Source organism: Sesamum indicum, linkage group LG3, assembly GCF_026168435.1.
Source record: "Sesamum indicum cultivar Baizhima isolate 11 linkage group LG3, ASM2616843v1, whole genome shotgun sequence".
NCBI lineage: Eukaryota > Viridiplantae > Streptophyta > Magnoliopsida > Lamiales > Pedaliaceae > Sesamum > Sesamum indicum.
The window spans coordinates 2,787,199-2,859,287 of NC_142659.1; the positions used below are offsets into that span (position 1 = coordinate 2,787,199).

At 33.3% G+C, this 72,089-nt stretch overlaps 4 protein-coding genes across 5 annotated transcripts; 1 reads left to right on the forward strand and 3 right to left on the reverse strand.

The window, feature by feature from the left end:
* The first annotated feature begins 9,561 nt into the window (after positions 1 to 9,561).
* Positions 9,562 to 11,576, forward strand: LOC105157091 (NAC domain-containing protein 100). 2 transcript variants are annotated; one of them, XM_011073386.3, is made up of 4 exons: positions 9,562 to 9,671; positions 10,088 to 10,283; positions 10,382 to 10,659; positions 10,760 to 11,576. In XM_011073386.3, exons 2-4 carry the CDS (start codon positions 10,097 to 10,099, stop codon positions 11,360 to 11,362), a joined length of 1,068 nt encoding a protein of 355 aa, XP_011071688.1. In that variant the 5' UTR covers positions 9,562 to 9,671; positions 10,088 to 10,096; the 3' UTR covers positions 11,363 to 11,576. The 2 variants fall into 2 exon arrangements, with proteins under 2 accessions (XP_011071688.1, XP_011071689.1); XM_011073387.3 differs by lacking the exon at positions 9,562 to 9,671 and adding an exon at positions 9,743 to 9,992.
* Positions 11,577 to 21,699: 10,123 nt separating this feature from the next.
* LOC105157090 (RNA-binding protein csdA) lies at positions 21,700 to 23,261 on the reverse strand. The gene is made up of 4 exons (XM_011073385.3): positions 22,988 to 23,261; positions 22,260 to 22,602; positions 22,047 to 22,117; positions 21,700 to 21,932 (listed from the first exon to the last, which is right to left on the reverse strand). Exons 2-4 carry the CDS (start codon positions 22,583 to 22,585, stop codon positions 21,922 to 21,924), a joined length of 408 nt encoding a protein of 135 aa, XP_011071687.1. The 5' UTR covers positions 22,586 to 22,602; positions 22,988 to 23,261; the 3' UTR covers positions 21,700 to 21,921.
* An 8,837-nt stretch (positions 23,262 to 32,098) lies between these two features.
* On the reverse strand, positions 32,099 to 35,173 carry LOC105157104 (oleuropein beta-glucosidase-like). The gene is made up of 12 exons (XM_088878974.1): positions 35,090 to 35,173; positions 34,919 to 34,988; positions 34,753 to 34,811; positions 34,578 to 34,653; positions 34,403 to 34,480; positions 34,210 to 34,297; positions 33,771 to 34,128; positions 33,570 to 33,685; positions 33,301 to 33,475; positions 32,744 to 32,852; positions 32,538 to 32,646; positions 32,099 to 32,303 (listed from the first exon to the last, which is right to left on the reverse strand). Exons 1-12 carry the CDS (start codon positions 35,171 to 35,173, stop codon positions 32,099 to 32,101), a joined length of 1,527 nt encoding a protein of 508 aa, XP_088735100.1.
* Positions 35,174 to 43,171: 7,998 nt separating this feature from the next.
* Positions 43,172 to 46,355, reverse strand: LOC105155306 (oleuropein beta-glucosidase-like). Its single transcript, XM_088878979.1, has 12 exons — positions 46,212 to 46,355; positions 46,041 to 46,110; positions 45,875 to 45,933; positions 45,700 to 45,775; positions 45,525 to 45,602; positions 45,332 to 45,419; positions 45,135 to 45,250; positions 44,890 to 45,083; positions 44,686 to 44,804; positions 44,413 to 44,612; positions 43,656 to 43,764; positions 43,172 to 43,433 (listed from the first exon to the last, which is right to left on the reverse strand). The coding sequence occupies exons 1-12, from the start codon at positions 46,332 to 46,334 to the stop codon at positions 43,172 to 43,174; spliced, it is 1,494 nt and encodes a 497-aa protein (XP_088735105.1). The 5' UTR covers positions 46,335 to 46,355.
* Between the last annotated feature and the right edge of the window lie 25,734 nt (positions 46,356 to 72,089).

The following is a 72,089-nucleotide window of genomic DNA, read 5'->3' on the forward strand; positions in this document are numbered from 1 at the left end:
ACTGCAAAGGGACTTTCCAAATTGATCCAGAAGAAGAATAAATTTGAGCTATTTTAAATAAGATATTAAAAAAAATAACCTTAGGTCAAAGCATCACCAAAATTAAAGAAATTATTAGCTATAAAAGGTGGCTTTCTATCCTCCATACAAAAAAATAAATAAATAAAATAGAGAACTTGTACTCTTACAATAGTTAGTAGGCCACATGAGCAACGGTTTTTTGCTCGGTTGGTAAGAATAGACGAATCATTTTCGATCAGATGGCTGCAAATTCAATTCTTTCGTCGATGTAAGTATCATGTTGGTGAGTAATTTATAAGTACAACTGTAAGAAACCTAACGCTTCTAAAGACCTATTATACTGATCCAAGTCGAAATGATTGTAGGTTAGTGGATAATTTGTAAGTCTAATGTTAAGAAACCTATGATCCCGAGAATCGTGGACCTATTTTTTTTTTTTTTTAAATTTTCAGTTCTTGAAACATTAATTAAAGTGAAATCATATTTATTATATGTAATTTCATTCAAAATATCGACATCACAATTCAAAATAAAATACAATTTCATGAACTAAATCAAATATATTCTCATTTCACATGAAAATTATATAAAATTAAAATAATATTTTCCACTGAAAACTAAAAATAAAAACACAAACAAGCAGAGTCGCGTCACTCAAAAACTTTTTGTACTCTAAAAAAAAAAAAATCGATAGGCCACGTACGTGCCCACTATGCCAATGCACCACAATGATGATCACATAAATTAAAAAATATTATCATAATGGGTACCAAAAGTTAGGCAAATATATGGAATAATCAATCATTGAAATATAATATTTCGCAGCCCACCTTTTAAAAGTGTTCAAGCAGATCATGAAACATTTCTTGCCGGCTGACCATCGCCTAATTCTTGCATCACTGTGCTAATCCTTTGGCATAGGTTACGGGTTTTTGGGTCAATCAGACGACGCCAAGTGTATGTGTCGCTTTTCGAGCTACATGTTGGAACAAAAGGAACAGGGCCCACCTGATTTTGTCTTGATCCGACATTAGTGGTCAACCCTCGGGTTAAATTAGCCACACCGTGGTTAGGTTAAGTGTTGTTCAATAATTAAAGTGCACTTGGAATTTTGAGTAGGAGGTACAAAGATTTGTTGATTGGATGTGGCGGCAGTGTCAATTTTCCCTTTTTTATGCTATGGGGTTGGCTCGCGGATATTCGTGTTGAATATTTGGCACCATGTTGAAGATAATTATGGAATGATTTGGATTTTAATTATATATGTCGAGTGATTAACGTAATTAGAAAACGTAATCAAAGGAGGACGTAAGTGTCATTTTACAAAAAGAAAGTACTATAATACTCGAACAATATAATAATTTGGGGAATAATGCAAGCACCTTATTGTCATATCGTAAATGAGCAAAATATCCCTTTATGAAAAAACAAATAGCGAGTTACCTCCCTATATTTTTTAAAATACAACCATTTACCTCCTTATATTTTTTAAAATGAAGCAATTTACATCCATATATAAGGAGGTAGATTGCTTTATTTAAAAAGTACATGGGGGTAAATTGCTATATTTTTTTTTCATATAAAGATAATATGCTCATTTTCAACATCACCAGGAGGTAAATTGCTATTCCCCCTAATAATCTATATACTCGTCAAATTTTATCGTGGCCTATAAATATTCTGCATGAGGCTCATTTTTTAAAGGAGCAATTTAGAGAGAGAGAGAGCTTCGAGTAACGGATCTGTTCATACAGCAGGCAATCCTTGAAATTGAGATTTTACTTTATTGTCCTTCGAGACTAACGCCTGTAATATTAATATTATTATTTTAAAATTAATTATCAATAGTCGTTCAATCTGATGACCAATCTGTCATACATACCAATAATCTCCTTCCCAACAATTACTCCTCATGGAAATCAGACTGGTAATCTTAACTATAATATGTTTAATTTATCAATTAAGGATAATATGTAACTATTTTAGAAAAAATTATATTGACACTCCTTGAGGTTAGGTCAAATTGCACAAACACCCCTGTGTTTTACAAAATTACAACCATACCCCTGAAGGGTGTTAGTATAATATTTTTGAAGGAGTGTTTGTGTAAGTTTTATATTTGAATAAGGAGTGTCTCTGTAATCACAATTATAATCTCAGGGGGAGTAGCTGTAATTTTACAAATAATAAAAAGTGATTGTGTATATTGACCTAATCTCAGTAGATGTCAATGTAATTTACACATTATTTAATCATATTATACCTCAAGTAAAAAAACAAATACTCAGAAGTTTCAGTGGTTTATAAGCCTAAGACCCTCATCTCTCTATCAATGCATTTTTTCGAAACAAAATCGATCAATTCATACGAAGTCAGAATGGACAATACTTCGTACAACGAGGCTGCAGAATCGCATCATTTGACGTCGTATTGTGGAAAATGAGGCTATATGTCCTTCTCAAGCCCCTCATCTAGGGATCGATGACGTAGGCATATCGATTGTAGACGAGGAATTGGCTTATAGAGCCTTAGGAATTTCTCCCTAGTGAGACGCCTATTCATAATAAAACCATGAGAATAATAAAAATTAGAACGAACAATATCTTACATACAATAGAATATTGATTGAGCCGTAGGCTATATTATTATCAGAAAAATGTATTACATAATTTATATTTAAAAATTAAATGCTATACTAAGTATCACTTTTCAAAAATCCCAATTTTTAGCATATATATATATATATATATTATATTTTTGGCAATTCACCAAAGATTGTTCAACTTTTATAGCAGTAATATTTCACAATCAAATCATCAACTCAAGACTTCTTTTTTATCACTATCGAAGTTCAATGTATCTCAAACAATTTATTCTACTTGATAAGAATGTGACTTATAAACTTATGGCCTAATAAATTCCTGATTTCAATTCTCAACTCTCAAATCACTGTCACCTCAAAAAGGTGGAAAAAGAACATTAAAATTTCAAATAAATAGAGAGTTTAAGAGGTTTATATTCATATGATTTTCTTCGAAAAAATATTCCAATTTTTTGAATAATATAGCGCCCGTACAAAATTAAAATTAAGTCATACCGACTCATTTTATTTTGCACCCTCACAAACTTAAATCAACTCAAAAAATATTATGAAACAAGTGTTCAGATAAAATAAATTATTATTGAATTTTTATAATTACGATTATCCTTTATTTTCTTTCTATGTATTGAAACTTAAAAGACGAAACTAACACAATAACCCTATTTAATTTCTCGAAAATTTACATTCGATCAAATTAATTACATTTATTTTCTCAAAAAATTTGGAAAAAAAAATATTATATTATGTTTTGCAAATATTTATCCAAGATTGAACTTAAAGTTTTGGCCTGAATCCACCAAAAATCACTTCTAGTCATCAACCCTTTTGTATTAATATCAAAGTTCAATGTACTCCAAACAATTTATACATGACAGAACGCGACTTACAATATCTTGATCTGAAATCGCTATCACCTTCACCTCCACGAGTTGATTGGCGACATCCATCTTTGAAAAGAATGAAAGAAAATGACCTGGTCAGTAACAATTCATGAGATCCACGTGTCGCGCTGCGGACAAGACAGCATGGGAATTTGGTGCAGTGGCTGTCCAATCCCTACAGATTCCCACAGAGCCAAAAAGGTTAAAGTGGTCTTTTTGACTTTGGGCAAAATGGATTGCAAGCTAATTTCAGGTAACTGATGTTAATGCTTTTGTTACATCTTGATTTTTTATTACATCCAGACAGCTGTTCCCAAGTACATGGTTAAATATTGAGGAACTACAATTAGTTTCGCAAATATTTTTTTGTTATTTAAAAAAATTATAATATTATTAATAAAATTATGTAATTTTTAAATGGAGGACTAAAATTATCAATTTTATTCTTACTGTATTTTTTTTATTATTTTAAAAATATAAAAAATAAGGCAAGATGAAAGAAAAGATTTAAAAAATTATGAAAAGATTGTCCACTCTGGTTATTTAAGGAAAAAAAAAAACTCATTTTTCTAAAAAAAATAATAAAATTATAATTCATGTTTACAATGACATTTTGGTTGGTTAACTACAAAAAATAAATAAAAACCTGACGGAAAGTAAATGATTGAGCTAGTTGTTGGACGGTTGTTAAAATTCAATAAGTATTAGTAGTTTTAAAAATAACAATAGGGTATTTGTAACTGTATCAAACTTCATTATGGAGTGTATGAATGAAAGATCCATTACTATAACATTATATACGTCCACATTCGTGAAACTCAAATCGGACAATAGTTCAGTTGTGAAACATCAACCTTACCATTCGAGCAGTATTTTATTGATACGTACCCCTTAATTTAAAAAAAAAATGATATATGTATCCATCGTTCACCTATCGTATTTTGTTTTAAATGTAGTATCTATAGGGCCCAAATACAATTAAAATAAAAATAAATAAATGTATATTTACATATATTTAATTTTTGTCGGAAAGTGTAATAGATTAGGGAATTCGTAGAATCATTAACAACATTCATTGCACGTTGGACTAACATTTATAGTAATAATGTTTTATGTAATCCAAGTTGGATTTTGTCATATATAGTTGAAAATTAGTATCTCAATGTTTTAATATTTGAAGACTGATTGGTACGTACAATCAAATTTCGACGTTGGATTTATCGAAACATAAACATTATAATAGTCATCGACTTATAAAACTTACAAAAGATTTGAGATGTTATAGAAAGAGAAGCATTATGAATCACTCATAAATAATATTTATTCAAAATTTTACTATAAAAGTAAATTTCGCGATGATTTACTGTAGAGAACACTTTATTGATTTTTGGCACTCTATTAAAACTCAAAGGAATATCCAAATCCTATTTATGAAATCAACTTTTACAGTCTATTTATTAAGAGAGGAACACTGTCAAAGTCAATAACTTATTCCAAAAGAAAGATCATATATCAAACTCATAAAAAAGAAGTCATGCATGTTTCTCTCACCTCTTCTCCCTCTCCTAGTAGTTCAACTGCCGGCGGCGGAGGCGGAGGCGGAGGCGGAGGCGGAGGCGGAGCATGCTTCTACAGGGAGGGGGATTGCGTCAATTCAACCTTCAAGTTCTCTGTGTTATTCATCTCTTGCAAAATGGGTGACTAGTGATATAAATTTCATGCAAACTTTGGAAAGGGTTAGGGCAAGATGGCAAGCTTGTTGTGGTGATATTGGATCGAGCACTATGTCCACGACTATAGGTACTCTAGTTGAGGTGCATACCTTTGGTATGCAAACTGTTGCATGTGGGTCGTCCCCTACTATTAGGGTTCATAGCCCCACGAATCCCTTACCCGATTAGAGTGTTCCTATCAGGGGGATAACTCTACTCTGTTGACTGCAAACTAGAAGTCTTCTGAGGACTATGCAACGTCGGTGAACTATGAAGACATATATGTGGGTAGTATTCTAGTTAATCCTAACTTTAGAAAACACAGTAATCAGATTGCCAAGGGCTTTTCTAACTCTACTAGGAACGTGTTGCGTTATGTTCCGCTTGAAAAATAGAATGGAAAAGTCATGGTTAGGCCTACTCGTGAGATAGTGGAAACTAGTTTGATACGTTGGCAAACTACAGCGGTGGGCTACTTCCTAGGACATCGGCCTTACTTCTTTCATCTCAATTATGAAGTCCCACTGGCAGTCGATGAAAGAGGTAGTTGCGTCGTCTAATAGGTTCTATTTCTTTGTCTTTCATACGCGGGCTGCTATGGAGGATGTCATCGAGGGTGGCACTTGGTTGTTCCAAGAGCAACCTATTTTTTTACAGAAATGGCAATTTTGGGCGTGATTTACAGAAGCATTCGTATTAGTTGATATCGCTCTAAATTAAACTCCATAATCTCCTTATAGAGACGGTGGAAGGTCACAGTGTTGTAGTGAGCAGGGTGGGGATGTTGTCGTACCTAGGTGGAATTACGAGAAATTGTGCTAGAGTGGACTATGTCAGGGTTTCCGTTATGGCGGATCTTAGCTTGGAACTCCCAAAACAGTTAGTGTTAATGAATCCTAGTTATGAGGGAGATCGTGATGCTGTGTGTAACATCCCTATTTAATATGAGTGGATACCGTCTCGATGAAGCGGTTGTAATGTTGTCACATAGTATATCACTGCCCTAAAAATAAGAAATCGATGCAACGACACCCCCTATTTATGTTCCAAAGCCAGCCAGACTGAAAATTGCCCCCTTGCGGATCAGAATGTACGTACCCTGCCCCTAGTGACAAAAGTTCTCAAGCCAATGTATTGCTATCTTACAAACAGAAATTCGATTCAAATGTCTATGTGACTAGTGGCAACAAAGGGTGTCTTGGCTAGTAGAAAGTGGAGAGGAAAATATCTTTGAACACGGGATATCGAGCAACACTTGCTTCTACAGTATACCATATTTGGCAAGAGAAAAATAAGTGGATTTTCATGAACCAATGACCATCCTCGGATATGGTAGCTAGACTTATTGTTAAGCAAGTTAGGTTGAGAAATATTAGCTCTGAGTTATAGGAGTCTCTGTAGACTTCTACCCTTTATAGATTTTGGAAGATTGCCTGGCAGTAATAGGTTGTGAATCTCAACAGAGTTTTGGCTTCTTGTTCAGTACTTTTTCATTAACGCAGTTTACCTTACACCAAAAAACAAAAAAAAAAAGAGTTTATTAGATATGATGCTTACAATCAAATTCCACCGCTAAGATGCAGAATGGATTAAGCTGAGCCAGTCCGATGTAGGATCGGATTGACCGAATAAAAGAAAGTAGATTGCTTTGGCCTAGGCCTAGTTCACATTTGGCCGGTCCTGAGCCAATCTCAAGTATTGATACCTAAGACCAGTCCAATCTAGTGGTCTAGGACCACTAGGTCGTAGGTCAGGCTTACTTGGCCTTTTTTTTTCTTTACTAGTGCATGATATATAATATTTATTTTATTTATTTAAGTTGATTGTTCAAGTAGGTTTATACTTTTAAAACTCTAAATCTTTGATTTTTATTGCTCTACTTCTAAATCTTTAGTACATTAATTTATTAACACTCTTTATTTATTTTTTCAAGGAGTATTTTAATTTCTTTTATTTTTTATTATCTAAATTTAATATTGTCTTTTTATAAAATATTATTTAAGTTTAATATATAGTCTTAACTATTTTTTTCTAGTCATAAATTTTAGTAATATAATTTATTGGTTATTTTATAAAATTACCATAAATTTAAGTAATTATTCGCGAGAACACCTCAATTTCATAAAATAAAATAAAATGGGCACATCCCAATTTGGTTCGGGCCTCAAGCGAGTCAGTCGGTGGATTGGACATGAGTTTAAATGTACCCAATTGGGAAATTTTTAAAGGCCCAAGACCACCTCAAAATCGATTATAAACAGTAGTGGGTCATACAATCAAATTTTGCAACAACTGACTAAATATCATGACCATCAAAACCATAAAAGCTTAAAAAGTTTATAAAATTTGATTCCAACAATCGAATTTTGTGGCCAACTTACTAAAAAAGAAATGTCATGACGATCAAACTTATAAAAACAAAAAAAAAAAATCTAATTTATACAAGCAAATTTAACAACCAACTCATCGAAGAAGAAATATCGTAACCATCAAATTCATAAAAGTAAAAAAAATCTAATTCATAAAATTAAACTTCGCTACAAACTCGTCAAAAGTAAATTTGACAATTGTCTAACCCATAAAAGCAAAAAAAAAAAAAAACTCTCAAATATAATCCCTACAATTAAAATTTTGCAACCAACTCATTGAAAAAGAAATGTTATGACAGTCAAACTCATAAAAACTTTAAAAGGTTTGTGAAAATCTAACGCTATCATCAAATTATACAACTAACTCACTGAAAAAGAAATTTCATGACCGACAAACTCATTAAAGCTCAAAAATTTTTGAAATCTGGTTCATAAACTTAAATTCCACTGTCAACTTACTGAAAAAAAATTGTCATTATCGTCAAACTCGTAAAAGGTAAAAAAAGTTCATGAAATTTGACTCGTATAGTCAAGCTTTTTGACCAGCTCACTAAAAAAAATATCATAACCTTCACACTCGTAAAAGCTAAAAGAGTTTTGAAATCTGATTCGTACAATCAAATTAAAAGCGACTAACTCACTCAAAAAGAAAATGTCATGATTCATACAATTATATTTCACAACCAAATCACTTAAAAAGAAAGGGTAAATTACATTAATTCCCCTGATGTTATGTTTAATTACACAGATTTTCCCTATCATTTTACAAAATTACAATTCCATCTATTGAGGTTATAGTTGTAATCATAAGTACACTTTTGTTAAATGGCAAAATTTTACACAAACATTTTCTGGGCACATTGCACTAATACTCCCTCAAAAAATGTACCTGTAATTTACTTTATAAAGAACATTCCTGTAATTAGACATAAATTCATGGGGTATTCACGTACCTTACCCTAAAAGAAATGTTATGATCATCAATCTAATTAATAAGAGCTAAAATACTATGAAACCTACTCTATACAATCAAATTATGCGATCAACTCACTGCAACAGATAACAGTCACACTCAAAAATGCTCAAAAAGTTTATGAGATCTGATTCTTACAATCAAATTTCGTAGCCAACTCATCGAAAAAAAAATGTCATGATCGTCAAACTCATAAAAATTCAAAAAGTTTCTAAAATCTAATCCGCATATCAAAATTTTCAATCGACTCAGTGAAAAAGAAATGGCATGACGCCAAACTAACAAAAACTCATAAAGTTTATGAAATCTGATTCGTATAATCAAATTTCATGACCAACTCGGTAAAAATAATGTCATGATAGTCAAATTCAGAAAAGTCAAAACATATTTCTAAAATTTTATTCAGTGCAAATCAAATTTAGCGACCAGCTCATTGGAAAAGAAATATCATGACCGTTGAACTCATAACAATCCAAAAGAAAAAAATCTAAAATCTAATCCATGCAATTAAACATCGCTACCAACGTACTGAAAAAAAAAAATCTCATGATTGTCCATTCATATAAGCTAAAAAAAACAGAACCTCTAAAATCTAATCCGCGCATTAAGATTTTGCGGCCAACTCACTAAAAAAGAAATATAATGACCGTCAAACTCATAAAAACTAAAAAAGTATATAAATTTGGATTCACACAATTAAATTTAGTGACCAACTCACATAAAACGAATTATCATGACGGTCAAACTCGTAAAAGCTCTAAACAATTTCTAAAATCTAATTCATATTACCAAACTTTACGACTACCTCACTGAAAAGGAAAAGCTACGACCATCCATAATTAATAAAAGCTAATTAAATTTATGAAATCTTCTTTCTACAGTCAAATTTACTGTCAACTCACCGAAAGAAAAAAAAAATACTATAACTGTCGCCAACTCATAAAAGTTCAAAAAATATACAAAATCTTATTCGGACAATCAAATTCTGCGACCAGCCCACCACATAGATGTCTATATATAATAATCTCCAGTAACTTATAAAAGCCCACAAATCCAAGTCACTAGTGAAGCACACAATCAACAGTGAATTGAAGATCATCATCACCAAGGAAGGTAAACTCTTTTTTCTGGACCAAAATATTGACTTTAATTTGAGGGAAAAAAAGCATGGCATAATGGTCATTTTGAGAGGGGTGAGCTGTATTTGGTCAAATTTAAACAAGTGATGGATTTGTTCAAGCACAAAAGGAGGCTATAAACAACCTTCTCCAGTTGCTTAGAAATCACGTTTCTTTTCATCCTCTCAGAAAAACAAACTACTATTTATTGGGCTTATGATCTTCATGCTGTTTTCCTGCTACAAAGCTTCTGTGTCAGCTCTCACTTCAGTTTCCATGGATTCTCTTTCCCTGTTTGGTTGATCTTTTTTCTGTGGTTTGATTCAGCCCATTTTCTGAAAGGTCAAATTGTTATCAGCGTTCTTGAAAATCAGGGGTTTTTTTTTTATTGTTTTTTGTATGTGATCATAGTTGGAAGTGATGGAGAACAACGATGGAGCTATGAAAATGGATGATCAAATGGAATTACCGCCTGGATTTCGGTTCCATCCGACCGACGAAGAGCTGATCACTCATTACCTGTCGAGGAAGGTTCTTGACTGCAGTTTCTCTGCTGTGGCTATCGGGGAAGTGGATATGAACAAGGTTGAGCCATGGGAATTACCATGTAAGTGAGATCCCTTTTTCTTCTTTTTGTTGGGTATTAATAGTTTGGATTTTGTATGTGCTGATTATGGTAAAAAAATTGTGTTTTTGTTGATTAAGGGAGAGCAAAGCTGGGGGAAAAGGAATGGTACTTTTTCTGTGTACGGGACAAGAAGTACCCGACAGGGCTGAGGACAAACAGGGCGACCGCTGCTGGGTACTGGAAAGCCACTGGTAAAGACAAGGAGATTTTCCGGGGGAAAACCCTGGTGGGAATGAAGAAAACCCTGGTTTTCTACAAGGGTAGGGCTCCCAGGGGTGAGAAATCCAATTGGGTTTGCCATGAGTACAGAATGGAAGGCAAATTCTCTATTGAAAATCTCCCGAAATCAGCCAGGGTAAATACAAATTGATGAAATTCTTGCCCTGTTTTTCCCTCTCCCCCTGTTTGTTTCTTTCCCTGTTTCATTCCTAATTCTTTGCTTTTTCCGTCTGCAGAACGATTGGGTTATTAGCAGGGTGTTCCAGAAGACTTCCGGGGGGAAAAAAGTCCACATATCAGGCCTGGTGAGGATGAATTCTGAAGAAAACATACCACCAAACTCAACACTCCCACCATTGCTAGACCCATCACCTTACACAAAGCCTGTCGAACTCGAACTCGAACTCGATGTCGACCTCGACCTCGAACCCGAATCAGGCCACGTGCACTGCTTCTCCAACACCATTACTGCTTCTGCTTCCCTGAAAATCCAGGACGATTTCATCCTTCCACCCTCCTCCAACCCCCTGGATTCTTTCCCCCCACCCTCCTCTTTCTCCTGGGGACAACTCCCTCCTGCTCAGCCTGGAATCAGTTTCCAGTTTCCGGGCCCCGTTCCTCTCACGGACCCATCGATTATCAGGACGTTTCTTGCAAACTACGGGCAGAACACGAACCCGCAGGGGTTCAGGAAAGACGGCGGCGACATTGTCAGCGTCTCCCAAGAAACTGAAAACTCTTCTGTTGTTTCAAATGTTGAAATGGGGAAGAAGACGTTTGATGATCAAGAAGAAGCTGGAATTGGGAATCAGGATTTGGACTGCATTTGGAATTACTGAAGAAAAAAAAACACATACAGTTTGATAAGCAGAAACAGTAGAAAACTCAGGAGAAGAAGATGAAGATATTAAGCAGTAAAAAACATTATAGAGCTACCCTTTCTTTTCTTTTCTTTTTGAATTTTTATCAGCATTATTGTCAGGATAAATGATTGTGTGTGCATAGAATTTGTTGAAAGTTATGATTGGAAATGCAGATTTTTAATGTATCTGACATGAAGTTGTTCTTATTAGATTTTAGTTTCTGTTTTATTATATATATATATATATTTACTTATTTCATTGTATTTTTATGATGCCTTTCTATTTTATTTTTTTTATAAAAATGAATAAAAAGGTGAAAAATATTGCATATAATTTAAAACAAACATAACACAGAATTATTTTGTAATATTTTTCTCATTAAAATTCAAGAATAAGATGCAGCGCTAAGTGCCTGTCGGGATATGCATTTTTTGGGTTGTCCGGTCCTTTTTTGAATCATCACTTTTAAGATTATATTTTATTTAAAAAAAAACGTGCTCTGTTAAAATGCTATTATTCTTTTAGTTTTTACTGCAATTGTTTGTTTTTAATATAATTATCCGTTATGCCAGTTAAATAATTTTTTATTTCCGTTAATAATTTTAGAAATGAAATTCAATTATTCGTATAATCTATTTAAAAATTAATTCTCTAATAATCAATTATGCATCCCTCAGACAGAACTGTAGTACTTTCAATTTTACATTTTGCTCTGGGGTTGGGGGGGGGGGGGGCGGAAGTATTATAATTCAAAGCAACAAAATTAATTTTTTAGACTATCATTGAAAATATATGATCTTGAAATCCTGATCACTTGCCTTTTTTTTTTTTAATTTATACTTATTTTTAATTCATCTACCTATGATTGTGGATATTTTATTTTAATGAGTGGGCCCCCGATATCACTGTCCTAGATCCTCTGTCACCACATTCTCTGCATTTCAGTTACGGAAATTGAAACTCGTGTGATGATTGTATAATTGATTTTAGAATAAGTAATTATCACGTCTGGGTTCATAATTTCAGAATTGATCGTATAAATACTGTTTGTAAATTAAAAAATAATAATAATAAAATTAATTTATTTTCAAGATTTCAACATATTCTTACGATTTCGATCATATAAATTACAAAATTATCAGTTCTGATATTTTATAATTATTATAATTTTATTTTATTTAAAGGCTTTAAAATCTAATAGCTTATGATAATTAATATATAAGTCTATAAAATATTTAAATAATTATTGAGTGAGGGAAACATCAAATTGTCTATTTACAAAAAAAAAAAAAAGAAAAAAAAATAGATGTCTTATCATTTTGGTAAAATGTCAATTTGTGTTAATTCTTAGGACGGCCACGTGGATTAGATGCCATTCATGCTCTCTGTTTGAATGCATCACACCACTTAGGATATAGTGAATTTTAGGTAGCATTGCTCTTTCATTCATCCACCCCCCCCCCCCCATGCAATAATTATTTGAACACTTTTATAGAAATTTCAAAGGAGTTTGAAGTGTTCCTTTTGGGATTTTAGAGAAGTTAAAAAGTGGGGGTAATTACAATGAGCTGCCGTAAAATTTCTATAATTGTAAATATTTATTTATTATTTAAAAAATAATAAATATTGTAAAAAATAATAATCGTTTAATAAATATTTAAAATGTCAGTCTATCGTAAAGGGTTATTTATTAGATAATCAGTAATTTAAGAGAAATAATTGTAATTGTTCAAATAATAAAGAAGTGTTTGTAATTATGAGGAAAGCCCGTTGTAATTTATCCTAAAATTTATGTATGTGGAAAATAATGATCATGTTGTCACATGTCCCGTATCGATTGCTGATGAAAAGACGAATAGTTTATAGGTTCCAAATCCTCATTTTTCTAGTGATATATATATCTTTTTGAAACAAAATCATGAAAAGTACATATGAAAGCACAACGGACAATATCTCGTATAATGGAGTACATATGAATGCAATACCTCATGTTGGTATGCGTTCCATATTGATTGCAAGCAGAAGTTGACTAACTTACAAGGTCCTAAGACGTCCTCTCCTTAGTGAAATTAAAACAGACAAATCTGTGAGATTCGTAAGTCTTATGTAAAATTAGAAGGGATAATATCTCGTGTAATATGACATAAATGGTGTAGTACATTGCGTCAAACAAAAAATAATAAAATTCATTTAAATAAGGTATTTTTAACTTAAAAAGACAAGTCAAATTTGAATTAAAAACCAGACTAACTCAAAAATATGTACATTCTGTTTGATTCTATGGAAAAAAATATTAAACGTGACCAACAAAATAACCAAATACGAGTCGAAAATATAATTATGCAAAAATAAATAAATAAATAAAACATTGAAAATAAACCACAACCGAAATAGCAAAATTTTTAGTTAAATGTTTCCATTTTATGGGAATGAATGTGTATATATATACACCGTCTGGTAGTTTACTTAAAATAAAAAATTATAATCACTTGGAATTTCACAATTAGTCCATCCAACATTGTATAAATAAGGGATAATTCCATTTACACCCCTCCTTTTTACACAAATCAACTTTTGCCTTCTTAAAAATTACAAAGAACACTCTTAGGAGCCTTTTAAATCCAAAAATATCCCTATTAATCCGGTCAAATTTTAATTTAATTTTTTAATGACAAAATACCGTCAGGAATGTTTTTGTAATTATCAAAAGGTAGAAAGAGTGCCGAAATAATATTTATGAAAATTAATAATAGTACCCCCTATATTTTCTTTATTATTTATACCAACTAACTTTTCTTGATTGAATCTTTGTATGAAATTACATCTTTAATAATTGAAATAGTAAATTATTTAATTTACTAATTAATAAAAATTAGTTATTAGGCTATAAATTTAAATTAAAAAATTATCACATTTGTACAAATTATTTAAAATTTTTAAAATTAAAAGGTTTATTCTCTATTTTTGTTTATAATTGAATTTCACCATAATTAATAAATTATACATATATGTGTATATATTTATATTATAAATATGTAATAATTGGACACATTTAATTGTATATATTTAAACATTTACACATATATATTTGATGGCGGATGGTGGCAAAGAAGGGCGAAGGATGGGCGCAAGTGTGTAGTCGCCCTAGGTCGCAATAGGGGCGAGGGTACAGGCAGGAGTTGAGAATGGGTATGTGGTATGATTAGAAAAAGGGGATAATTTTTTTACAAAGATTAATTTAATAATTTAAAATATTTTTAATAAGTACGTAATTTATTTTACTAATTCTAGCATGATTTATATAAATTCCATATATTATTTTGAATTATTATTTATTAATTTTACTAAAATTTAATTATAAATAAAAATAGAGGATATAAATAATTTTAAAATTTTAATAATTTTAAATAATTATAAAAGTGATAATTTTTTTAATTTAAACTCATACTCTAGTAATTGATTTCATTAATATATTAACTGAATAATTTAATTATTAAAAAGTGTAATTTTATATAGAGATCTAATTAAAAAAAAAGGTAATAAAATAATTTAAATTCGAATTAAAAAATAATATAAATACTAAAAAAAATTATGGAATCATATTACTCATCCCCATATATATTATTTTGACACCCCCTCTACCTTTTGATAATTACAGAAATAGCCTTGAGGACATTTCTCTCTTTAAAAAAATTATACTTTGTTTGACCAGATCAACATGGCATTTTAGAGCCTTAAAGTCTGCATGGGTGGTTTATATAATTTTTGAAAAAGATAAGGTTGGTTTGTGTAAAAGGACAATAAGTGAGGGAGTGTAAATATAATTATCCCTTAAATAAAGGTAATTACCACGAGCCCCGTTTAGTATGATTACGATCACCATATAGTTTGACAAATTATCTAATTTTTAGATGAAAGTTCAAAATTATCAATTTTGTTCTTACCGTAAAAATTTCAAAAATTTAAGTAAAATTACAATTTATGACTGATTCATAAGGACATTTCGATCAGTTCACCACAATAAAATGAAGAAAATTCTAACGATAACTAACGGATTGAGCTACTGTTAGAATACCATATAAAATCACAAAAATATTGATAATTTTTTAAAATTACGAAGGTATTTGTAATTACGTCAATTTTTTTTTTAAAAAAAATCATCGTTATTTACTCTGTAGATAAACCTTAGAAATTTGCGGACAAGAATAAACCTCTTCGTACTGACAAAAAAATTCAGAAAATTTGAATCCTCCACGGAATAAATATTTTTTCGATCAGTTGATGAGGATAGAGCTCATACCCACATGGGAATCTACGAATATGGGACGTGTTTTGTGGTATTAAAATACACACATAAATACACATCCGTACGTGTTCTTGTTTTTGTCGTTTCTTGGTTTCATTTTAAACCTTAATTACAATTAATTGCATAATTATCCCCTTTTGTCTTTTACCTGAATTATTAATTAATTGTTGTAATTTTTTGATTGGAGATTTTGGACACCAATCAGAGACTTCGATCATTGTAATGATGGAACAATCACCTCACGTGATGTTTAACTGATCGAATCCAAAGTTCGATTCGACTGATTTTTTTTTTTTTAAAAAAAAAATTTGATGATTCGATCAATTTAAATTTTAAAAAAATAAAAGTTGGGATAGACGACACACTCTCCACGTATATTATATTATAATTTTATAAATTAACATGAACCCGTGCATAGCACCAAAATTTATAAATTCAATAATAATTTTATAAATTTTAAATTACAAAATGGTATATACGTCATATTTTAATGACCATCTTGCTATATATAATAGTGTGAATTTATTTATATGGAACTCAATATTGAATTTTTTACTACTTTTATTTATGAAATTTATTTTAAAATAATAATAGAACATTATTATATTTTTACACGTTGACAATAATTATTTTATTGGTTTTAAATACTGAATATATTTTTTTATTTAATTGATAAGATATATATATATATATACAGATATTATTTATGATAAAAAAATGAATCATAATTTTCGGTAAAGTCTAGTATAGATAAACAGTAATCTTGAAAATAGAATTACTTTTAGATAAATATAAATATAAATTTAATTTTTAATTTAAAATAGATGAGATTTTTTCTCACCAATGAGATTTTTTCTTGATAATTAAAAAAATTAAAATTTTCAAAAAATAGTATTCGGCCAAAAATAGCTTAATTGTGGTCAACTGTCGTTTTGCTATGTATGTAGATATACTAGTAGATGTTGCACACGGTTCTCGCGAGCATATAAAAGAGAATTGTGATGTAAGATAAAGAGAAAAAAAATATGATAAGAAAGAAAAAGTCGAATAAAGAAACAGAGGAAAAAATATATTCTAATTGTAAGTTTATTAAAAATATAAAACTTTATTAGAAAAATAAACGTGGAGAAGTTTGCACAATGAGAAATATGAAGTAGTAGGTGAGAGAAAAAATATTGTAAAATTTGTATGATTATTAAAAAACTCTAAAATTACTATTTTGACAAACGGGATTATTTTATAATAGTATAGATATAAATTATATTAAAATGTATAAATAAATAAAATAAAATAATTTAATTTCATTTATAAATTTAATTTAGTTTAAATTTATTTTTTTTTTAAAATTTGATTAGCTCAGTACAGTACCGAAAGAAACCGACTATATCAGTTGGGCATTCAGTTTGTCATTTTATCATACCGAAATTTTGATTAACCGAAATGAACAACCCTAGAACACAGCTGTGATTTCAAACACACTATATCTGCATTAATATATATATACATATATATATATATATCTACTATCATAATTACTCATTTATTTCACATGCAAAATCACATACTAAAAAGGAATTTCATTTCAACCAAACTCATCTTTTTAATGTTGACACAAATGAGATGAAACTACAAGAAATCATTTGACTGCTGTTCTTATCTTCATTTCCTATTTTTGTAATAAATAAGTAAAAAGTTCTTGAGCTCAAACCCATCCTCCAAACAATTTTAAAAAGGTAAAATATATATATATATATATATACTTTTTTTTATGCAATTTTGTTAAAATCGTAATGGAAAAAGGATATTTTCGAAAGCAAAAATTTAATTGAACTGCGTTTCAATAATACAAAATTAAGTAATGGGCTGTCGAATTATTTTTAAGTAGTCAATTATATATTCGAGTTTGCAAACAAAAAAAAAAGTTATTAATGAAGTATTTGATTATGATATTGAAATTATAAAAAAAATTATATTTTTCTTGAGTTTTCATCATAGTATTTTACGTTAGATGGAAACAAACTTATTGGTTAAGATTTTAAAAGTCGAAAAAGTTTTATCTGTATCAATCTATATTTTTTTTATAAATGAAAAATACTATTTTTCTATATATATTAGTTTTCATATCTGTCAATTTTTTATTTTATTTTCTAAATTATCTGACCAACATTTGAATTTTTTTTTATTTTTTTCCCAATTTATTTATTTATTTTAATTTTTTATTTATTCAATTAAAATATATTAATTATAGCCGCATACATTATTTATAATAAAAGTTGACAAAAAAAAGGTTGTTCAATTGGAAACTCAAGTGGGAAACTTATGAACTGACATCCCTGGGGGCAATTATGTCATTTAGGTTGGATGGTGGTCTGTTTCGTCCGTGCCTCTTGCTGTAACCGCGTCAATGAGGTAAGAGAATTAGGAGCCCGCTAACGGTCGCCACGCCACCATGTGGGGTCCATGTGACGAGATTTTGGCGCTTAATAAGGCACGAGTTTCAGGTTCCTTGCTAACGTCACAGCGGCTGGTTCACAACGAACACGGACTTCGGGCCCTCTAATCGTCGCCACCTCACCCAAACAAACTACCTCCGGTCCCACATGCAGCTGTAATTGTCGCTTGCGTGGGTATTACGTGGCAATCAAACAAATTTATCCTAAATTAGATTGGATCATGTACGAATCTAAATATTCCTATCTAATACTTCATAATTATTAGCAAGACGATCTAACCATCTGAGCTAATGGACTTATTTTTCAAGTGGCTTTGCTTATTTTTTATATTATTTATACTTATTTAATTTAACAAAATTATCTTACAAATACTAGGATTTAAGGCTATTGTTAGGTCAAGTTTCGTGAAATTATGAAATAGTCCAAATTTCAGTAGTTTAGGCCTATTTTTCAAACAGATTTACTTATTTTTCACATGTCTGTAGTTATTATTTAATCTACAGAATTTACTATACAAATGTTAGGGTTAAGGGCTACTTTTGGGACAAGTTTAGTGAAATTATGTAAGTCCAAATTTTAGCAGTTTAAGGCTTATTTTTATATGTTCTGTAGTTATTATATAGTGAAAAAATTTACCTTATAAATTCCGGGTTTAGGGATATTTCTTATCACATTTCTTGGAATTTTGAGATTGTTCAAATTTGAGCAATTTCAAGCCTATTTTATGAAGACTAGCTAGTGTTATGGGTGGAGCTAAGAGACAATATACCTATTGTTTTGATCGTCTTCTAGAGGAGAATCCAATCGTCACTACTATCTTCATGAGGGGTAACTGTTCATTAGGAGGACGAGTTTGATCCACAAAAAAAGGGATTTAGATACAAAAAATGCCCCAAGATCTTCTGGCCAATCTTCAGGTTGCTAGTGGTCTTGGTTAGACAAGGAAATAAAGCCAGTGTCCCAACAATTTTTTAAAATTTTTCTATTTTTTAAGTGAATTTACTTATTTATCGTATATTTTGTAGATATTATTTAGCTTAGAATATTTACCATACAAATGCTATGGTTTAGGGTTATAAAAGGGTCAAATTTCATAAAATTCAGAGAAAGTCCAAATTTTAGCAGTTTTAGGCCTATTTTTCAAGCAGGTTTAATTATTTTTTATATGTTCTATAGTTATTATAGGTTGAAATTTTTTTCGATACAAATGCTATAGTTTAGGGTTATTTTTTGGGTCAAATTTTATGGAATTTTGAGATAGTCTAAATATTAGCAATTTTACACCTATTTTTCAAGTCTGATTACTTATTTTTTATATGTTTTATAGTTATTATTTTACTTAAAAAATTTACCATACAAATACTAGGGTTTGTGGCTATTTTTGTGCTAAGTTTCGTGAAATTTTGTGATAGTTCAAATTTGAGCAATTTCAAACCTATTTTACGTAGGTTGGAGTTATGAATGGAGTTAAGGGCGATGTACCTATCATTTTGATTTCTTCGATAGGATAATCTAACCCTCACTACTATCATCTGGAGGGGTAGTCGTTCATCCAGAAATTCTATTGTTTCCACCACTGTCCCGACCATTCTTTAAATTTTTTCTATTTTTCAAGCGGGTTTGCTTAACTTAGTTAGGATATTTTTCATACAAATGCTATGGTTTAGGACTGTCTTTTTGTCATGTTTTATAAAATTATGTGTATGTCCAAATTTTAGCAATTTCAGGCCTATTTTTCAAGCGGCTTTACCTTTTGTTTTTTTTCACCAAGCGAGTACTTATTTTTCATATGTTCCTTGGTTATTATTTATCTTAAAAAAGTTACCATACAAATACAAGCATTTACGGCTATTTTTGGATCGACTTTCGTGAAATTTTGAGATAGTTTGAATTTTAGCAGTTTTAGGCCTATTTTTTAATGGGTTTATTTATTTTTCATATGTTCTGTAGTTATTATTTGGCCTAGAAATTTTTACCATACAATTTCTAGGGTTAAGGGTTAATTTTAGGTCAAGTTTCGTGAAACTTTAAGGTAGTTCAAATTTAAGTGATTTCATGCCTATTTTACGTAGACCAGTATTATGTGTGGAGTTAATGGACAATGTACCTATCATTTTCATCGTCTTTGATAGGACAATCCAACCCTCACTACTATCATTGTGAGGGCTAATCGTCCATCAAGAAATTCCATCATTTCGACAAGTGTCCAGCCATTTGTTAAATTTCTTTCTATTTTTCAAGTGGTTTTACTTACTTTAAATGTTACGTAGTTATTATATAGGTTAGAAAATTTATCATACAAATACGATTTAAATTTTATTTTTATTTGATGACGACATCTGATGATGTGTTTGACCTTATGATATGGTAATATATAGCTCCTTTGCTTGCTCGATTGTCCCAAAATTATCACCATGTATCATAATATTCAAAAGTTCAAACTGTGTTCTAAGGCATAATGATTTGGGAAATTTGCAATTCAATTCTCTAATTCAGGGAGAGTGGTATTTTTAATTTTGTATGAATTAATTTTTGTAATTTAGTTGTGTTTTTGTAATTTTAATAATTTTAGTTTTTCTTTAGGCCAGTTTGACCGAAAATTACAATTTAATTACAATTCTAGTCATGCAAATAAATTCATGCAGGACCAAAAATGCCAAATCTCCTATAAGATTAAAAATAACAATGCCTCCTAAATTGTAGGACTAAAGTTGCAATTTAATTGGGTCAAGTGCATGTCAACATACAATTTTTTCGGCCAAAAGAAGAAAAATTGCCTAATTTTAACATTACAAAATTAAATTGCGAAAATCAGTTCATCCAGGACAAAAAAGACGACCCCATAAGTTACAGAACAACTATACAATTTTTTTACTAATGATTTTGATCAAAAACCAAAATATTTAAAAATTAGGGTGGATAGCAATTTACCCTCCTGTGACATTGGAAATGAGCAAAGTACTCTCTGTGAAAAATAAATAGCAATTTACCCCTCTGTGTTTTAAAAAGTGAAGCAATTTACCTTCCTACCAAGTGAGGTAAATTGCTTCACTTTTTAAAATATAGAGAGGTAAATTGCTATTTTATATTTAATAAGGGCACTATTTACCTATTCAACATAGATACGTAGATTGCAATTTACCCTAAAAAATTATGACCTGAAGATGAGAGAAATTGGGGATGGTGGATCATCCAATCAACCAAAAAAAGCAGGAATTGACTCCCTTCCACCCATGCTCATTACAAAGTAGAGCATCTGATTCTTATCTACTCTACTAGTTAACATCTCACTTGAAGCGAGTTGTGATGCTAGCTTTTCCACTCGAATAAATTTATCGATGTAAGATTCTATGTATATATGATCATGCATGAATCTTAATCACTTCTTAATCATTTAATATTTCGGATCATTAGCATGTTGTCTTCACAAAGCAGTGATCTGATGCCCTGAAATTCCTCCTGGTGTTTATGTAAATGCTACATTTGGTGCCACCCCAGAGATAAGTGGCGGGCAGTAATTCTTTAGATACAAATGGGAGATTGATCAGCCAAGATTGGATCAGGAAACTCAACTAAGAGATTTCATTAGCTATTCGTTATTGCAAGGAACATTTTGCACCGTACAAATTGAGACTACATAGGACTCGATCGTCTTGGTCTAAGACTAGAGACAAGAATGGCAGCCGAGAACAGTCACTACCAAACGTGTAACTATAGCTTCAAAGCTCGTTATCCGGTGGTAAAACTGCATGCAACTCTTGGTTGGTTCAATATCCTTACATTGCTCCTAGAAATGGAAAAGAAGAGAATGAATTAACACCTCGAGAAGCAAGCAACGATGACGAGAAATGTGAGAGAAATTACACACATGCGCGTATATAAGTGCATGGGAGAAACCTACCGAAATCTCTAGGTGTCTTGCATTTGTAGCACTCCGTCCTGCTAGCGTAATTGTGCATGCCGCATCCTAGTCTGTCCACATATGAAAGGCGTTTCATCATTTCAATGAGACAGACAGTATAAGTTTTCTAGTCCAGTGCAAGATAATTATGCTGAGAGGAGAAAGCAGAAGTTGCTAATTATAAATGCTCTCAATTACAAGTGACGAACGGACCTTGCGCAAATCCAGTCGCCAGTTTTCCAACCAGGAATAGCATCGCATGTGTAGCCAGCAGATGCCATGATTTCAGCCCCATAGCCGCAGTAGTCCTTAGATGCACAACATCTATAGCAGCTCGTTCGGCTAGCATAGTTATGTGCACCACAATTCAAAGCACCGCAGTACCAATCTCCGGCCAAAACTTCATTCTTTTGCATTGCGTATGAAGAGACATCAACTCCGGTAGCATACTTGGGACAGCTGCATCGTTGGCACGAGTCACGTTTTTGAAAATTTAGGTGCTGGCATGCAGCACACATCCAATCTCCTTGCCTGCTCATTCTGTCTCTTGTAATTTCTGAATAACAATGATAATATACCAAGGTTATGTTTCGAGTCTATGTAACACGACTTTTAGTGCACAACAGCATAAATAAATTAAAACATATAAGCACATGAAATGTTATTAGTAGCCAACCATCTAAGTGTGTGTTCTACAATTTAAATTGATTACTAAATAAGATGAAAATATGCTAAATAAAGAGATGATTTATCGATCTTTTCGCTCCGTCCTAGGTATGGAAAACCAAGGATATCAAAGCCCAAACATAACATAGCTTGGTAATGCAGAATTGTTAGTATATCATATGAAAAAAGTGAAGTAGGTCTCTAATCCTACAGATTTGGAAGAGTATATAGAAACTAAACATGCAGAAGGTTAAAGGGAAGAAACTTCGGCTCACCTCAGCAAAAAATGAAGCAGTTGTGGCAAGAAGTAGTTGATTGGGATGTTGTGTGGTAATGTTTCAGTTGGTGAGTTTGGAGGATACTCTGGTAAGGCTTATATACTAGCAAAAAAGGCATGCTTTGTGGGACACCTAAACTCTATTTTTCGTCTTGTTTTAGCTTCGGATTGTTTCCTAAAGATGGGATTCCAAAAGCAAAACAGTGAAAGTTTAAGATGCAACGCAGACGACAGAGATTTGCATACCGTCTCTGCTTTCTTTCGGATGAGGGGACATGAGGCAGCGGAAGTTCTGAACATGTATAAGTGCATGCACAGAAGAAGAAGAAGAAGTTGGCTTACAAGAATAAGTCAATAATGCCACTTTTTCCATGATTCCCTATGCATTATTATTGAAAAGAGTTTTTAGTATTATTCTCTATTCCTTGCCCATTTCTGGTAAGGCTTTATGAGGGGAAGATGTTATTTGTGAGGTGGCTGGATATTTCACCTCCATAAGAATAAAACGAATACGGGGAGGGGGGCGGGCCGGATGGATGGATGGATGGCCGCACGCATGCACATGTGATCTTGCTCAACTGCATACGTGGATTCCACGTAAGCTGCATCTGTCCCTTTGTCACCGACGAGTAGGCTTATATGGTTCCACTTAACTTGGTTCAGGTCGATTCCGAGGAAAACGTATAACTAGAGAAAATATATCAGAAATGGGAATCAATTCCTCCCAGCATATGCACATCCATTGACAAATACCATTCTTACTTGCATGCTCAGATTCGTTCGCCTTTTCTTGCAATAATTCAAGCCATTTGAAGATGGTTTTGTCCACCACCATTCTTACTTCTCCATCTCACTCGTACGCACGTTACCATGCCCCGGCTGAACACTGCATGTCAACCTTTGCATGTAATTGGAACTCTAATTATGCACGTATGAGATTCGTGGAGCTCTATCAACTTATAATTTTATGCAACATTACAATAGTTATACTATGGGAATAGATATATATAGATATATGTATATATTGATCTAGTGGTGATGATTGTAGGGCCCATTTGTGCTGACATGGCAAAAGATGCATTGACTTATAGGATTTGATAAGGAAGAATCATCACAATCACCAATATTTTTCTTTTGTCATAATTGGACAAAATGAATATTCCACAGGAAAAACCTCAGACAGCTAGAGCTTATCCTTCATCTTTATTCTCAAGAGCTGTGACCATTCTGAAAAAGGGGTCCAATTCTCTCCTCAATAATACTTGCAAGAATCCACATCCATAGGGTTTATGAGAAAAATAGCCACTGCTTTTGCATTATTAATGCATATTCCTCATTCACATATGAAATTGCTACCACATACATTTGTAGCTTCAACGTTAATATTAATGTTCATAAACAAAATAACAATTATTAGCTGGAATATTTCGTTCTATTATGGGTTAAATGCTATACAATTTACCCATGTGATATATAAAATGAGCAAAAAATTTTTCATAAAAAAAGAAGGATTAAGTGCAAAAATAGTCCAGTAACTTAGGGCGAATGTCGTTTTAGTCCTTTAACTTTAAGCACTGGCAACTTAGTCCAGTAACTTTTCAAAATATTGTAGTTTTAGTTCCCGACCAGATCTGGGCAAATTTCGGAAGATTGTACCCCTCTATAGCTTTAAAATAAGCATTTTAGTCCTTTCTAAAAGGAAGGCTACTATAACAGTCAATAAAATTGATTTTTTAGGAATTCTTATTGACAAAACAGGTATCGAATTGCAGGAATACATTGTAGAAAATTTCGCAATTTTCTTGATATTCTTAAAGACAATAAGCAACCTAAAAGTTTCTTGGGAGTTGTTAATTTTGCAAGTATATCTATTAAGGATCTTGAAATTCATACCTAAATGGCTCGTGGACTAAAACAGGTCTGTAATAACTTGCCCGTGCTTGCTATCCCATAGTACAATGATGAATTGATAGTCTATACAGACGCCAATGATTATCGATGGGCAACCTTACTCATGAAAAAGACAATTACTGGTGAAGAGCCATGTAGATACATATAAAGGTTGTTCACTGTCGTTTGGCAGATGTTTAAAAAATACTTAAGTACATATTGCACCCCTGAAGTATCTTACCCTCATCATTTACTTTCCTGAACTAAATAAACCTTTATTTACTCTCCTATCTTTGGATAATCCTTGAAATTAAATAAAATTGACAAAAATACCCTTAACTACTAATAACATGATATATTCACATTAATGCCCTCTATTGTTAAACATATCAATCAATTTAAAAAGTTTATTCAACTACAATGTTTATAAATTAATACTAGATTTATAAATTAAGTACAAAATAATTATTTTGAATTTGAGTGTATAAATAGTCGTATTGATAATTAGCGAAAGTTTATAATCCAGTAATTCTAAATTAACGAATAAAGAAGTATTTTTGCATATTAAAATTTTACCTACTAGTGTTTTAGTGTATGGGCTTTGCACACACCAAAAAAATTATTACCATGTGCTCAATTTGAATCTAATGAATCTAATGTAAAAATATTAGGTATGGATACAGATCATAACTATCAAAATGGGTCTGGTTCTTGGTCTTGGTCTAGGTATTGCAGACTATTAACAGGCCTAACATATTGGACCTAAGGTTAGTTCAAGGGGTAATATAGAGTTGTTACACGGAAAGACAAAAAAAAATTTACCTCATTAACTCTAAAATTTGGGTGCCAAAATAATAAGCTTGACGACCACTTGCAATACTTTTGTCATTAAAATTCTATATAGTGTTTAACCCTTTAAGAAATGGTCTCTTTGTTCTTACTTGCCAAAAAGTTCACTTTAAAAGTTGATAATACTGTTAAAACTTTCCTATAGAATAAGCTCGAATAAAAAATTGAGAAAACACGTATTACTAGATCGCACGCTAAATGCCAATATTATTGTTATAATATTATTGTCATAAAATCTCATAACAATTTTCTTGCTAATTTCCTGACGAGAGATGAAGAAGGCATCTAAAGCAGTAGAGTCCATCACTATAAGGCTCAAGCATCTCAAGGAAAATCTTGAGGAACTTGATAAAAAGTTTGGATAGCTGACGGTGAAAGCCCAAATAGCTAGCCAAGTTCAACAGGCTGATCTTGACACCATCCAGATTGCAATTAGGAGTACCAAACTGGCTTCTAGCTCTTTCTGACACGACGTAATGGAACCAATTTGAAAGGCATCGCCTTCGGTGATGACTCGAGAGTTGAGAGACGAGAGCTGTAAACCTGCACTTAGAATTTGAAGTCCGTAATAAAGTCCGAGGACTATTATAAATAAGGGAGCGAGGAAGTAGATGGAGGACATTAGAAACAATCTTCAACTGTTCAATACATAATATTTTAGTTTTTTCAATTCCTTGTGTTTTAAATTTCCTGTTTATAGGGATTTTCTCGACAGTCTTCTTTATGAGAGGTTAAGTAGTTGTCTCATTCAACAGAGAAAATAATATATATGTAATGTGTCATATATTTTTCAATAAATTTAAGGCTTCTGTTCAGCTTGTTCAACCAAAACTTTATTAAGCCTCTATATTGAAATCTTTTTACGCCCTAAGGTAGAAAACGGAATATTTGTGTTGTCTGTTACTGAAAGAGCCATATACCTGTGAACTATCTGTTGTAGTAGTGTGGTTGGAGGAAGTCCATAAAATCGATAACTTGGAATACCCAAGAGCAAGACGGTCAAAACAAGGTATGAATTTATAGAGGCTTAATTTTATTTAAGAAGCATATTGAGCCAACTAAGAGCATGTGGATTGTCTATAACGACTTATCCAATAGAAGGGCAAAGTGGGCATTAATCTAGCTGAAATACCAAAACTGCGAACATTTAAGAAGATACAGGACTAAAATTTCATACCCAAAAAATAGAGGACAAATACAAGACCAAAATTACATTAAACCCAAAAAAGATTTACCAAATTATGATTTAGATGGCAGGGTAATTTGCTTCATTTTTAAAAACGCAAATGAATAATTTGCTAATTATTTTTGCACAAATAGTTTTTTAATCATTTTTCATGTCACAAAGATACTTAAATTGCATTTTTCCCTCTATATTATCAATTATTAGTAAATGTATTCAAGTGAGAATGAACTTGTCAGTATACCTAGTGAGGGTATTGTAGTAATCGTTCAACAATGATGGTCCTAATATTTTATAATCTCCCCGGAGAAATATTATTTTTCTTTTCGAATCAACACGTATGTATGTTTTTCTTTTGTACAAGGATGATTAAAGTTTTAACTTTCAAGTATGTAGTAGTTAATGATTAAAGTTTGTTAACAATGAGACAAGTTATTAATTTCCTTTGATCTTATACGAATTAATTTCACAATTTAATCTCATAATTTTATAATTTAAGTCTTTTTTCAGTCAATTTAGCTAGAAAATTGCATGTAACTTGCACATGACCAATTAAATGCAATTTTAGTTCTGTCAATCAATTCATGCATACCCAAAATGCCAACCCTTTAAATTACAGGACTAAAAATGTCAATACGCCTTGTAAATCAGTTCGTGTAGGACGAAAAATGCCAATTTCCTTAAGTTGTAGGACTAAAAACGCCAATGCCTCCTAAGTTACAAAACTAAAATTACAATTCAATTGGGTCATGTGCAAGTCACATGCAAATTCTCTGACCAAATTGGCCCGAAAAGGATGAAAATTGCTAAAATTTTAAAATTCGAATCCTAAATTAAAAAATTCAATTTGTATAAGATCAAATTTCACCCCCAATAAATTAAAGAATTAAAATTGAAAAACTCACAAAAAAATATATATTGTACTAGAACTGCATGATGGTGCAAAAACCGAATCATATGCTCCCATAATCAAAGTGTAGCCTGTGTCACAAACCGAATCATATGCTCCCATAAGCAAAATGTACCCTGTGTCTTGTGTACACATGCTGGCTGTGCATATATATATTGGAATATTGTAACATCCTATGACCCCTCATGCCCAAGTGAAATATCTTCCATGCCCCTCTGGTTTCATATATCATTGAAAAAATCAATAGTTACTAAAGAAAACTTTGCAAGAAAGGATGTATGTGTTGGCTTTGCTTTAAATTTTATAGAAGTTAAATTTAAATGAAAGGATTTGGATTTGAGCCAAGGATTTAAATTAATGATTTTAAATAATTCTATATCAAAGTAAAAAATTTGAGATTCAACTGACACTTAGACCCTGTCTGAAAATGTGAAATTACACTTTCCTCTGAAGAGGTCAACCCCCACCCCCCCAACCACTAACTGATCAAAAAATTTATCGTTTACACCTGACTTCCTTTTGTTAGAGTTTGGATGAAAATTTGACATCAGCAAAAAAAAATCATAAATTTTCACTTTTACCTTTCATTTAACATTCCTATATAACAGTTTTGTACTTATAAAGAAAAATGTTGACGTCTACATATATATATATATATTACATTTATTCGTTTATATTTAAGTACCGAAATATTTTGAAAAATATTAAAACAGGGGTAAAATTGAGAATTTTTTATGTAATTTTTTCGACTAATATATATTAACATTTTTCATCGTACCCTGCTAGAAGAGAGGTGAAGTATTATTGAAGAATTTTCCAAAGGGTCTACGTCTAAAGGATTTATTAGCAGCGATACGATATCCCTAACTTCCATTCCATTCATCCGACCACAATATTCTTTAAAAGTTATGATGTGGCAAAAGAATATTTACTTAAATTAATTTGTTGCATTGCCATTTAATATTTACTAGGAATACATATTTCAGCTTTTATCTTATCGGCTGAATAATTTATTTTGATATAAAATGTTTACTTGATAAACATATAATGGAAAATATATATATATGTAGCGTAGTTTGAATATATATATATATATATATATTTATACGTGAGGTTGTAAGAATGAGGAAGTTATTGCTTGAGTACTTGTGATAGTAGCAGGTAATTCACTATGGGGACATACGTTATACCTATTTTTGACTTGATATACAATGTATACATCTATACATACAGGTACATGATATGTCACTTGTGTGTGTATAGTATATAGCCTTGTGAATATATCAATTTGTATTATTTATATATAATTTTTTGGTCAAATTAATGCTTAGGTGGCAAAATATTTTTAAAATGTCTAGTCAGCAAAATGTCCAATTCAAAAAAAATTATAATTTGTAATTTTAATCTGATTTTAAAGTGTACATTTATGTACAATATTAACGATGCTTTATTTTTTGAAAATTAAAAAATGTTCGAATTTATTTGTTACTAGGCATAGAAAATGTGAAGGGTATTAAAATACTTCGGTCATTATTTATTGATAAAATGCATGTTTCGATCATAGGATTTTTAAAATTGGGACTTTCCAATCGAATACGACCAACATTTATGTTTTAAAATACAATTTAATAATAAAATATATTAATAAGATTTAAAATTTAGGTTTAAAAAATTTACCCATCGAAAAATGAGTCACAAACAGTTATACAGTCACATAGTCATTGAGGTTTATTATGAATAATTAATTACCATTTGCAGAAATCACTGTTTTATCATTTTTTCTGTCTAAGCATAAGGTTTATAATTTGGAGGATTTCAAGAGTTTTGTCTAAGAAATTTTAACTTTTATATGTTAATTAATATAAAATTTATGAGTATTAATTAAACCATTAGCTGATATTTTTTTTAAAAAGTTACAGCGATGAATTATTATTAGTCGAAATAAATCGATTACAATTACAATCATTTTTGTCGATATCAATATCTAACAAACACTATTATAATAATTATAGTGGACAACATTCGACGTATATGGTGGGTTTGAACCCAAAAACCTCTAAAATCATGAAAGCTCAACTTTACCAACTAAACTAGATCTTGTTAGTGTTAATTAAGTGCACAAATGCTGATTTGGATCTTTCAATTATTTAAATTGTATCATAAACATCATTTAGTAATTATATTTCCAAGATTAAAAATTCTGATCTGGAAAGAAAAAGGAGAGAGGAAGATGGTGGTGGCCGGTGGGAAGGAGAGGGAGGGGGGGCAAGTATATCAGGAAGATGTTTTCGATCTCCCCATCAGATTCTATTCGGTCTGGCTCCAGCTCCAGGGGTACTGGGCCAGCGGGGGCTTCCAGCAAGAGTCCTCAAAGAATATGGCAAATCGATCGACAAATCCCAGGGTGTCCTCTATTGTCTACTGGAGGGGGTATTCCTCAGTCGACATGCACAAGAGAAAGTTGGTTAGTAAATATAAATTATTTGTGTGTTAAATAATTATTTACAAATAGTATGCGGCATAATTAATTAACTGTTTTTTCCTTATGCAAGACACAGAACTCGGTCGGCCGCCCAAGCAGATAGAATTATTCGAGCGCTGCTACAAAAAGAAAGAGGACGAAGACTAGAGCGGGTTGAGGGTTTTTACAGGAGACGTTCCAAAAGATGTTGGAGAATCGTCAACTCCAGCCCGCGACTGACGACCTCAGTGCCCCCACCGAGTCTAAGGCTTTGGTGGCAATAGCGGAGCAGTAGATGTGGCTGGCTGCAACCTGGGGCAAGAACAAGAGCCGAGTATTCAGCCTTGGTTCTGAGGCCCACATCTCCAGTCGCACATTCACATCGCCATCGCCACCTTCAAACCCAGTGATGGAGGACCGCATCGGCCGTCTCGAGATGATGATGGCTGATATGATGCGGGCCTCCTCGTCGACTGCAGCACTACCTCCGACAAATCTCCCGATTGAGAATCAAGAGGAGGATGAGGAGCGTTTAGATTAGGTTTTATATTTTTCTTTTATTGTAATTAAATATTTTTTATATTAATATAATTTTTTTAAATTATTTATATTTCTTAATATTTATTAAATTCCATTATTTTATATTTATTTAATTAATTAAATTTATAGATAAAATTAATTCAAATTTCATTAAACTAAATTAATTATATCTGAAAATTTATTAAAATCTATAAATATATTTATTTATTCATCAATCTATGAATATATTAATAAATAATAAATAATAAAAAATTCAAAACTTAAGAACGGGTTTAGTAATGCTAAATAAAATGTTCAAAATTTCACAGAGTACAAATAGCATTACTAATAAGTACCTCATATGCGATCCAAACTATACAAACCGTTCCTACATGTGTTACTAACATAATTCTTTCCAAATTCAGCCACTCGTTACTAAATAATGTTCTGACATCCGTTCCAAATTTACAAGACCAAACAGTTCCAAAATTAACTCACGAGTATTACAAATACAGTTTAAAATTTTCACCTAAAATCATAACGAACCGTTCCAGAGACCCTTTCAATTGCTAAATTAATAACTTTTTGCCTAAATAGATGTTAGGAACGGGTACCAAGAACCGATGCAGTTACCGTCCCAATCTTGAATGATTTTCCTTAAACCATTCCTACATTTTTGTAACGAAACCTGTAGAGACGGATTTCGAACCGTTCCTCATCCGTTCCAAAGCCCACTACAAATAAATTAGGTCATCTAATAAGTTAGATAGATATAAGAATAATCTATTTGACATTCATATTAAAATCAACAAAAACACTTAAAATAAATATTACTTGTCCAGCTGCAATGCGGGTGCCCCTTATTATAGTTAATCCTAGAAGTACATAACTTTTTTGAAGAGGTGTTATTGCTTTTACCAAATTTAGGAGTAAAGTTGTCAAGATATTTGAGTAAATTAAAGTAAAACAATCATTTAAAAATATTCATTAGTCCATACAAATGACACATAAAAATAAATTAAAAGCAAGAGTAAATTAAAAGGAAACACTCAAAAAACAATTTGACAGTAAATTTTTATTCAATTGTTCTGATAAAGAAAATAAGTAGCAAGAGAAATAACACATAGTCCATACAAATAACACATAAAAATAACAGCATTACAGGTATAGATGCGCAACAGCGCTTCCATTTCATATTTATTCAGTCATCGAATCCAAAGCAAAAGTACTTAATGCATCATTCCACATCTTCAAGCGTTCTCCTTTTCTTAAATTCACGCTCCCGACCCTTTTCAACTTATTTCTTATCTGAAGTTGGTGACGTCGGCAAGCTAGGCTTTAAAAACTTGGTAAACCAGAAAGCTGAATTTTTCATGTATCGTGTCAAGTTATTGACATAGTCAGTGTAGATTATACCAAATCTTGATTGGTATCCGGCGGTCCATTCGAAATTATCACAATATGACCAAACAAAATAACCCCTTACATCAAGCTTCAAATTCCTACAAAAGAAGAGAAGATCAACGAAAAGAAACCGAATTTTAATAATATCACTGACAAATTTTTATTTTATCACAATAATGAATTTACAATCTTAGTAGTGACTATTATTTTGTAAAAATTATTACGAGCAAAGTTTAGTGACAGAACGTCGTTGAAACTAACGTATATTATATGTGATACATATACGGTAACAATCAAATCACGAGAAATAATTGATTTCTCTTTAGACTTACTCTATTGCTAGTAGAAGATAGGTAAGATGTTTCTGATGATACTGAACCCTTGTTGTGTCGACGCAAGCCTGTTTGGCTGTGAGCTTGACGTCATTGTTATCAGCAACCCCTATATATACACCAAACGGTTGGTAACATTTGTAAGAAATCTCATAATTATAACCCTTGAACTATAAAATGAACCATATAATTAACTAAAATACTACCATTTTCAGTAATGTATAGAGGAGGCATGCGTTTCTTATATCTATCCTGTAGATATTCCAAGTGACCATATAGTCCGTTTGGAACTATCCACAACCATGACGAATCAGTCTATTAAGAAATGAGAAAGAAAAGTAAGATTATAAATAAAAGAAATATAAGATTTAATTATAGTTAATTCTCATGGTAAAAAAAATAAATAGCCATAGCAAATAGTTATCTAATCAAGGCCATGCAACCGTTGTCGATCGTAATTTTTGCGAAGGTGGGTAATATATTTGCGATGGCTAAATAATACCCTATATATATATATATATATATATATATATATATATATATATAAATTCCTAATTTCAAAATTGCATAGATAAGTGAAGTAGAACTCTTACAGGTTGCCCGACTGCGTCACCATTTTTTCTATAATCTACATGAAAATAAAAAGAATATTTTATATAAGTAAGATGTACATAAATTTTATGTATGTAAGAGGTTCATATATAATGTTTTGAATAAATAACTTACAACTATAGATACAATGCTGATCTGCAAGATAGCCTACACCTGGAGGGTTTTGCTCATATGCAACAAAATCTGACGTGTAGTAATTTAAACCCACCCAATCAACCGAACCCGCGAGTCCTCTCATTTCCTCATCTGAGAATGGCACAATATTGTCCGCAGCAAAGCGCAACATACTTGGTGGAAATTGACCAAATAATACAGGTTCCAAAAACCTGAACCAAAACAATGAAGTCAACGTGTTTGTGCACAACGACTCTATATAGAATACAACCCCGGCTAATATAGGTTTGATTTAAATAAACTTACCATCCTAACATAAAATCAAAGGCTGTTTCGGCAGCAAGGTTATTCTGTGAAGTATTTTCGAAAGCATAATGACAATTGGAGTTGAGAACTATTCCTATTTTGCCGTTTTGATAAATCTGCAAACAATGAAATTGAAAGAAAAATGTTGGCCAAAAGCTGACTAATTATCTATTACTCTTATTCCTATTAAAAGTTTTGTACCTCAAATTTCTGTCTATACGATTGGACTGCTGTTGAGTGGCAAAGAAGCATATTTCTTGCTGCAGTATACGCATCTTTGGCCGGATCCTTCACAGGGAACCAAGTGTCCCTATTGGTCTGGGTTGTGGAGTCAAATCGTCTTCTCGAAAGTTTATTAGGAGGAAGGCGCATCCGAGCTCTTTGAGATGAATATTGAACGACTGTTGAGTTGTTGCCTGTAGAGTCATCTTCGATGAAGTCATCCCCACGCGTATATCCATAAACTACGTAGCTCCATGGCTCGTTAAATGTTGTCCAAAATTTCACCCGGTCACCGAATTCTTGAAAGCATAGCTCTGCGAACTGGACAAAATCATTCCTGTATATCATTGAAATATAAACTAAGTACATATCATTATTAAAACATCATAAGAACCAAAAATCGAATATAGTCACTTACACTATTTGGTCGCTTAACATGCCACCATACTCCAGTTGTAAGCAATTGGGAAGATCCCAGTGAAAGAGAGTTACGAATGGTATCATGCCTTTCCCAAAGTGATATAATTCAAGTTAATATTTCATCATTATAATACTTGAGAAAATAAGAAACGATATAGAAAGCGTTGAGATATGTAGAGCTGGATTTCAACCATTGGCGATGACAGTGTTGATAACGTCATTATAGTAATCGATTCCTTTTTTATTGATTCCAGCGAAAGTTCTTCCACCTATTATAGATTATTAATTAATAGAGTTAATTGAAACGTATCATTGATTATTATAAAATATAGATCGTTATAATTCTACCATACCCAAATTACTTACCTGGTAAAACTCTTGACCATGAAATCGAAAATCTATAGGAATCAAAACCCATTTGCTTCATCAACCTAATATCATCCTGCAATATGTGCACGCAACAATAAAATAAACATGCATTAATGTATTTATCTAGAGACAATTGCAAAAATAAATTGATAAAATGTAGAAATTTTATTACCTTATATCTATGGTACACATCACAAGCAACATTTCCATTAGATCCATCCGCAATCATACCTGCCGCCCATATTAAATCCAATTATTGTAATTGCAATCATAATATATACATACTTCAAATTTCTGAAAATTTTTAAAAATTTAGTAAATTAAAGAGCGGGAATCACCTGGAGTCCTCAAAGTGATGTCATCCCACACACTTATACTCCTACCATCTTCGGCTGCAGCTCCTTCGACCTGAAAAATGAATATGTAAAACACAAACATAAAAATTCATTAACTAAGGATAGTAATGTTCGATAGGTAATTATTCTTGTAATTACATGAAAATTAATTACCTGATAAGCAGATGTACCGGTTCCAAAGATAAAACCTTCAGGGAAATCATTGCGGGATATATGTTCATGGTTTTTAGCCTGCATTCTGATTTTCAAAGTAATCAAAGAGACTGAGAAATTCTGTACTGGTAGCTGGAGGAACTATGTATGGCTTGACGTAAAATGAAGGGCAGATGCTACTATTTATAGTCGCTGCATGCTTGAGGAACTTAACTCGCCTGCATGCTTCAGTTCTTTAACAATTTAGCTACTCTCTTTCTTCAAGCAATTTATTATTTTTAATCCTTATGTCTATCCAGTTTTTGAAATAAAAGTTTCTTTATTACTGTAACGATGAGGGATCAAACTATTTTTTTTTTTTTAAATTTATTAGATTTTTTTCACATTTAGTCCCATTTGTTCTATAAATTTCTAAATGTTAGTCCCAAATCACTTTTCTATCCAATTTTTAATGGAAAAGTGACATGAATTGGATAGAAAAGTTACTTCTTCAGTAAAAAATTGGATGAAAAAGTAATTTCAGACTAACATTTAGAGTATGGGACTAAGTGTGAGAAAAATCTAACAAACGAGACTAAATTGAAATTGAGCCTATTATATGGGACCAAAAATGTGATTTTTCCTATGTGGACCTATACTCCAAGAAGTTGTGAGATCATCATCAGGTCATAGCAAAGTCATTGTCAGATTGGCTCTAAAATCATTGAAACCCTCGACCCAAATCGACATACACATTATTGTACACATAAATCGAAGATGTATTCTTGATGTATGCATGATTTTGTAAATACATCATAATTGTTACTATAAATTCATTAGAATATATTACATAAATGATCATCACACTGTTACTGCAAATACAGAACCCTAAACACATTTTATATATATTATATGAGAGAGCTGTGACTTGATCAGTTCTTCATTTCGTGGAATCCTCATCTCCAAGGCCAAGAAATTATGGGCTGGGGCAGGAATTGGTTGACTGTCATTTTTATGGGAGGATTTCAAAGAGTACTGACTAAGAATCTCCCATTTTCTTATCTGTTTTTTAATTATTATATTTTACTATATGGTTAATGATCATTTAAAACGTTGTCAGTTAATTAATAGCACATATACTACTTAATTAGGGATTTTTCAATTATTAAAAGATTTGATATGATATGACAACTATTTGAAAAATAATCATATACTAATTATTATTTTCAAATCATTAAAATTTGGCCTGTCACAACTAATTACTTGAATATATATAGAGAAATGCAAGTAACCCTATGATATTACAAATGAACAAATTATTCCTCTATAAAAAAAATTATCAATTTCCCCCTCTGTATATTTTAAAATATAGCAATTTATCCCGTTATGTTTTTTAAAATAAAATATTTTACCTACCTATCTAGGGAGGTAAATTTCTTCATTTACTACAAAAAAGGTGGGATTTGGCATGGTCGGAACAACCGTTCCAAAACCCGTTCCATATTGGAACGGTTTTTGGAATACATAAGGAGTGGATATCAAAAGGTGACGCCATAATCTATATTTTTTTTGAATTATAATTTTGGAATAGCCAAACCGTTCCAACATGAGTTCCAAACAAACAGTTACAAAATCCGATCCAAAATACCTTTTCAAAATAATAACAATAAATGATTGAAACTTTATTTGGAACACAATATTAGAATTAGGGACCGTCTTGAGTTGACCATACCTATATTTGTGACAAAAATTCCAAAAGATGGCAGTTAGAAAATGTATTACAACATGAAATAGAATTTAAAATGATTTTGGAACACTTTTAATCAATTTATTTTTGTAACTTGAATAAATTTAACGTATTGATCTAATTCAAATGGATGTAAGCCATTGATTTGTATATCAAATATAAATAGTTGGTTTAAATTAGAAAAGATATATACTATTGATCTATTTATTATATCTGAATAGTCATTTTATAGCTAAAAATATAAAACAAAATCACACCGATACACGTGATGCACAATGCCTGCATGAATGGGGATGTTTTGCATATCTTCTTAAAATTGAAGAGGGTAAATTGATGTAATTTTTTTCACCAGGAACTATTTACCTATTTTCTGTATCACACACATAGGTAAATTGCAATTCGCCCTTTTTTTTTTTATATTATGAAAGAGTGTGAATTCAGATCTTAATCCCGCGGAATCCTCATCTACGAGGCCAAGAATTCAGAACGCGTTGACTTTTTCATGAACTATATAGCCAAAAGACATGTGATAATTATAGCTCAATTATATTTAGCAAAAAAGAATTGCTACTTGCAGAAAGTTGCATATGAAAAATATTTTCGACCATCATATGATTAATATTTTAAAGTTTCTTGTCTAGGAATCTCCCATTATTGAGGTGGATAAATTTGTGTTATTTTTTTCACAAGGAATTATTTACCTATTTTCTGTATCACACAGATAAATTGTAATTCACCCTTCCTTTTTATATTAAGTGTGAATTCAGATCTTAATCTTGTGGAATCCTCATCTACGAGGCCAAGAATTCAGAACGCTTTGACTTTGTCATTAATTAATATAGCCAAAGACATGTGATAATTAGCTCAACAACAATATTAAGCTAAAAAGAATTGCTACTTGCAGAAAGTTGCATATGAACAATATTTTCGACCATCATATGATTAATATTTTAAAGTTTCTTGTCTAAGAATCTCCCATTATCTTACATGTGTTTTAATTATGGCAGGTTCCTATATAGTTTATGCATATGAATTAAAGCGTGGCCAATTAATTAAGAGCACATATATTGATTGGCATCTTTACATTATTAACAGATTTTATATATTCATACATACATAGATATTTAAATTTGGAGTTAATTGCATTCAATATCCCGTATATGAGGGATAGTGGCAAAATAAGGACAATAGATGTAGGGGTGACAATTAATACCTTAGAATTATATTTTTTTAGGTGGACTTCGGCCACCAAATCTTAAAAATTGGCCAGACTACTTTGCTGAGGTGGCCAAATCTATGATTTCTAATTTTTTTAGGTGATAATATTTTTCTTGCAAATTTTGTAGCAATTTCAGAGCAATATCTTATTTCAGTGCAACGACATTTGCGACAAACATCCGTTGCGAAAGTGCAATCCATTTTTTGCAATGACAACTGCTACAAAATAAATTAGAACAATATTTTCAATAATACATTTTTACATAATACTTTAAATTAATCATCACAAAATAAATTTAGATAAATTTTGTCAATATTAATATCTTTACGTAATAATAAAAAAATTAAAATAAATTAGAACAATATTTCCAATATATACTAACATTTTTACATAATAATGTATATAATTACATTTAGACCAATTTTCTCAATATGAACATTTTTACATAATAATAAAAAGAATTAGTATATTCTTTTTTATTAACATATTAATGTAAAAATCCTAACAATTTAGACTAATACTTTTAACTAATTTGTGTAGATAATGTCTAGTAGCACCATCAGATGCTTCTACGGTTGGGGAAGCATCCCCTCGACCACCCGCACCGTCCCACGCCCGCGGCCAAATGATGCTGATGCATTTGGAGCCACATGTACGGTTGTGGATGATGCGATACAGCAGACTGCCACACCTGCGACTGCTCCACCACCACCACCATCAAACCCCCCACCATCAACACGTTAGTACATCAATCTCGATGACGCGAGGTAAGTTTGTTAACTAATTATTTTATTATTAATTATTTAATATCAAATTAAATTAAGGTCTGATCGGCGATTCCACGAGCTGGTCAATGCGGTTGTGTGGGGAGATTTCCCCCACCCATGACCGTGTCTGAGGCAGGTACCGCCAGAACACCAGCATTTCTAGTTCGAGAGCATGAAAGTAATTAGTTTTAAATTAATTTATTTTTATCTCATATATAATCTAATTGTTTAATTTATTTTATTAATATTTTATTTAATCTTATTACTGCAGATGACCTACTAGTGGAACTGTGACAATGAGTCCATATTTTGGGTCTTCCACATGTGGGCTGGGAAGTACATCCAGAAGACCTTCTCCTTCGCCCGGTCCAACCTAGTCAGGCCACTATGACTGGTCAACGAGATCTGACTGTTACTCAAGGCGTATTGGGCCAGTGAGGACCTCCAGCACGAATCCTCCAAGAATAAGATGAACTGGGCGGCGAACCCCATAGCATCCTCAACTGTGAACGGGGGGGGGGGGGGGGGGGGGGAGGGTCTTCCTCAGTTTGCATGCACAAGAGAAAATTGATAAGTAAATAAGTATTATTTGTTTATTAGATCTGAATCGCACCCAATACACGTGATGCACAACGCCTACATGAAGGGGCTGTTTTGCACATCTTCTTAAAATTGAGGGGGATAAATTTGTGTTATTTTTTTCACAAGGAACTATTTACCTATTTTCTGTATCACACATAGATAATTGCAATTCACCCTTTCTTTTTATATTAAGTGTGAATTCAGATCTTAATCTTGTGGAATCCTCATGTATGAGGCCAAGAATTCAGAACGCATTGACTTTGTCATTAATTAATATAGCCAAAAGACATGAAATAATTAGCTCACCAACAATATTAAGCAAAAAAGAATTGCTACTTGCAGAAAGTTGCATATGAAAATTATTTTCGACCATAATATGACTAATATTTTAAAGTTTGTTGTCTAAGAATCTCCCATTATTTTACATGTGTTTTAATTATTGCAGGTTACTAAATAGTTTATGCATATGAATTAAAACGTGGCCAATTAATTAAGAGCACATATATTCATTGGCATCTTTGCATTATTAACAGATTTTATATATTCATACATACATAGATATTTAAATTTGGAGTTAATTGCATTCAATATCCCGTATATGAGGGGTAGTAGCAAAATAAGGACCGTAAAGGTAGGGGTGACAATTAATACCTTGGAATTATATTTTTTTAGGTGATTGTAGGACTGCGTCAATCAAATCTTAAAAAATGGCCAGACTACTTTACTGAAGTGGCCAAATCTATGATTTCTAATTGGGCGAAAAGTTCATTGAGCATTCTTTTACCATTCATCTGCCACATAAACATTGATATGAAAAAATTCCTGGCACATAATCAATGACATGAAAAAAAGGAGAAAATACTTTTTTGTTTTAGGGTTTTATACTTACTGGACAATTATTTTATCTCTTCTCTACCACATAACCACTTATATATAAAAAAATATCAAATTACATAAAAACAGACTTTAAATTTATCTTATACTAGTTTTTGTAACATGACAATTTTGCATACATATAATAAATAAGGGGAAAGTATTATTTTAGTCCGTTAAGTATGCCTAATTTTAATTTCAATTGGATAACTATGTCCATTTTTGTTTAGATCCAGTAACTTACGAAATTGCTTACTTTTAATCCTCTGGTAGATTTTCAGACAATTTTACCCCTATGCAACTTTTGAAAGGCAGTTTTAGTCCATATGCACTCATAGGGGTAAAATTGTCCGAAAATCTGTCAGAGGACTAAAAGTAAGCAATTTCGTAAGTTACTGGACCTAAACAAAAATGGACATAATTATTCAACTAAAATTAAAATTAGACATATTTAGCAGACTAAAATAATACTTTTCCCAATTAATAATCTCATACACTTTCTAATATATTATAAATTAGACTAAAATATATAGCTCAATATATGGATTTCAAAAGAAACAAAAGAAAGCACAGATAAAAAGTCAATTTAAATATATTATAGACACAACAAAAAATATATATAAACATATTAATTATAAAAAACCAAAACTATTATTTTGTGGACAGTTATAGATTTCAAAAAATTAAATTAATATTTTATATAATATATTTGATAATAAAAATACTAACCCCCATACCTCCTACCTCCACCCTAGTCCGCGCTCGCCTCCCAAGAAAAGGGCGTTGACGACGCCTTTCTACCCTCAAAAGGGGGTGCCGTTGCCACCTTCTATAAGGGCGGGCGCCTCGGGAAGGGGTGGAGGTTGAGTTTTTTTTTTATTGAAATTTTATAAAATAATAATTTTATTTTATAATTATGTATATCCCCCATAAAACGATAGCATCAATACTTGACGAGACGGCTATGATTGGTATTCACGGAGCTATGATAGTAAGGGGTGAGGGGCTCGCTGCATATCGCTCTATCTAGGATAGGGTACGTTGGATGAAGAAAATGGCTCCATACGGGATATTCATGCTTCTTCTTGAGATATAGTAGAGAAAAACAAGGACAACAACAGGGATAAGGGCAGCAAGGGCTCAATAGCTACAGGGCTCAGAGCTCAATAGCTACATATAAGACAGGGAGGGTCTAGGCAATTAGTATTGTTTTAGGATTCTGGTAAGAGGGAGGCCGCGATTATAATTCAAGGAATACACGCGCGCGCGCGGAACAGCCTTACTTCATCAGTCTGTCGTGCTCCTCACCCGAGGATCACTCCTTCCTTCTCCCGCTACACTCTAGGGGGAGAAGCAACTTATCTCAGCTATGCCGCCTCCCCTAACGCTTTGGTGCTAACGGAGATCCGGCTAGGATCGTATATATAATTTTTTTGTCAAATTAATGCTTAGGTGGCAAAAATATTTTTTTAAAACATCTCTAGTCAACAAAATGTCCAATTTAAAAGATTTTGTAATTTGTAATTTTAATCTGATTTTAAAGTGTACATTTTTGTATAATATGAACAATGCTTTATTTTTTGAAAATTAAAAAATGATAAATACACATGAGTTATGATTTCGTATATTTTGCATATTTCAAGTAATTTTACTTTCTATTTCTCACATTAGTTATGAAAAAATTACTTAATTGTATGCTTATTTTAATTAAATATGACAAATTAACTTAGTATATGGTTTTGGTATAGTTTAAAAAGTCATCTAAGAAAGAAATTGACGATTAACTAAAAATATAATAAATTACAAAAGAAAAAATACAAATTGAAAGTTTTATACATCTTTTAGTGGCATTAGCAAAATTTTATACATATTAATGACATCATATGAATTATCTTTTGTTTTCTCTTGAACAATGAAAAAATATTCATTTTTTTGTATAAATTATAATTATATTATTTGAATATATTGATGGTATAATACCTGCAAACATAGGTCAAAAAATTTATAGCAGGAGTCAGAAAATATTTAGTGTAAGTAATGATTGTTCACCTTTTTTTTTTTACAAACAATGCCCATAATTTAGTATTTTCGATTGTCTTCTCTTAAATATTTTTGGAAGAAACTCAAGAAATTAATAAATTTATTATTTCATCAATTTATGACTTAATTGTAAATGCAATCATGCCAAAAAAAAAAAAAGGACTTTATACATGGTCAAAACACAGTGATTAATAAACAAAAAATATAAATATTTTTGTGTAGTTAAATTAATAGGCCTATTATATATAGTTATTGGTTAATGAAGAACGATGATAAAATGAGATTTTTTTAATTTCTCATCCACTCAAACTTAGAGAAGAATTATCATTTAATAGTCAAGTTTAAGTTGAAATTACATAGAGCACAATCCATGAGAGGTTTAAAGAAAATTTCACCAAAACTCACAAACAATGCAATGAAATTATATAGCATTTCATAAAAAACCTGATAGTTCTAGTTATTATAAGACATATAATCAATATATATAATTCACAATAAATAATAATTTTTAATTTTATTTTTCAGAACAATTAAAAATTATAATATGTTTATAATTTTTATAATTATTTTCTCAAGATATTTGAGTAAATTAAAGTAAAAGAATCATTTAAAAATATTCATTAGTCTATACAAATGACACAAATTAAAAGCAAGAGTAAATTAAAAGGAAGCACTCAAAAAAACAATTTGAGCGTAAATTTTTATTCAATTGTTCCGATAAAGAAAATAAGTAGCAAGAGAAACAACACATAGTCCATACAAATGACACATAAAAATAACAGCATTACAGGTATAGATGCGCAACAACGCTTCCATTCCATTTTATTCAGTCATCGAATCCAAAGCAAAAGTACTTAATGCATCATTCCACATCTTCAAACATTCTCTGGAGCTTTCCTTTTCCTAGATTCACACTTCCGACCCCTTTCATCTTGTCTCTTATCTGAAGTTGGTGACGTCGGCAAGCTGGGCTTTAAAAACTTGGCAAACCAGAAAGCTGAACTTTTCATGTATCGTGTCAAGTTATTGACATAGTCAGTGTAGATTATACCAAATCTTGATTTGTATCCGGCGGTCCACTCGAAATTATCACAATATGACCAAGCAAAATAACCCCTTACATCAAACTTCAATTTCCTACAAAAGAAGAGAAGATCGACGAAGAAAGCGCAATTTTAATAATATCACTGAAAATTTTTAATTTCATCACAGTAATGAATTTACAATCTCAATAGTGGCTATTATTTTGTAAAAGTTGTTATTAGCAAAATTTAATGAACTAATGTATATTATATGTGATACATATACGGTGACAATCAAATGAGGACGAGAAATAATTGGTTTGTCTTAAGACTGTACCTTATTGCTAGTAGAAGATAGGCAAGATGTTCCTGATGATACTGAACCCTTGTTTTGTCGACGCAAGCCTGTTTGGCTGTGAGCTTGACGTCATTGTTATCAGCAACCCCTATATATATACCAAACGGTTGGGAACATTTGTAAGAAATCTCATAATTATAACCCTTGAACTACAAAATGATCCATATAATTAACTAAAATACTACCATTTTCAGTAATGTATAGAGGAGGCATGTCTTCTTTATATTTATCCTTTAGATATTGCAAGTGATCATATAGTCCCTTTGGAACTATCCACAACCATGACGAAGCAGTCTATTAAGAAATGAGAAAGAAAAGAAAGATTAGAAATAAATTTAAAAAAAAAAATAAAGAATTTGGTTCGTTTCTACCAATACTAAAAGAAATATAATATTTAATTATAGCTAATTCTCATGGTAAAAAATAAATAGTCATAGCAAATAGTCGTCTAACCAAGGCCACCCAATAGTTGTCGATCATGATTTTTGCGTGAGTGGCTGATATATTTGCCATGGCTAAATAATAGACTATATATATACATATTTCAAAATTGCATAGATAAGTTAAGTAGAAATCTTACAGGTTCCCCGATTGGTTTCTTAGTTTTGTTATAATCTGCATGAAAATAAAAGGAATATTTTATATAAGTGAGAGGTACATGAAAATAAAAAATTGAAAATAAAAGTAAGAGGTTCATATATAATGTTGTGAATAAATAACTTACAACTATAGATACAATGTTGATCTGCAGGATAGCCTACACCTTGAGGGTTCTCCTTATATGCAACATAATCTGACGTGTAGTAATTTAAACCCACCCAATCAACCGAACCCTTGAGTCCTTTCTTTTCCTCATCTGAGAAAGGCACAATATTGCCCGCAGCGAATTGCAACATACTTTTTGGAAATTGACCATATATTACAGGTTCCAAAAACCTGAACCAAGTAGTAAACAATCAAGTCAATGTGTTTCTGCACAACGACTCTATGTATGTTTAAATAAACTTACCATCCCAACATAAAATCGAAGGCTCTTTCGACAGCATCCTTGTCATCCTGTAAAGTACTATCATAAGGATAATGACAACTGGAGTTGAGAACTATTCCTATTTGCCCGTCTTGATACATCTGCAAACAATGAAATTGAAAATGAAATGTTTGCCAAATGCTGGCTAATTATCTATTACTCTTATTCATATTAAAAGTTTTGTACCTGAAATTTCTGTCTATACGATTGGACTGCTGCTGAGTGGCAAAGAAGCATATTTCTTGCTGCAGTATATGCATCTTTGGCCGGATCATTCACATGGAACCAAGTGTCCCTAATGGTTTTGGTTATCTCACATCGTCTTATTGTTCTATAAACTCTATTATGAGGGAAGTACATCTGACCACTTTGACATGAACGTTGATTGATTGTTGAGTTGTTGTCTGTAGGGTCGTCTTTACGGAACTCATCCCCAGGCGTATATCCATGAACTATGTAGCTCCATGGCTCGTTAAATGTTGTCCAAAATTTCACCCGGTCACCAAATTCTTGAAAGCATAGCTCTGCGAACTCAACAAAATCCTTCCTGCATATCATTGAAACACAAACTGAGTACATATCACTACTAAAACATCATAAGAAGCAAATATCCAATATAGTCACTTACACTATTTGGTCGCTTAACATGCCACCATACTCCAGTTGTAAGCAATTGGGAAGATCCCAGTGAAAGAGAGTTACGAATGGTATCATGTCTTTCCCAAAGTGATATAATTCAAGTTAATATTTCATCATTATAATACTTGAGAAAATAAGAAACGATATAGAAAGCGTTGAGATATGTAGAGTTGGATTTCAACCATTGGCTTTAACAGTGTTGATAACGTCATTATAGTAATCGATTCCTTCCTTATTGATTCCAGCGAAAGTTCTTCCACCTATTATAGATTATTAATTAGTAGACTTAATTCAAACGTATCGTTGATTATTGCAAAATATTGATCCTTATAATTCTACCATACCCAAATTACTTACCTGGCAAAACTCTTGGCCATGAAATCGAAAATCTATAGGAATCAAAACCCATTTGCTTCATCAACCTAATATCATCCTGCAATATGTGCATGCAACAATAAAATAAACATGCATTAATCTATTTATCTAGAGACAATTGCAAAAATAAACTGATAAAACATAGAAATTTTATTACCTTATATTTATGGTACACATCACAAGCAACATTTCCATTAGATCCATCCTTAATCATACCTGCCGCCCATATTAAATCCAATTATTGTAATTGCAATCATAATATATACATACTTCAAATTTCTGAAAATTTTAAAAAATTTAGTAAATTAAAGAGCGGGAATCACTTGGAGTCCTCAAAGTGATGTCATCCCACACACTTATACTCCTACCACCTTCGGCTGCAGCTCCTTCGACCTGAAAAATGAATATGTAAAACACAAACATCAAAATTGATTAACTAAACATAGTAGTGTTCGATAGGTAATTATTCTTGTAATTACATTTAAATCACTTACCTGATACGCAGATGTACCGGTTCCAAAGATAAAACCTTTAGGGAAATCATCGCGGGATATATCGCTGCTGTCTTTAAGGTTTTCCTTTGGTGCAGAGTTAACAGTGCCATTTTTATCCTCCATTCTGATTGTCAAAGTAATCAAAGAGACTGAGTAAATTCTTTACTGGTAGCTGGAGGAACTATGTATGGCTTGATGTAAAATGAAGGGCAGATGCTACTATTTATAGTCGCTGCATGCTTGAGGAACTTAACTCGCCTGCATGCTTGAGTTCTTTAACAATTTAGCTACTCTCTTTCTTCAAGAAATTTATTATTTTTAATCCTTATGTGTATCCAGTTTTTGAAATAAAAGTTTCTTTATTACTGTAACGATGAGGATCAAACTTTTTTTTTTTTTTTTTTAAATTTGGGGCTTTTGTTCCCGTCGGTCAATTTAATGCACTATAGTTGCAATAAATTAAAAGTTACAAAACCTATTTATTAATGTCCTAGAAAGATAAAGGATTAAAATGCCAAAATACTTACATAATGAAAATTCGTTCCCATTATACTAGATTGACCAAAGGATACAAAAGTCCCAAATTAAAATTCCAGCAATGTTTACAAACCTTGACGACTAAAGGATTAAAATTCCAAAAAATTAAAAAAATTACAAAATCTATTTACTACTTTAGAAAGATAAAGGACTAAAACATTAGAACGCAAAAGATGTAATACAAAAAATTCATTTAAGCCATATATTTTATATGTGTGAGATATTTATAGGTTATTTTATGCTGAATAATTTATTGTAAAACAGTATCTTGTAGTATATATTCATAATATATATGTAATAATTTTACGCAATATGTAATGTATATATATAGATTTTAACCTCTATCACCATTAACATACAACTTCACTATCTTTTTTCATTTTATCTATTTGTTAATCTACATATGATAGGGTAAATACAATGAATAAGTCTGAAACAATACCTTTGTCCTCCAGAAATGAGAAAAAGTCCAAACAGTCAATGAGTTCGAGTCTTTTTTAGCACCGCGATCTACTTGACTCGGCAGTCCGAATTATTAATTACAGATCTCTAATCTATCCGATAGCCCATATGATTCTGAACATAAGTATCTATAAATGCTAATTTAGCCATTGCACAAGGTATGCATCTTATTGCTATTAGATCGCACTGTGCAACCATTATTCTAAACCTCAATACTAACCTAAGTATTTAAGGGTCTTAGCCGGGGGCTACTCTACGAGTCTAATATTTTGTGTGCGGGGCAACCTTATTTATTCAGATCAAACCAATCATGTGGACGGAAAAATTGCATTTTTTGTCTTATATATTAAGTTTATTTTTAATTTAGTCCCATTTATTAGATATTTTTTCACATTTAGTCCCATTTGTTCTATAAATTTCTAAATGTTAGTCCCAAATCACTTTTCTATCCAATTTTTAACGGAAAAGTGACATGAATTGGATAGAAAAGAGATTTTTCCTGTAAAAAAATGGATGAAAAAGTGATTTCAGACTAACATTTACAGTATGGGACTAAGTTTGAGAAAAATCTAATAAATGTGACTAAATTAAAATTAAGCTTATTATGGGACCAAAAATGTGATTTTCCCCATGTGGACCTGTGCTCCAAGAAGTTGTCAGATCATCATCAAATCATAGCAAAGTCACTGTCGGATTGGCTCTAAAATCACCGAAAACCTCGACCCAAATCGACATACACATTCTTGTACACACAAATCGAAGATTTATTCTTGATGTATGCATTATTTTGTAAATACATCATAATTGTTACTATAAATTCATTAAAATATATTACATAAATGATCATCACACTGTTGCTGCAAATACAGAACCCTAAACACATTTTATATATATTATATGACAGCTGTGAATTATTATATTTTACTATATAGTTAATGATCATTTAAAACGTTGTCAGTTAATTAATAGCACGTACACTACTTACTTATGGATTTTTCAATTATTAAAAGATTTGATATGGTAGGACAACTATTTCAAAAATAATCATATAGTAATTATTATTTTCAAATCATTAAAATTGGCCTGTCACAACTAATTACTTAAATATATATATAGAGAAATGCAAGTAACTCTATGAAATTACACATGAGCAAATTATCCCTTTATAAAAAAAATTAACAATTTCTCCCTTTGTATATTTTAAAATGTAGCCATTTATCCCGTTATGTATTTTACAATAAAATAATTTACCTACCTTTCTAGAGAGGTAAATTGCTTGATTTACTGCAAAAAGGTGGGATTTTTGGCATGGTCGGGACAACCGTTCCAAAACCTGCTCCATATTGGAACGGTCTGTGGAACACATAAGGAGTGGATATCGAAAGGTAACGCCGTGATCTATATTTTTTTTGGGTTATAGTTTTGGAATGGTCAAACCGTTCGAACATGAGTTCCAAACAAACAGTCACAAAATCCGATCCAAATACCGTTCCAAAATAATAACGATAAATAGTCGGAACTTTATATGGAATACAATATTAGAATTAGGGACCGTCTTGAGTTGACCGTACCTATATGTGTGACAAAAAATGTCGAAAAGATGACAGTTAGAAAATGTATTTACAACATGAAGTACAATTTAAAATGATTTTATAACACTTTTAATCAATTTATTTTTGTAACTTGAATAAATTTAACGTATTGATCTAATTCAAATGGATTTAAGCAATTGGTTTGTATATCAAATATAGATAGCTGGTTTAAATTAGAAAATATATAGATTATTGATTTGTTGATCTGAATAGTCATTTTATAGTTATAAATATGAAGGAAAATCGCAATCGATACACGTGATGCACAACGCCTGCATGAAAGGGGGTGTTTTGCACATCTTCTTAAAGTTGAGGGGAGTAAATTTGTATTTCTTTTTACAAGAAACTATTTGTCTATTTTCCGTATCACACACATAGGTAAATTGCAATTCGCCCTTTCGTTCTTTTATATTATGAAAGAAGTATGAATTCAGATCTTAATCTCGTGGAATCCTCATCTACGAGGTCAAGAATTGAGAACAAGTTGACTTTGTCATGAATTAAAATAGCCAAAAGACATGTGATAATTAGCTCAACAACAATATTAAGCTAAAAAGAATTGCTACTTGCAGAAAGTTGCATATGAACAATATTTTCGACCATCATATGATTAATATTTTAAAGTTTGTTGTCTAAGAATCTCCCATTATCTTACATTTGTTTTAAATATTGCAGGTTACTATATAGTTTATGCATATGAATTAAAGCGTGGCCAATTAATTAAGAGCACATATATTGATTAGCATCTTTACATTATTAACAGATTTTATATATTTATACATATATAGATATTTAAATTTGGAGTTAATTACGTTCAATATCCCGTATATGAGGGATACTGGCAAAATAAGGACCGTAGATGTAGGGGTGACAATTAATACCTCAGAATTATATTTTTTTAGGTGGACTTCGGCCACCAAATCTTAAAAAATGGCCAGACTACTTTGCTGAGGAGGCCAAATCTATTATTTCTAATTGTGCGAAAAGTTGATTGATATGAAAAAAAAGACGTAAATTTGCATAAAATCCTTTATAAAATAGTATTGCCACATAAATTTGCAATGAAAGTTTCTGTTGCTATAGGTACTAATGCCATAGTTGCATTAATTTTTCCATCCGTGGCAAATTCAGCCACAAATAATTGATTGTTGCAAAATTCCATTGCAAATTACACTGCTAAGTTTCTGACTTTTAACGAATTTTGCAACAAATTATGCAATGATATTTACAGCAAAATTTACTACATATTTGTAGTGACTTTGTGATAATATTTTTCTTGCAAATTTTGCAGCAATTTCAGAGCAATATCTTATTTCAGTGCAACGACATTTGCAACAAACATCCGTTGCGAACGTGCAATGCATTTTTTGCAACGACAACTGCTGCAAAATAAATTAGAACAATATTCCCAGTAATACATTTTTACATAATACTTTAAATTAATCATCACAAAATAAATTTAGATAAATTTTGTCGATATTAATATTTTTACATAATAATAAAAAAAATTAAAATAAATTAGAACAATACTTCCAATAATACATTTTTACATAATACTTTAAATTAATCATCACAAAATAAATTTAGATAAATTTTGTCGATATTAATATCTTTACATAATAATAAAAAAATTAAAATAAATTAGAACAATATTTCCAATATATACTAACATTTTTACATAATAATGTATATAATTACATTTAGACCAATTTTCTCAATATGATCATTTTTACATAATAATAAAAAAAATTAGTATATTCTTTTTTATTAACATATTAATGTTAAAAATCTAACAATTTAGACTAATACTTTTAATTAATTTGTGTAGATAATGTCTAGTAGCACCATCAGATGCTTCGCAGGTTGGGGAAGCATCCCCTCGACCACCCGCACCGTCCCACGCCCCGCAGCCAAATGATGCTGATGCATTTGGAGCCACATGTACGGTTGTGGATGATGCGATACAGCAGACTGCCACACCGGCGACCGCTCCACCACCACCACCATCAAACCCCCCACCATCGACACGTTAGTACATCAATCTCGATGACGAGAGGTAAGTTTGTTAACTAATTATTTTATTATTAATTATTTTATCTTAAAAATATTAATTAATTATTTAATATCAAATTAAATTAAGGTCTGATCGGCGGTTCCACGAGCTGGTCAATGCGGTTGTGTGGGGACATTTCCCCCACCTATGACCGTGTCTGAGGCAGGTACCGCCAGAGCACCAGCATTTCTAGTTCGAGAGCATGAAACTAATTAGTTTAAAATTAATTTATTTTTATCTCATATATAATCTAATTGTTTAATTTATTTTATTAATATTTTATTTAATCTTATTACTGCAGATGACCTACTAGTGGAACTGTGACAATGAGTCCATATTTTGGGTCTTCCACATGTGGGCTGGGAAGTACATCCAGAAGACCTTCTCCTTCGCCCGATCCAACCTAGTCAGGCCACTATGACTGATCAACGAGATCTGACTGTTACTCAAGGCGTATTGGGCCAGTGAGGACCTCCAGCAGGAGTCCTCCAAGAATAAGATGAACTGGGCGGCGAACCCCATAGCATCCTCGACTGTGAACCGAGGGGGAGGGCTCTTCCTCAGTTTGCATGCACAAGAGAAAATTGATAAGTAAATAAGTATTATTTGTTTATTAGATCTGAATCGCACCCAATACACGTGATGCACAACGCCTACATGAAGGGGCTGTTTTGCACATCTTCTTAAAATTGAGGGGGATAAATTTGTGTTATTTTTTTCACAAGGAACTATTTACCTATTTTCTGTATCACACATAGATAAATTACAATTCACCCTTTCTTTTTTATATTAAGTGTGAATTCAGATCTTAATCTTGTGGAATCCTCATCTACGAGCCAAGAATTCAGAACGAGTTGACTTTGTCATTAATTAATATAGCCAAAAGACATGAGATAATTAGCTCACCAACAATATTAAGCAAAAAAGAATTGCTACTTGCAGAAAGTTGCATATGAAAATTATTTTCGACCATAATATGACTAATATTTTAAAGTTTGTTGTCTAAGAATCTCCCATTATTTTACATGTGTTTTAATTATTGCAGGTTACTAAATAGTTTATGCATATGAATTAAAACGTGGCCAATTAATTAAGAGCACATATATTGATTGGCATCTTTGCATTATTAACAGATTTGATATATTCATACATACATAGATATTTAAATTTGGAGTTAATTGCATTCAATGTCCTGTATATGAGCGGTAGTGGCAAAATAAGGACCGTAAAGGTATGGGTGACAATTAATACCTTGGAATTATATTTTTTTAGGTGATTGTAAGACTTCGTCAATCAAATCTTAAAAAATGGCCAGACTACTTTGCTGAAGTGGCCAAATCTATGATTTCTAATTGGGCGAAAAGTTCATTGAGCATTCTTTTACCATTCATCTGCCACATAAACATTGATATGAAAAAATTCCTGGCACATAATCAATGACATGAAAAAAAGGAGAAAATACTTTTTTGTTTTAGGGTTTTTATACTTACTGGACAATTATTTTATCTCTTCTCTACCACATAACCACTTTTATATAAAAAAATATCAAATTACATAAAAACAGACTTTAAATTTATCTTATACTAGTTTTTGTAAGATGACAATTTTGCATACATATAATAAATAAGGGGAAAGTATTATTTTAGTCCGTTAAGTATGCCTAATTTTAATTTCAATTGGATAACTATGTCCAGTTTTGTTTAGATCCAGTAACTTACGAAATTGCTTACTTTTAATCCTCTGGTAGATTTTCAGACAATTTTACCCCTATGCAACTTTTGAAAGGCAGTTTTAGTCCATATGCACTCATAGGGGTAAAATTGTCCGAAAATCTGTCAGAGGACTAAAAGTAAGCAATTTCGTAAGTTACTGGACCTAAACAAAAATGGACATAATTATTCAACTAAAATTAAAATTAGACATATTTAGCAGACTAAAATAATACTTTTCTCAATTAATAATCTCATACACTTTCTAATATATTATAAATTAGACTAAAATATATAGCTCAATATATCGGTTTCAAAAGAAACAAAAGAAAGCACAGATAAAAAGTCAATTTAAATATATTATAGACACAACAAAAAATATATATAAACATATTAATTATAAAAAACCAAAACTATTATTTTGTGGACAGTTATAGATTTCAAAAAATTAAATTAATATTTTATATAATATATTTGATAATAAAAATACTAACCCCCATACCTCCTACCTCCACCCTAGTCCGCGCTCGCCTCCCAAGAAAAGGGCGTTGACGACGCCTTTCTACCCTCAAAAGGGGGTGCCGTTGCCACCTTCTATAAGGGCGGGCGCCGGGGAAGGGGTGGAGGTTGAGTTTTTTTTTATTGAAATTTTATAAAATAATAATTTTATTTTATAATTATGTATATCCCCCATAAAACGATAGCATCAATACTTGACGAGACGGCTATGATTGGTATTCACGGAGCTATGATAGTAAGGGGTGAGGGGCTCGCTGCATATCGCTCTATCTAGGATAGGGTACGTTGGATGAAGAAAATGGCTCCATACGGGATATTCATGCTTCTTCTTGAGATATAGTAGAGAAAAACAAGGACAACAACAGGGATAAGGGCAGCAAGGGCTCAATAGCTACAGGGCTCAGAGCTCAATAGCTACATATAAGACAGGGAGGGTCTAGGCAATTAGTATTGTTTTAGGATTCTGGTAAGAGGGAGGCCGCGATTATAATTCAAGGAATACACGCGCGCGCGCGGAACAGCCTTACTTCATCAGTCTGTCGTGCTCCTCACCCGAGGATCACTCCTTCCTTCTCCCGCTACACTCTAGGGGGAGAAGCAACTTATCTCAGCTATGCCGCCTCCCGTTGCCATTCAAGCTGCTGCCAATGTTGGAATTTTGGATAAAGGGTAGAAAATCGCATTTATGCGTTGAAGGCGTGCCTACGTCTTTTGCTCTGTTTTCTGTTAAGTTTTGTACAGTCAGCGCTAGTCAGCGCTGACGTCATTTATTCGCAACACGATTGGGCCACACAAGCTGCCAAGTCGGTTGTTAGTTAGTTGGACAGTTAGGAAGCAGAACTGTATATTTAAACAGAGTTCCTCTTCTTCGTTAAGGACTGTAACAGAACAAAATTCAGAAATGAAACTCATGGCTCTGCTTCCGAATTTGTGCGATCAATTGTCCAAGTTTGTGTTTTTATCGATCTGTAAAATCTTCATGGTATCAGAGCCTTCTTCTTGAAGGTCTCTTGATACATCACAGGTACTATCACATTTCTATATTTTGCCGTAATTGCAAATCGAAGTTATGGCAGATTCATCATCGGTGGAAACAGATCAGTATGAGAGGGAAGTTCTATATCTCCATCCCTCAGATAATTCAAGTTTTGTACTCACTTCATCGCCTCTGAATGGCACTAACTACTTGACGTGGAGTAGAGCTGTCTATGTAGCTCTTGGATGCAAGATGAAGCTTGCATTCATTGATGGAACGTTTCCACGACCGGCATCAGGCTCTGCTTTGTTCGAACAGTGGAGAAGGGCAGACCTCATGGTAACTTCGTGGATTTGGAATTCGATTTCTAAAGAAATCGTAGAAGGCTTTATGTATGTAAGCTCATCTCGTGAGCTATGGCTGGAGATAGAAGCGAGATATGGACGCAGCACTGGTCCAACAATTTATCACTTGCAGCGAGAGATCTCCTCGATTTCGCAAGGAGACATGACGTTAACAAACTACTTGACGAAGCTGAAGAAATTGTGGAACGAACTTTTCTGTTTAGCACCGTCTCCTAAATGTACTTGTGGAGGGTGCTCGTGTGGAATAAACAAAGCTATTGAAGAAATGAATACTGCCACACAACTTATGCAATTCCTCATGGGACTCCATGAGAGTTTTGATAAAGAAAAAAGCCAATTACTCATGTTAGATCCATTGCCGGACTTGGAGAGAGCATTTTCCATGATATTTGCAGTGGAGCAACAACGCAGTATACAAACGCATCTTGCCGATAATGTCAATAACACAGCTTATCAGATATCACTGAGAGAAAGTAGAGGTTCACAAAGACAAATGCAAAGGCGCAGAACAATGCTGGAAAAGGATAAACGGAGTATGGTTTGCAGCCACTGCCATAAACAAGGACACTTGAAGGAGACTTGTTTCCAGATATACGGCACGCCGGAGTGGTATAAGGCATTAGGTGAGAAGAAGAAACAACCTGCTGCAGCTTATAATTTCGCAGGAAACATTGATTCTAAAGAGGTGAACAAAATGGATGCATCCTCTGTTAAGAATAATTCACAAGCAGATATGGTTGGAATGATGGCAGAAATACTGAAACTCATGAGGAATAAAGACACACCATCAGATCCTATTTCCAATTTTGTGAACTACGCTCACTATGACGAGGAATTCGCAGGTAACACATTTGTTTCTAATGCACTATGCGTGAATGATTGGATACTTGATTCCGGTGCTACGAATCATATATGCGCACACTTGTCAAACTTTGAATCATACTCTGCTCCTACTCATACACATTTCATCCATCTTCCTGATGGATCAAAAAAGGCAGCTGCTTATGTTGGGACGGTGAAGTTGACAGATGAGATTAAGCTTCAGTCAGTGCTTTATATTCCCAATTTTTCTGTCAATCTTCTTTCTATGAGTCAACTTTGCAATGAGAATCACTGCATGTGTACGTTCAATCAATTTGGACGCGTATTGCAGGACCAGGTGACTAAGAAGGTGCTGGCTAAAGGATTTTTGAACAAGAGGTTGTACATTCTGAGAACCTCTGTTTCTGCAACTTTAAATGTTTTCAGCAAGAATTTTCACACTTCTTGTACTACTCTTGGTGGATGTAATGATGAATTGTGGCATGCTAGATTGGGGCATGCCTCTATGGATGCTATTAAGCACATTCCTGAATGTAAACTTTCAAATGTTCCATTGGAATTGAAGTGTGGAATTTGTCCAAAAGCAAAGCAATGCAGAATTTCCTTCAAGTCTAGTGACTCGCACACTACTTCACTTTTTGAATTGGTGCATTTGGATGTTTGGGGTCCATACAAGACGCCTAGTTTGACAGGATGCCATTATGTCTTGACTGTTCTTGATGATTACAGTCGATCCTTGTGGACGTACCTTATCAAACACAAGGATCAAGTTGTCTCTAACTTACAGACTTTTGCAGCGATGGTTGAAACGCAATTTGGAGCCAAGATCAAAGTGTTTCGTTCGGATAATGGGTCAGAGTTCTTGAACATACACTGTCAAACCTTATGTCAAAAATTGGGCATTATACATCAGACGTCTTGTGTCTACACAACCCAACAAAACGGCAGAATCGAGCGAAAACATAGACAAATGCTTAACATTGCCCGAGCATTGATGTTTCAGTCTGCTCTTCCCCTTCGGTTTTGGGGAGAATCCGTGTTGGCCGCGACCTACATTATGAATAGAACTCCTACACATGTCTTAAATTGGCGGACTCCTTTTGAAGTACTATTTGGGCGTGTACCTACATACAGTCATCTGAAAGTCTTCGGTTGTCTCTGCTTCGCTACAAACACCAATCCACACAAAACAAAGTTCGATAAGAGGGCTCATAGATGCGTGTTTCTGGGTTATTCACTAACACAGAAAGGGTATAAAGTATACGATTTGGAGGACCACACTTTATTTACATCCAGAGATGTTATCTTCAATGAATTCAGCTTTCCTTTTGCTCAAGAACAAGCTGCAGATGATGTACACTGCCCTCTTCCCACAGTCACTGCTGGAGTTGATGATAAAGATACTGAACTTCTCATTCCAAGCCCAGTTGCTTCGCCTACATCCTCTAGTACAGCACCTGCAACAACCAGTGAACTTCAACAGGCTGGTACTTCTTCAGACACTCGCATTTCTCTTCGCAGGTCTACTAGAGCCATTCGAAAACCTTTATGGCTCGATGATTTCGTATGTCAGCATGATTCCTCTTCCTTGCAGCCAACTTCTCCCAGTTACACTTCATTTGTAGCTGCACTAACTACTATACGTGAGCCTCATTCCTTTGCTGAGGCTGTCAAGCATCCAGAGTGGAAAGCAGCAATGGATGCCGAACTGCAAGCTCTGGAGCAGAATCAGACGTGGAAATTAACAAGTTTACCGGCTGGGAAACGACCTATAGGGTCTAAATGGGTTTACAAAATTAAATTGAGGGCTGATGGTAGTATTGAAAGGTATAAGGCACGTCTCGTCGCCAAAGGATTCAATCAAATCGAGGGGATTGACTATACGGAGAGTTTTTCGCCTGTGGCAAAGGCGGTAACTGTGCGTCTGTTTTTTACTTTGGCTGCAGCTCGTGGATGGGCTCTTGAACAACTAGACGTTAATAACGCCTTCCTTCACGGGTATTTAGAAGAGGATATTTACATGATACCTCCTGCCGGGTATAAGGTGAATCCGGGTGTTGTTTGTAAACTTGAACGGTCCTTGTATGGCTTGAAGCAGGCTTCACGCCAGTGGAATGTTGAACTGACACTTAAATTGCAGCAATTTGGCTTTAAACAAAGCGCACATGACCATTGTTTGTTCTTCTTACACTCTGCTAATGGTATGATCTCGCTTCTTGTGTATGTCGATGACATACTTCTTGCAGGAGCCGACATAGATGAAATTCAGAAAGTGAAGGCTTACCTGCATAAACTTTTCACTATAAAGGACATTGGCCGTGCTCGTTATTTTCTGGGTTTAGAAATTGCACGCAGCTCTCAAGGGATTTATCTGGCTCAAACCAAGTATGTTATGGACATACTAGCTGACACTGGTTTAATGGATGCCAAGGCTGCTCCTACGCCTCTGCCACCGGGCCTAAAATTGAGCTCGGACACTGGTCCCTTGCTTCCTACTTCTGACTCGTACAGGAGGTTGATTGGTCGCTTGCTTTACCTCAGCTTCACGAGGCCGGACATATCCTACTCTGTCCAGCAATTGAGTCAGTATCTCCATCAACCTTGCGAAGCTCATTGGAAGGCTGCAATCCATGTGGTACGCTACTTGAAGGGTTGCCCCTCCCTCGGTTTATTTCTTCCCGCTGCTAACTCTCTTGACCTTCAAGCTTTTTGCGATGCGGATTGGGCCTCATGTCCCGACTCTAGACGCTCTTTAACTGGCTTCTGCGTCTTTCTTGGACCGGCTCTTATTTCTTGGAAGACCAAGAAACAATCAACAGTGTCCCGATCAACTGCGGAAGCTGAATATCGGAGTTTGGCTGCAACAGTCTGTGAATTACGTTGGATATCTTATCTGCTTGCTGATTTTGGTGTTTCACTTAACTTACCTGTTTCTCTTTTTTGTGACAATAAGGCCGCCGTTCATATCTTGGCTAATCCGGTGTTTCACGAGCGAACGAAGCACATCGAGATTGATTGTCACATTGTGCGCGATGCTTATAAGGATGGATTCATCAATCCAGTTCTGGTTCGAAGTCTCGATCAAGTTGCAGATGTTTTTACTAAAGCTGTTTCCCTTAAACTTTTTGGCTCGTTTGTCTCCAAGTTGGGCCTTGTGTGCTTTGCCCCCAGTCCCACTTGTGGGGGGGCTGTTGACATGCAGATTCAGTCGTCATCTTCAAGTTCTTCACAGCTTGATTCTAGTTCTGAAAATAACATTCAAGGTGCTGCTGGAGTTGCCATTCAAGCTTCTGCCAATGTTGGAATTTTGGATAAAGGGTAGAAAATCGCATTTATGCGTTGAAGGCGTGCCTACGTCTTTTGCTCTGTTTTCTGTTAAGTTTTGTACAGTCAGCGCTAGTCAGCGCTGACGGCATTTATTCGCAACACGATTGGGCCACACAAGCTGCCAAGTCGGTTGTTAGTTAGTTGGACAGTTAGGAAGCAGAACTGTATATTTAAACAGAGTTCCTCTTCTTCGTTAAGGACTGTAACAGAACAAAATTCAGAAATGAAACTCATGGCTCTGCTTCCGAATTTGTGCGATCAATTGTCCAAGTTTGTGTTTTTATCGATCTGTAAAATCTTCATGGTATCAGAGCCTTCTTCTTGAAGGTCTCTTGATACATCACAGGTACTATCACATTTCTATATTTTGCCGTAATTGCAAATCGAAGTTATGGCAGATTCATCATCGGTGGAAACAGATCAGTATGAGAGGGAAGTTCTATATCTCCATCCCTCAGATAATTCAAGTTTTGTACTCACTTCATCGCCTCTGAATGGCACTAACTACTTGACGTGGAGTAGAGCTGTCTATGTAGCTCTTGGATGCAAGATGAAGCTTGCATTCATTGATGGAACGTTTCCACGACCGGCATCAGGCTCTGCTTTGTTCGAACAGTGGAGAAGGGAAGACCTCATGGTAACTTCGTGGATTTGGAATTCGATTTCTAAAGAAATCGTAGAAGGCTTTATGTATGTAAGCTCATCTCGTGAGCTATGGCTGGAGATAGAAGCGAGATATGGACGCAGCACTGGTCCAACAATTTATCACTTGCAGCGAGAGATCTCCTCGATATCGCAAGGAGACATGACGTTAACAAACTACTTGACGAAGCTGAAGAAATTGTGGAACGAACTTTTCTGTTTAGCACCGTCTCCTAAATGTACTTGTGGAGGGTGCTCGTGTGGAATAAACAAAGCTATTGAAGAAATGAATACTGCCACACAACTTATGCAATTCCTCATGGGACTCCATGAGAGTTTTGATAAAGAAAAAAGCCAATTACTCATGTTAGATCCATTGCCGGACTTGGAGAGAGCATTTTCCATGATATTTGCAGTGGAGCAACAACGCAGTATACAAACGCATCTTGCCGATAATGTCAATAACACAGCTTATCAGATATCACTGAGAGAAAGTAGAGGTTCACAAAGACAAATGCAAAGGCGCAGAACAATGCTGGAAAAGGATAAACGGAGTATGGTTTGCAGCCACTGCCATAAACAAGGACACTTGAAGGAGACTTGTTTCCAGATATACGGCACGCCGGAGTGGTATAAGGCATTAGGTGAGAAGAAGAAACAACCTGCTGCAGCTTATAATTTCGCAGGAAACATTGATTCTAAAGAGGTGAACAAAATGGATGCATCCTCTGTTAAGAATAATTCACAAGCAGATATGGTTGGAATGATGGCAGAAATACTGAAACTCATGAGGAATAAAGACACACCATCAGATCCTATTTCCAATTTTGTGAACTACGCTCACTATGACGAGGAATTCGCAGGTAACACATTTGTTTCTAATGCACTATGCGTGAATGATTGGATACTTGATTCCGGTGCTACGAATCATATATGCGCACACTTGTCAAACTTTGAATCATACTCTGCTCCTACTCATACACATTTCATCCATCTTCCTGATGGATCAAAAAAGGCAGCTGCTTATGTTGGGACGGTGAAGTTGACAGATGAGATTAAGCTTCAGTCAGTGCTTTATATTCCCAATTTTTCTGTCAATCTTCTTTCTATGAGTCAACTTTGCAATGAGAATCACTGCATGTGTACGTTCAATCAATTTGGACGCGTATTGCAGGACCAGGTGACTAAGAAGGTGCTGGCTAAAGGATTTTTGAACAAGAGGTTGTACATTCTGAGAACCTCTGTTTCTGCAACTTTAAATGTTTTCAGCAAGAATTTTCACACTTCTTGTACTACTCTTGGTGGATGTAATGATGAATTGTGGCATGCTAGATTGGGGCATGCCTCTATGGATGCTATTAAGCACATTCCTGAATGTAAACTTTCAAATGTTCCATTGGAATTGAAGTGTGGAATTTGTCCAAAAGCAAAGCAATGCAGAATTTCCTTCAAGTCTAGTGACTCGCACACTACTTCACTTTTTGAATTGGTGCATTTGGATGTTTGGGGTCCATACAAGACGCCTAGTTTGACAGGATGCCATTATGTCTTGACTGTTCTTGATGATTACAGTCGATCCTTGTGGACGTACCTTATCAAACACAAGGATCAAGTTGTCTCTAACTTACAGACTTTTGCAGCGATGGTTGAAACGCAATTTGGAGCCAAGATCAAAGTGTTTCGTTCGGATAATGGGTCAGAGTTCTTGAACATACACTGTCAAACCTTATGTCAAAAATTGGGCATTATACATCAGACGTCTTGTGTCTACACAACCCAACAAAACGGCAGAATCGAGCGAAAACATAGACAAATGCTTAACATTGCCCGAGCATTGATGTTTCAGTCTGCTCTTCCCCTTCGGTTTTGGGGAGAATCCGTGTTGGCCGCGACCTACATTATGAATAGAACTCCTACACATGTCTTAAATTGGCGGACTCCTTTTGAAGTACTATTTGGGCGTGTACCTACATACAGTCATCTGAAAGTCTTCGGTTGTCTCTGCTTCGCTACAAACACCAATCCACACAAAACAAAGTTCGATAAGAGGGCTCATAGATGCGTGTTTCTGGGTTATTCACTAACACAGAAAGGGTATAAAGTATACGATTTGGAGGACCACACTTTATTTACATCCAGAGATGTTATCTTCAATGAATTCAGCTTTCCTTTTGCTCAAGAACAAGCTGCAGATGATGTACACTGCCCTCTTCCCACAGTCACTGCTGGAGTTGATGATAAAGATACTGAACTTCTCATTCCAAGCCCAGTTGCTTCGCCTACATCCTCTAGTACAGCACCTGCAACAACCAGTGAACTTCAACAGGCTGGTACTTCTTCAGACACTCGCATTTCTCTTCGCAGGTCTACTAGAGCCATTCGAAAACCTTTATGGCTCGATGATTTCGTATGTCAGCATGATTCCTCTTCCTTGCAGCCAACTTCTCCCAGTTACACTTCATTTGTAGCTGCACTAACTACTATACGTGAGCCTCATTCCTTTGCTGAGGCTGTCAAGCATCCAGAGTGGAAAGCAGCAATGGATGCCGAACTGCAAGCTCTGGAGCAGAATCAGACGTGGAAATTAACAAGTTTACCGGCTGGGAAACGACCTATAGGGTCTAAATGGGTTTACAAAATTAAATTGAGGGCTGATGGTAGTATTGAAAGGTATAAGGCACGTCTCGTCGCCAAAGGATTCAATCAAATCGAGGGGATTGACTATACGGAGAGTTTTTCGCCTGTGGCAAAGGCGGTAACTGTGCGTCTGTTTTTTACTTTGGCTGCAGCTCGTGGATGGGCTCTTGAACAACTAGACGTTAATAACGCCTTCCTTCACGGGTATTTAGAAGAGGATATTTACATGATACCTCCTGCCGGGTATAAGGTGAATCCGGGTGTTGTTTGTAAACTTGAACGGTCCTTGTATGGCTTGAAGCAGGCTTCACGCCAGTGGAATGTTGAACTGACACTTAAATTGCAGCAATTTGGCTTTAAACAAAGCGCACATGACCATTGTTTGTTCTTCTTACACTCTGCTAATGGTATGATCTCGCTTCTTGTGTATGTCGATGACATACTTCTTGCAGGAGCCGACATAGATGAAATTCAGAAAGTGAAGGCTTACCTGCATAAACTTTTCACTATAAAGGACATTGGCCGTGCTCGTTATTTTCTGGGTTTAGAAATTGCACGCAGCTCTCAAGGGATTTATCTGGCTCAAACCAAGTATGTTATGGACATACTAGCTGACACTGGTTTAATGGATGCCAAGGCTGCTCCTACGCCTCTGCCACCGGGCCTAAAATTGAGCTCGGACACTGGTCCCTTGCTTCCTACTTCTGACTCGTACAGGAGGTTGATTGGTCGCTTGCTTTACCTCAGCTTCACGAGGCCGGACATATCCTACTCTGTCCAGCAATTGAGTCAGTATCTCCATCAACCTTGCGAAGCTCATTGGAAGGCTGCAATCCATGTGGTACGCTACTTGAAGGGTTGCCCCTCCCTCGGTTTATTTCTTCCCGCTGCTAACTCTCTTGACCTTCAAGCTTTTTGCGATGCGGATTGGGCCTCATGTCCCGACTCTAGACGCTCTTTAACTGGCTTCTGCGTCTTTCTTGGACCGGCTCTTATTTCTTGGAAGACCAAGAAACAATCAACAGTGTCCCGATCAACTGCGGAAGCTGAATATCGGAGTTTGGCTGCAACAGTCTGTGAATTACGTTGGATATCTTATCTGCTTGCTGATTTTGGTGTTTCACTTAACTTACCTGTTTCTCTTTTTTGTGACAATAAGGCCGCCGTTCATATCTTGGCTAATCCGGTGTTTCACGAGCGAACGAAGCACATCGAGATTGATTGTCACATTGTGCGCGATGCTTATAAGGATGGATTCATCAATCCAGTTCTGGTTCGAAGTCTCGATCAAGTTGCAGATGTTTTTACTAAAGCTGTTTCCCTTAAACTTTTTGGCTCGTTTGTCTCCAAGTTGGGCCTTGTGTGCTTTGCCCCCAGTCCCACTTGTGGGGGGGCTGTTGACATGCAGATTCAGTCGTCATCTTCAAGTTCTTCACAGCTTGATTCTAGTTCTGAAAATAACATTCAAGGTGCTGCTGGAGTTGCCATTCAAGCTGCTGCCAATGTTGGAATTTTGGATAAAGGGTAGAAAATCGCATTTATGCGTTGAAGGCGTGCCTACGTCTTTTGCTCTGTTTTCTGTTAAGTTTTGTACAGTCAGCGCTAGTCAGCGCTGACGTCATTTATTCGCAACACGATTGGGCCACACAAGCTGCCAAGTCGGTTGTTAGTTAGTTGGACAGTTAGGAAGCAGAACTGTATATTTAAACAGAGTTTCTCTTCTTCGTTAAGGACTGTAACAGAACAAAATTCAGAAATGAAACTCATGGCTCTGCTTCCGAATTTGTGCGATCAATTGTCCAAGTTTGTGTTTTTATCGATCTGTAAAATCTTCATTGCCGGACTTCTTCTTCTTGAAGGTCTCTTGATACATCACAGGTACTATCACATTTCTATATTTTGCCGTAATTGCAAATCGAAGTTATGGCAGATTCATCATCGGTGGAAACAGATCAGTATGAGAGGGAAGTTCTATATCTCCATCCCTCAGATAATTCAAGTTTTGTACTCACTTCATCGCCTCTGAATGGCACTAACTACTTGACGTGGAGTAGAGCTGTCTATGTAGCTCTTGGATGCAAGATGAAGCTTGCATTCATTGATGGAACGTTTCCACGACCGGCATCAGGCTCTGATACCATGAAGATTTTACAGATCGATAAAAACACAAACTTGGACAATTGATCGCACAAATTCGGAAGCAGAGCCATGAGTTTCATTTCTGAATTTTGTTCTGTTACTGTCCTTAACGAAGAAGAGGAACTCTGTTTAAATATACAGTTCTGCTTCCTAACTGTCCAACTAACTAACAACCGACTTGGCAGCTTGTGTGGCCCAATCGTGTTGCGAATAAATGACGTCAGCGCTGACTAGCGCTGACTGTACAAAACTTAACAGAAAACAGAGCAAAAGACGTAGGCACGCATTCAACGCATAAATGCGATTTTCTACCCTTTATCCAAAATTCCAACATTGGCAGCAGCTTGAATGGCAACTCCAGCAGCACCTTGAATGTTATTTTCAGAACTAGAATCAAGCTGTGAAGAACTTGAAGATGACGACTGAATCTGCATGTCAACAACCTCGACCCAAATCGACATAAACATTCTTGTACACATAAATCGAAGATTCATTCTTGATCTATGCATGATTTTGTAAATACATCATAATTGTTACTATAAGTTCATTAAAATATATTACATAAATGATCATCACACTGTTGCTGCAAATACAGAACCCTAAACACATTGTATATATATTATATGACAGAGGTGTGAATTGATCAGATCTTCATTTCGTGGAATCCTCATCTCCAAGGCCAATAAATTGTCGTTTTTATGGGCTGGGGCAGGAATTCGTTGACTGTCATTTTTATGGGAGGATTTCAAGAGTACTGACTAAGAATCTCCCATTTTCTTATCTGTTTTTTAATTATTATGTTTTACTATATAGTTAATGATCATTTAAAACGTTGTCAGTTAATTAATAGCACGTTACTACTTAATTAGGGATTTTTCAATTATTAAAAGATTTGATATGGTATGACAACTATTTCAAAAATAATCATATAGTAATTATTATTTTCAAATCATTAAAATTGGCCTGTCACAACTAATTACTTAAATATATATATAGAAAAATGCAAGTAACTCTATGATATTAGAAATGAGCAAATTATCCCTTTATGCAAAAAAATTAACAATTTCTCCCTCTGTATATTTTAACATGTAGCAATTTATCCCGTTATGGTCTTACAATAAAATAATTTACCTACCTGTCTAGGGAGGTAAATTGCTTCATTTACTACAAAAAGGTGGGATTTTTGGCATGGTCGGGACAACCGTTCCAAAACCCGTTCCATATTAGAACGGTCTTTGGAACACATAAGGAGTGGATATCGAAAGGTAACGCCGTGATTTATATTTTTTTTGGGTTATAATTTTGGAATGGCCAAATCGTTCCAACATGAGTTCCAAACAAACAGTTACAAAATTCGATCCAAATACCGTTCCAAAATAATAACGATAAATAGTTGGAACTTTATATGGAATACAATATTAGAATTAGGGACCGTCTTGAGTTGACCGTACCTATATGTGACAAAAAATGTCGAAAAGATGACAGTTAGAAAATGTATTACAACATGAAGTACAATTTAAAATGATTTTGTAACACTTTTAATCAATTTATTTTTGTAACTTGGATAAATTTAACGTATTGATCTAATTCAAATGGATGTAAGCCATTGATTTGTATATCAAATATAGATAGCTGGTTTAAATTAGAAAATATATAGATTATTGGTCTGTTTATTAGATCTGGATAGTCATTTTATAGCTAAAAATATGAAGCAAAATCACAACCGATACACGTGATGCACAACGCCTGCATGAAAGGGGGTGTTTTGCACATCTTCTTAAAGTTGAGGGGAGTAGATTTGTATTTTTTTTACAAGAAATTATTTGTCTATTTTTCGTATCACACACATGGGTAAATTTTATATATATTATGAAAGAAGTATGAATTCAGATCTTAATCTCGTGGAATCCTCGTCTACGAGGCCAAGAATTCAGAACAAGTTGACTTTGTCATGAATTAAAATAGCCAAAAGACATGTGATAATTAGCTCAACAACAATATTAAGCTAAAAAGAATTGCCACTTGCAGAAAGTTGCATATGAACAATATTTTCGACCATCATATGATTAATATTTTAAAGTTTCTTGTCTAAGAATCTCCCGTGATCGTACATGTGTTTTAATTATTGCAGGTTACTATATAGTTTATGCATATGAATTAAAGCGTGGCCAATTAATTAAGAGCGCATATATTGATTGGCATCTTTACATTATTAACAGATTTTATATATTCATAAATACATAGATATTTAAATTTGGAGATAATTATATTCAATATCCCGTATATGACGGATAGTGGCAAAATATGGACCGTAGAAGTAGGGTGACAGTTAATACCTTAGAGTTATATTTTTTTAGGTGATTGTAGGACTTCGGCCACCAAATCTTAAAAAATGGCCAGACAACTTTGCTGAGGTGGCCAAATCTATGATTTCTAATTGGGCGAAAAGTTGATTGATATGAAAAAATTCCTTGCACATAATCAATCACATGAAAAAAAGGAGAAAATACTTTTTTGTTTTAAGGTTTTATACTTACTGGACAATTATTTTATCTCTTGTCTACCACATAACCACTTATAGTTAAAAAAATGTCAAATTACATAAAAACAAACTTTGAATGCATATAATAAATAATCTCATACACTTTTTAATGTATTATAAATTAGACTAAAATATATAGCTCAATATATCAACTTCGAAAGAAACAAAAGAAAGTAAAGACAAAAGGTGAACTTAAATATATTATCGATACAACAAAAAAATATATATAAATCCATAAATTATAAAAAATAAAATTATTATTGTATAAATAATTATAGATTTTAAAAATTAAATTAATATTTTATATAATATATATGTAAATCAAAATACTAACCCCCATATTCCTCCTACCCCATCCTAGTCCATGCTCGCCTCCCAAGAAAAGGGAGTTGACGACGCCTTTCTACCTTCAAAAGGGGGTGCCGTCGCCACCATCTATGGGGGACGGGTGCTGGGTAGGGGTTGGGGCTTTTTATTTAAATTTTTTTTATAAAATAATAATTTAGTTTTATAATTATGTATATATTTATATATAATTTTTTTATCAAATTAATGGTTAGGTGGAAAAATATTTTTAAAACATATCTAGTCGGCAAAATGTCCAATTTAAAAATTTTGTAATTTGTAATTTTAATCTGATTTTAAAGTGTACATTTATGTATAATACGAACAATGCTTTATTTTTTGAAAATTGAAGAATTTTCGAATTTGTTTTTTATCAGGCATAGAAAATGTGAAGGGTATTAAAGATATTTTGGTCTTTTTTTATTGAAAAAATGAATGTGTCGAACACATAATCTTTAAAATTGAGATTTTCCAATTGAATGCGACTAACATTTACATTTTAAAATACAATTTAGTTATAAACTATTAATAAAATTTAAAATTTATGTTTTAAAAAAATTTACCCATCGAAAAATGAGTCACAAACAGTCATTCGGATTTATTATGAATAATTAATTGCCATTTGCAGAAATCATTGTTTTATGTCTAAGAATAAGGAAAAAATTCATAGACCCCCTATGATAATAGAAATGTTCAAAAAGCCCCATATGAAAATTAAAGTATCAAATACCACCCCCTGTGATATAAAATAAAGTTTAAAATAACCCCTCCGTACAAAATTTGGATCACACGCGCTTTGACTGCGATTTTTCTATGAAAGTACCCTTTTCTTTTAACATTTTGTTCTTCTCTTACAGTTAATATATAATATTATATATTTATTAATAATAAAATATTATTTTTATAATAACTATTTAAAATATTATTTTTTAATAATTATTTAATTATTTTTTAAATAATTATCTAATTAAAATATTATATATTTTTATTATTAATAAAATATTATTTACAATAAATTATAAAAAAAAATTGCAGCGGCGGCGGCTTCACTGCTGAAGAGGAGGGTGCCGCGCCCGTCGCCCAAATCTTCCGCGTCCCCCACCATTCAGGGTGGTGGGGGAGGGTAGGGGAGGGGGTAGGGGGGAGGGGTTGGAGGTGAGAGTGGTGGGGGTGAAGAAGGGGGCGAGGGGAAAGTGGGGAAGAAGACAGGGTTGGGGGGGGGGGGGTGAGTTTGGGGTTGGGGTTTATAATTATTATTTTTTTTTTTTATAAATTATAATTATATATATTATAAATATATTTTAATAGTATTAAATTATATATATTATAAATTAAAATAATTATATATTAATAGATCTAGTTTGATCATTTGACTAAAAGGGGTATTTTAGTCATTGTTTCTAAAAAAATAGGCTCAAATTAACCAGGAGGCGGTGTAATTATTTATTCGTAACATGGGGGTGATTTTTTATATGAATAGTTTTATAGGGAGATTGTTGATATTTTTATATATCACAGAGGGTCAAAATGGATTTAAACCCTAAGAATATCCTGTATAATTAGGAGAATTTCAAGAGTGCTGTCTAAGAATCTCCTATTATTTTATGTGTATTTTAATTTTTATATGTTAATTACTATAAAGTTCATGCGTATTGATTGAAACATTGTCTCTTATTAATTTTTATATGTTAATTATATATATTATAAATATATTTTAATAGTATTAAATTATATATATTATAAATTAAAATAATTATATATTAATAGGTCTAGTTTGATCATTTGACTAAAAGGGGTATTTTAGTCATTGTTTCTAAAAAAATAGGCTCAAATTGACCAGGAGGCGGTGTAATTATTTATTCGTAACATGGGGGTGATTTTTTATATGAATAGTTTTATAGGGAGATTGTTGATATTTTTATATATCACAGAGGGTCAAAATGGATTTAAACCCTAAGAATAACCTGTATAATTAGGAGAATTTCAAGAGTGCTGTCTAAGAATCTCCTATTATTTTATGTGTATTTTAATTTTTATATGTTAATTACTATAAAGTTCATGCGTATTGATTGAAACATTGTCTCTTATTTATTTATTTATTTTTTTGGAGTAAGAGCGATGAACTATTATTAATCAAAATAAATTGATTATAATTACAATCATTTCTGTCGACATCAATATCTAACAAATACTACCTATTATTACAGTAGCAACAATTCTTATTATGCAGTAGACAATATCCCACGCATATAGGGTTTGGACTCATGACCTCTAGGATTATGGGACCTCAATTTCACCAATTAAACTAGATCTCTTTGGTGTTAGTTAGGAGTACAAATGCTGATTTGGATCTTTTAATTACTAAAAGATTCAATTATTAAATTTGTTTCCTAAAAAATTATTTATTAATTATATTTTCCAAAATTAAAAATTCTAATCTGGAAAGAGAGAGGAGAGAGGAAGATGATGGTGGCCAGTGGGATGGAGAGGGAGGGGGGGGGGGACGAAAAAATAAAATTAAAAATTTAAAAGTAGTAAAGGAAGATTGTATTAACACAATAAATATATATATAGATATATATTTTGCAATTTTCTAAATCACACGATTCTTTTAAAATATATTTTATCGAGAATAATAAGAACTACAGTTATGCAAAAAGAAAGAAACATAGCTCATTTGTAATTTTAGCACTACAACATACTCGACGCTACAAGAAATAATGTCACTAGAAACAATAAAAATTTCATGTAAAATAGAAGAATTTGTTCCTAATCTCCGTTGGCAATTAATTTTTTTTTAAAGGTAATTTTCATTAAATAAAAAAAACAGTATAATAGTACAATACAACTTGCCTAATTTAAGCGGTTTTACTCGACAGGTCAAGGAATCCGCCATAAGTGATAAATCGCACAAGTACTAATAGCAGTAGGTAATTCTACACTAAGAATTCTCTGCTGCACATCTCGAACCATCAGTGCACCCACAGTGCGTGTATCTCTATGTACTCCATCAAATCGCCTAATGTTGTGCTCACACCAAATATGGTACACACACGAGGCCAAAAGAGCACGGTAGGCTGTAAAAACATAGTGTTTGCCTCTCCATCTACGAGCAGCCCATAAGACGTCAGTAGCCCAAGCTCGGTTTGGCCATTAAACTGAAGTGTGCGTCGAATCACCCTCAAGTAGCCACACGAATAAGTGTAGTGAAAAAAAAAAGATGATCATGGGTCTCATCAGCACCATCAGGACAAAGTACGCAGGAACTATTAAGATGTGCCAACCAAGGCTCATCCATAGTAGAGAGTCTACCAAGAATCGCCAGCCATAACACAAAAGCATGTCTATGGATTTTAAAAAGCGGCCCAACAATAGTGAAAACCAACCTACGTAAGGCCCTGCACCCCGTAGTGAACGAATCATCATAGCTCATTGATGACTTTAGCATGATTTCCTTTTTTGTTGATTTTGCTAGAAATTTAACACAAGAAAGACGTGAGAAATTTTTATTTAACTCGTCGATGAATTTAGCATGATTTATTTTTTATTAATTTTGCTAGAAATTTAACTAACGAAAATACATATTTTAGGATAAGTATGATCATAGTATCTTCTAAAAATAAGATTACTCAATGTGGCTCTATTTAGTTCCACAGACTCACTCACACTCATTCAAGTCCTATACCTTCCCAACTTGCACCATAATTTACTCTCTGTCAGCCAACTCTGTAGGCCCTTGCATGTTTTTTCAGATTTCTTGACTCTTTGTGCCTGTTGTAGGACTTGAAGACTAAAGTCGTCTTGACAATAGACAATAAAATAGGAAAGCTATACATCTTAGATAGTCAATACTCTTTTTCTCCAACAACACAATTATGCGGGCTTAGCATTTCCTTTAATTCGGTTTGCTTTTCTATAATGAATACTGCATCTCTTGTTCACAAGAGATTAGGATATGCTTTGTCTGATGTAAAAAAACACATTTATGCAATTGACTTGCACTATTGTATACACAATTCAGTGTATACAAACGTGTTTGTTACCTAAAATGCAAAGACTAGCATGTCTAGGGATTTTAAAGCGGTCCAACAATAGTGAAAACCAACCTACCTAGGGCCCTTCACCCCGTAGTGAACGAATCATCATAGCTCATTGATGACTTTTTCTCAAACGTGTTTGTTACCTAAAATGCAAAGACTAGCATTTGCAATAAGCCAAAGCACTTGGTTGCTATATATGTTCTCTTGCATATTGATATCTAGAGTCATTAAAACAGCCCTCCCAATCTGGTTGTGACTTTGTACTGACTATAGTGGATGATTTCTGTAGAGCCACTTGAATATTTCTTATGATGCATAAATCTCAAACCACATGTATTCTTTCTTCCTTCCATTCACAGGTTCTATCTCAATTCAATAAAATTAAAACTATTAGCACAGACAAAGGGTCTAAGTTCTTGGTGATGCTTGTCAATCCTTTTCCATAACTCATGGAATTATACACTTATGTGTCTACACCCGCTAACAGAATAGGGTTGTGGTACGGAAACATGAACACCTTTTTCAGGTTTGGTCCCTCATGTTTGAGTCTCACTTGCCTAGATGTTTTTGGGCAGACTTATAGCCACATACGTCATCAATAGATCACCATCCCCGGTCTATGTCTGGAAATCACCCCATAAATTACTCTATCGAAAGCCTCCTTCCTATGCTCATATGCGAGTTTTTGGATGTCTCTGTTTTGCCTCCAACGTCAGTCCCAACAAGTCCAAGTTTGATGTTCGAGCTTTTAAGTTTATCATGCTTGGTTATGCACCAAGCTAAAAGGCCTATAAACTCTATGATCTCTCCAGGAAAACAGTTCTTATATCTAGGGACGTCAAATTTCATGAAGACACATTTCCTTACAAATCTATTCATACTACAAATACTCCTCCTCGCCCTGTGCTGTTAATTGTCCCAATTGTTGACGATTCGTGCAGCTCCTGATGCTCCTTCTCTTGAGACAAATACTATACTTCCTCCTCCGGCTTCTCCTTCACTTGATCCTGCACTACTTCCCAGCTTTCCTCGTACGTTTCACAGTACATCTCATCCTACAGCCTGGATGGTTGATTTTATTTGTAACTCCAACACCAGTGATAAACATATCATTCCTAGTTCATATTTTACTCTTACAGATACTGCTTTTGTGACTGTTTTTTCTACAATA

What these genes read in the sequence shown, in the direction of transcription:
- LOC105157091 (XM_011073386.3), top strand. Translation starts at nt 10,097, where the DNA reads ATGGAGAACAACGATGGAGCTATGAAAATGGATGATCAAATGGAATTA. An exon ending in TGAGCCATGGGAATTACCAT is followed by an intron (nt 10,284 to 10,381) that starts GTAAGTGAGATC and finishes TTGTTGATTAAG; the next exon opens with GGAGAGCAAAGCTGGGGGAA. An exon ending in ATCTCCCGAAATCAGCCAGG is followed by an intron (nt 10,660 to 10,759) that starts GTAAATACAAAT and finishes TTCCGTCTGCAG; the next exon opens with AACGATTGGGTTATTAGCAG.
- LOC105157090 (XM_011073385.3), bottom strand. Translation starts at nt 22,585, where the DNA reads ATGAGCAGGCAAGGAGATTGGATGTGTGCTGCATGCCAGCACCTAAAT. An exon ending in GGCGACTGGATTTGCGCAAG is followed by an intron (nt 22,118 to 22,259) that starts GTCCGTTCGTCA and finishes ATATGTGGACAG; the next exon opens with ACTAGGATGCGGCATGCACA.
- LOC105157104 (XM_088878974.1), bottom strand. Translation starts at nt 35,173, where the DNA reads ATGCAGGCTAAAAACCATGAACATATATCCCGCAATGATTTCCCTGAA. An exon ending in CCGGTACATCTGCTTATCAG is followed by an intron (nt 34,989 to 35,089) that starts GTAATTAATTTT and finishes TTCATTTTTCAG; the next exon opens with GTCGAAGGAGCTGCAGCCGA. An exon ending in TATCTTCTACTAGCAATAGA is followed by an intron (nt 32,304 to 32,537) that starts GTAAGTCTAAAG and finishes CTTCTTTTGTAG; the next exon opens with GAATTTGAAGCTTGATGTAA.
- LOC105155306 (XM_088878979.1), bottom strand. Translation starts at nt 46,334, where the DNA reads ATGGAGGATAAAAATGGCACTGTTAACTCTGCACCAAAGGAAAACCTT. An exon ending in CATCACTTTGAGGACTCCAA is followed by an intron (nt 45,934 to 46,040) that starts GTGATTCCCGCT and finishes TATGGGCGGCAG; the next exon opens with GTATGATTAAGGATGGATCT. An exon ending in CAACACTGTTAAAGCCAATG is followed by an intron (nt 45,420 to 45,524) that starts GTTGAAATCCAA and finishes ACTTTGGGAAAG; the next exon opens with ACATGATACCATTCGTAACT.